The 71298-nt window shown below is 48.5% G+C and overlaps 4 protein-coding genes and 1 pseudogene across 4 annotated transcripts; all 5 read left to right on the top strand.

Annotated features, from left to right (window-relative positions):
• The first annotated feature begins 5741 nt into the window (after positions 1-5741).
• LOC119940304 (olfactory receptor 6C74-like) lies at positions 5742-6701 on the top strand. The gene has a single exon (XM_038760499.1). The coding sequence runs from the start codon at positions 5763-5765 to the stop codon at positions 6699-6701; it is 939 nt and encodes a 312-aa protein (XP_038616427.1). The 5' UTR covers positions 5742-5762.
• Positions 6702-26063: 19362 nt separating this feature from the next.
• On the top strand, positions 26064-27003 carry LOC119940236 (annotated as a pseudogene).
• Positions 27004-31843: 4840 nt separating this feature from the next.
• LOC119940071 (olfactory receptor 6C74-like) lies at positions 31844-44525 on the top strand. The gene is made up of 6 exons (XM_038760117.1): positions 31844-32784; positions 34252-34341; positions 39670-39820; positions 42583-42658; positions 44240-44345; positions 44459-44525. Exons 1-6 carry the CDS (start codon positions 31865-31867, stop codon positions 44523-44525), a joined length of 1410 nt encoding a protein of 469 aa, XP_038616045.1. The 5' UTR covers positions 31844-31864.
• A 3574-nt stretch (positions 44526-48099) lies between these two features.
• LOC119940223 (olfactory receptor 6C76-like) lies at positions 48100-49038 on the top strand. Its single transcript, XM_038760360.1, has one exon. It carries the CDS (start codon positions 48100-48102, stop codon positions 49036-49038), a length of 939 nt encoding a protein of 312 aa, XP_038616288.1.
• A 13693-nt stretch (positions 49039-62731) lies between these two features.
• Positions 62732-63691, top strand: LOC119940305 (olfactory receptor 6C74-like). The gene has a single exon (XM_038760500.1). The coding sequence runs from the start codon at positions 62753-62755 to the stop codon at positions 63689-63691; it is 939 nt and encodes a 312-aa protein (XP_038616428.1). The 5' UTR covers positions 62732-62752.
• The last annotated feature ends 7607 nt before the right edge of the window (positions 63692-71298 follow it).

The raw sequence follows: 71298 nt of genomic DNA, 5'->3' as shown, positions 1-71298 counted from the left end.
GGATTGGTCTCTCTCCTATTTAGATTGTGAACCTAGAGTGAGATCTGATTACCTTGTTTATTACTCACCTAGGGCAGACATCCCGGACTTGTCTCCTGAGGGCCTTCTCCCTTTTCTGGCAGCAGCTACAGGGAATAACTGGGCCATGAGCACCTTAACATTCACTGGGTCTTATGCTCATGATCCCAAATACTCTTCCTCCTTCAAGGTTCCTGTCACTCTCAGTTATCCAGGCGTTGACGGTCGATGGGTTGGGGGCAGGTAATCAGGTGAAACCTTGACATTCATGGGCTTGGGCAAAGATCAATCTCCCCCCCCATCTCATGTACAAAAGTCATTCACGGGCTTATGCTCCAGGAGGCAATCTGCACCCATTCTCAACAATCAGGTATACATGCTACTCAAATTCTCATTTTGACCATGCTATTGGTTACTATGCTATTGGTTCTATGGCCACTCCATAAGAATGGAAGCTCCTTGTGGGCAGGGAATCGTTGTGGTGTACTTCCCTGAGCTACTAGAGCCGTACCAGCCCAAATGGTTGCCCCTTTATGTTGCTGACTTGTACTTCCTAAGCCTTTAGTACAGTGCTCTGCACACAGTAAGCGCTCAATAAATACGATTGAATGAATTAAAACTAATCTCTACTCCAACCATCACGCTGGTTTTCGGGTCAAAGCTGGGACAACACGCTTCCGTTGTCGCATGGGGAAGTGTCTGTCGGCAACCCATGAAATCATCTCAAGGACTGGGTTGTGAGCCTGCAACGCTGCCGTCTCCCACCGCCAGAGCTGTTCCTTCCCAGCTCATGTAGTGGGAGAGGAGTCACAGCCCTGTGTCCCCCCTCCAGTGAGCTCGATTGACAGTCCTCTGGTGTTAGCAAAAGGAGTCACAGGTCGGCCATGAGGAATCACACGTAAGTGACTGAATTCATCCTCCTAGGGCTTACGGACGACCCGGACTTGTAAGTGGTGATTTTTCTCTACATGTCTGCCTCCTACATACTGAGTGTCACCGGCAACCTGACCATCGTCATCCTCACCCTGCTGGACTCCCTCCTCCAATCAATCAATCAATCAATCGTATTTATTGAGCGCTTACCGTGTGCAGAGCACTGTACAAGTTGGCAATTTATAGAGACAGTCCCTACTTAACAGTGGACTCACAGTCTAGAAGGGGGAGACAGAGAACAAAACAAAACATATTAACAAAATAAAATAAATGCAAAACAATATGCACAAGCAAAATAAATAAATAAATAGAGTAATAAATATGTACAAACATATATACATATATACAGGTAATGTGGGGAAGGGAAGGAGGTAAGACGGGGAGGATGGAGAGGGGGACGAGGGGGAGAGGAAGGAAGGGACTCAGTCTGGGAAGGCCTCCTGGAGGAAGTGAGCTCTCAGTAGGGCCTTGAAGGGAGGAAGAGAGCTAGCTTGGCGGATGGGCAAAGGGAGGGCATTCCAGGCCAGGGGGATGACGTGGGCCGGGGGTCGATGGCGGGACAGGCGAGAACGAGGCACAGTGAGGAGATTAGCACCAGAGGAGTGGAGGGTGCGGGGTGGGCTGTAGAAGGAGAGAAGGGAGGTGAGGTAGGAGGGGGCGAGGTGATGGAGAGCCTTGAACCCAAGGGTGAGGAGTTTCTGCCTGATGCGCAGATTGATTGGTAGCCACTGGAGATTTCTGAGGGGGACAGTAACATGCCCAGAGCGTTCCGGGCAGCAGCATGAAGTATGGATTGAAGTGGGGAGGGACACGAGGATGGAAGATCAGAGATAAGGCTGATGCAGTAGTCCAGACGGGATAGGATGAGCGCTTGAACGAGCAGGATAGCGGTTTGGATGGAGAGGAAAAGGCAGATCTTGGCAATGTTGCGGAGCTGAGACCGGCAGGTTTTGGTGACGGCTTTTGATGTGAGGGGTGAATGAGAGGGCGAAGTCGAGGAAGACACCAAGGTTGCGGGCTTGTGAGATGGGAAGGATGGTAGTGCCGTCAACGGTGATGGGAAAGTCAGGGAGAGGCCAGGGTTTGGGAGGGAAGACAAAGAGTTCAGTCTTGGACATGAGTTTTAGGTGGCAGGCAGACTTCCAGATGGAGATGTCCTGAAGGCAGGAGGAGATGCGAGACTGGAGGGAGGGGGAGAGAGCAGGGGCAGAGATGTAGATTTGGGTGTCATCAGCGTAGAGATGATAGTTGAAGCCGTGGGAGCGAATGAGGTCACCAAGGGAGTGAGTGTAGAGAACAGAAGGGGACCAAGAACTGAACTTGGTGAACCCCCACAGTAAGGGGATGGGAGGGGGAGGAGGAGCCTGCAAAAGAGACTGAGAATGAACGACCGGACAGATAAGAGGAGAACCAGGAGAGGACGGAGTCTGTGAAGCCGAGGTTGGATAGTGTGTTGAGGAGAAGGGCGTGATCCACAGTGTCGAAGGCAGCTGAGCTGTCGAGGAGGATTAGGATAGAGTATGAACCGTTGGAGTTGGCAAGCAGGAGGTCATTGGTGACCTTTGAGAGGGCAGTTTCCGTGGAATGTAGGGGACGGAAGCCAGACTGGAGGGGGTCGAGGAGATAGTTGGTGTTGAGGAATTCGAGGCAGCGTGTGTAGACGACTCGTTCAAGGAGTTTGGAAAGGAATGGTAGGAGGGAGATGGTTCGATAACTAGAAGATGAGGTGGGGTCAAGAGAGGGTTTTTTTTTTAGGATGGGAGAGACATGGGCATGTTTGAAGGCAGAGGTGAAGGAACCAGTGGAGAGTGAGCGGTTGAAGATGGAAGTTAAGGAGGGGAGAAGGGACGGAGCAAGAGATTTCATGAGATGAGAGGGAATGGGGACCTCCCTCCCAGCCCCACAGAACGTATGTACATATCTATAATTTTATTTATTGATATTGATGTCTGTCTCCCTCTCTAGACTTGTAAATTCGTTTTGGGCAGGGAATGTGTCTGTTATATTGTTATACTGGTCTCTCCCAGGCGCTCAATACAGTGCTGTTCACACAATAAACACTCAATAAAATGATTGACTGATTGACGGTCCTGTTCACCTGGACTGGGAATTAATGGTTTGGAATGATTGCAGGTTGGCGTCACTCCTTCCCCACCCGCACACCCTCTGAATGAGGCCTCAATCCGGGTATTAAATGTTCACAGCCAGAGCCACCAAAACATCTACCATTCATTAGTGTCTCCCGACTAACCCCTGAGGAGACTTTCATTGTTCTCAAAATTGGTCCCCCTGTGCCTGCCAGGAACCAAAGAGAATAAAACCTACAGTTTTGCTCCTGTAGTAGGTAGAGTAGCCCATCTCCAGCTCAAAGGTTCCAGACTGACTCCCCTGCAATGAGCAGAGAAAAATCCTGATGCCTTCCTTCCCACCCACTTTGGCCTCGTGTTGATTTGATGGGGTCGCGTGTCCAATGGTGATTGAGGACAAAAGCGAGCAACGTTTGGAGAGGTGCGTGAAACCCTGGAACAGGGAAATAGGTGGGAAATTCCACACAGACATGACATTATCTCAGGGTTTCTTCCCTGCCGACTGCAAGATGGGCATGGGAATCAGGGCAGAGTTCTAGAGAAGCGAGGACCTCTCAGGATCACTTTGGTCCATCTCTTTCCATTGTGGATTTCAGAGCCTCAATCCATGGACGACTGCATCCACCTTCCCTACAGTCCCGAGCTCCCAGAGCCTGTGATCCAGTCATGGAGTGCCCCGTTCAGAAGTGGTAATTATCAGTCAAAAAATTAATCAGTCAATTGTGTTTACTGAGAGCTTATTGTGCGCAGAGCACTTCATGAAGAGTTTGGGAGAGTACAAACGAGTTGGTTGACCCGTTCCCTGTTCCCTGTTCACAGTAACCTTACATATTGAGGAACTGAGAGGCATAAGTATAAATCTGGAAACGACCTATGGATATATATGTAAGTGCTGAAGGGGGTGAATATCAAGTACTTTAAAGGTGAACATCCAAGTGTATAAGTGGTACACAAGGGAGAGGGAATAGAGAAGTAGCATAGCCTAGTGGCAAGGATATGTGCTTGGAAATCAGATGTCATCTGTAAAAATGAGGATTAAGACTGTGCTCCCCACATGGGACAACCTGAGTACCTTGTATCTACCCCAGCGTTTATTACAGTGCTCGGCACAATGTATGAGTTTAACGAATACCATAATTATTATTAACGGAAAAGAGGGCTTCACCCGGAAAGACCTCTGCGAGAGACAAATACAAACACACACACATGCGTGCTCTCTCTCTCTCTCTCTCTCTCTCTCTCTCTCACACACACACACACACACACACACACACACACACACACACACCAGAACTCAATCCTAATCTGCTCGTTGTCAACCTTATTGTTCCAAGCAGGGTCCCCTTGATCCAAGGACGCTCCCTGATTGCTGGTTACTATCTGAGTACCTCACCTGCAACATGTATCCAGATCCCTGCAACATGTATCTTGACTGTGAGCCCACTGTTGGGTAGGGACTGTCTCTATATGTTGCCAACTTGTACTTCCCAAGCTCTTAGTACAGTGCTCGGCACACAGTAAGTGCTCAATAAATACGATTGATTGATTGATTGATCCCCTAAACTTCAGAAGAAGTGTTGTTTAAAGGAAAAGGCACGTCCTGGATGTCAGAGGACCTTGGTTCACATCCATGCTATGCCACTTACCGGCTAGATGATCTTTGAAAGTCACTTACTTTCTCAATGCTTCAGTTCCCTCATCTACACAATGGGGATTCAATTATTGGTCTCTCTCCTATTTCGATTGTGAACCTAGAGTGAAGTCTGATTACCTTGCTTATTACTCACCTAGGGCAGACATCCCAGACTTGTCTCCTGAGGGCCTTCTCCCTTTTCTGGCAGCACCTCCAGGGAATGACTGGGCCATGAGCACCTTAACATTCACTGGGTCTTATGCTCATAATCCCAAATACTCTTCCTCCTTTAAGGTTCCTGACAATCTCAGTTATCCAGGCGTTGACAGTTGATGGGTTGTGGGCAGGTAATCAGGTGAAACCTTGACATTCATGGGCTTGGGCAAAGATCAATTTCCCCCCACATCTCATGTACAAAAGGCAGTCACGGCCCCATGCTCCAGGAGGCAATCTGCACCCATTCTCAACAATCAGGCATCTATGCTATTCAAACTCTCATTTTGACCATGCTATTGGTTACTATGCTATTGGTTCTATGGCCACCCCATAAGAATGGAAGCTCCTTGTGGGCAGGGAATCGTTGTGATGTGCTTTCCCGAGGTATTAGAGCCACACCCGCCCAAACGGGTGCCTATTACGTTGCCTACTTGTATTTCCCAAACCTTTAGTACAGTGTTGTGCATACAGTAAGCGCTCAGTAGATACGATGGAATGAATTAAAAGTAATCTTTTAGACCGTGAGCCCACTGTTGGGTAGGGACTGTCTCTATATGTTGCCAACTTGTACTTCCCAAGCGCTTAGTACAGTACTCTGCACACAGTAAGCGCTCAATAAATATGATTGATTATAATCTCTATTCCAACCATCACGCTGGTTTTCGGGTCACAGATGGGACAACACGCTTCCGTTGTCGCGTGGGGAGGTGTCTGCCAGCAACCCATGAAGTCATCTGAAGGACTGGGTTGTGAGCCTGCAACGCCAGCCATCTCCCACAGCCGGAGCTTTACTGCCCAGCTCATCTAGCTGCCCCCCTCCAGTGAGCTCGATTGACAGTTCTCTGGTGTTATCCAAAAGGAGTCACAGGTCGGCCATGAGGAATCACACGCCAGTGACTGAATTCATCCTCCTAGGGCTCACGGACGACCCGGACTTGCAAGTGGTGATTTTTCTCTACATGTCTGCCTCCTACATACTGAGTGTCACCGGCAACCTGACCATCGTCATCCTCACCCTGCTGGACTCCCACCTCCACACCCCCATGTACTTCTTCCTGTGCTGCTTCTCCTTCTTGGAGATCTGCGTCACCTCAGCCTGCATTCCCAGATTCCTGGCTACCATTCTCACCGGGGATAGGACGATTTCCTACAACTGCTGTGTTACTCAGCTATTTTTCGCCATGCTATTGGTTTTGACTGAGTTCTTCCTCTTGGCTGCCATGTCCTACGACCGCTATGTCGCCATCTGCCGGCCGCTTCACTACACGACCGTCATGAGCCAGAGAGTCTGCACCCTACTGCTCCTCTGCTCCTGGCTAACTGGGTTCCTGTTCATCTTTCCTCCTCTTATCCTTGGCCTCCAACTGGACTTCTGTGGCCCGAACGCCATTGACCATTTCTTCTGTGATATCTCCACTCTGCTCCTGCTCTCCTGCTCGGACACCGGGTTCCTGGAGCTTATGGCTTTCGTCTTGGCCATGGGGACACAACTGGTCACCTTGGTGTTAGTTGCCGTGTCCTACTCAGCCATCACCCGCGCCATCCTGAGACTGCCCTCCGCTCAGCAGAGGAAAAAGGCCTTTTCCCCTTGCTCCTCACACATGGTCGTGGTCTCCATCACATACTGGAGCTGCATCTTTATGTACATCAAACCGTCTGCCCAGGACAGGGTGGACTTAAGCAAGGGGGTGGCCGTGCTCTACACTTCCGTGGTCCCCGTGATGAACCCCTTCATCTACACCCTACGGAACCAACAGGTCAAGCAGGCCATCAGGGACCTGGTGCACCGAGTTAAATTTTCTGCCAAGGAGTGAAGATTCTTCAGCGACGAGATCCCACAGGAAAATCTGGAGGAGACACAGAGGGTCGACCACAGAGACTCGGTACCTGTACATTAGCCTAATGCTTCATCTGCTGTCTAACAAACAGGACCTGACGGTTCTCCATCCCTCTGTTCGCGCCTGCACCCGACCTCATGGAAATCCCTCCCCTTGCCAGGTCCACTACTATCTCAGCCCTTTGTCCTTATTCACTCAGGGGGACATCAAGCCTTTTCAGTCCACGTGAGTGATGTTCCGAGGTTTGTTCAGCCGGTCTGTGCCGAAGCCAATAAAAATCTCTCGGTTTAATGTGGGTTTTTTTTTTGCCAATCTTCATCTTATCCGAGCTAAGTGAGGCCTTTTATCGAGATGACTTTTAGCCCTAACTCGTTCCCTTTGCACTCCCCCCGCCCTCCCACCCCCACAGCAATTATGTTCGTATCTGTAATTTTATGTATTTATATGGATGTCTGTTTACTTGGACTGATGTATGTCTCCAACCCTCTAGACTGTGAGCTCGTTGTGGGTGGGGATTATCTGTCTGTATTATACTGATTGCTGTATTATACTTCCCCCAAGCACTTAGTAAACGCTCAATAAATAACATTGAATGAATGAATGAATGAATGAATGAATGAATGAATGAATGAGGAGTGACCTTCTTGGTCATTACAGGGAGGGAAAGCCAAATTCTCACCACCTTTTACTCCCATCCTCTCACTCCCCTCTCTAACTGCCACCCTCTCTTTCTTCTCTCCCACTCCCACCCTCCCACTTCCCAGACCACTATCATCCTCTCAGAGCCCTTCTCACATGTATCCTCGGCATATATGCATTGTCTCTGTTATACAGTATTTCACTGATTTCATCTGATTTGGGCAGATATTCCAATCAGTCCTATTTGTTCCCTCTACCTAGCTAATCCTTGGTTTTACTCTGGCTCCCACTCTTTAGAAATAATCTCCATCTTTCTCCTCCACTTGTTTGGAAACTACTGGAAAGTAGTATTATAGTGCCTAAGACTCACTAGGCAGTCAATAGATTCCATTTGATTGATGGGTGGATTGCTTAATATCGAGGCTGCCCTCAATACATACTCTCAGCACTCTGTAAGTGATCAACAAATGCCATTTCATTGATTGATGGATTGCTTTACATTCAATAGACTCTAAAAAGATACCATGAGCTCAACTGATGAATTGATTTGCACTTAGTAGGTGCTCAGTAAATATCAGAGATGGATTAAAGGATTTATGGATTGACTGACTAATTGATCGATTAATTTATAGGCCTGGAATCCCAGTTCATATTATGCGGGGTGAGGGTTAGGGGAAGGGCATACTGATCTAAATCCAGAAGACCTAGAAGGGGGCAGAGATTTTGGGGAAAGCCGCAGGGAGCACTGGGATCAGGGAAAACAGCACGGAATGACAGGTAGGGGGAAGCTGGTTAGTACCTAGTCTGTCATCCTTGTTGTTCCCGGAAATGTTACCAAGTGGAGAGACTGATCCCTATTAACCTGAGGCCTGGGCAAGGGAGTACAGTCAGCAGTTCCGGGAGGTCCTACAGGATGGCGCTTGATAGACTGATGTATTGATTGATTGATCGATTAATTAACTGCCGGGTCAGCTCATGACAATGGAGTCCTGCAGGAAAGGCAAGCTCCGAGTGGCCCCAGGGATTCAGCCAAACCCAGGTCCCAGTGTCGCCGTGGGGAACACATATTGTCACATGATCGGCAGCGGTGTGCAAGATATTAGTAACCTCCGAGTCGACTTTCCGACTGGGCTCTGGTCATTCTGAGCTTCTGGGAGGCTGAATAAATGGGCCTGTCATAATCTCCAGTCCACAACCACTGATCCGGCGTTCTGGGAGAGAGTGGGCACGGAGGCGTCCCCCCTGGGAAGGTCCTGATAACAAGAGAGAGGAGTTTCAGGGTCTCTTGTTCAGCCCCTTTCTCAGCCCTGACCTATAGCACGGAGACCTGCGACACCCCAGACAGAAGGATTTGGGGAGTAGAGTGTCAGAGAGGCCGAAGGACAGGGATTCTGTCTGGAAACTCTCCCACCTTTTGTTGGGTGGCGGCTTCCCCGGACAGTGGGACGATCAGAGCTACAGCGGTCCTGGGATAAAGTCTTCCCCATTTCGAGCCAGGACACCCCAGCTATCATTATAGTTACAGGTGACTCCAGTGCCCCGTCCTGCGCAGGGCAGAGAGAAAAGGTACCTCACTTCTTTTCCTCGTGGTGGACAGAAATAGTCTGGCTTCTTTCTGTTTCCTTTTCAAGCAAGAGGGAAGGACAGAGAGGTTAGGGAAGGGAGAGCTGAGGAAGGAGAACAGCCCGAGAGCTGGGGAAGGGAGAGTTTTGCTCCTGCAGATGAGGTAGACAAGGGAGGACACACCGGGGAATAAAGGGAGGGAGGGAAGGAGAGAGGAATTGACGGATGCAACATAGGGAACATGGAGCCAACTGTTAGCTCCTACTCAGATACCTTTAATCCATCACCTTCCCAGGAGGTCTCAGCCCATGCCCACTTGTGCAGGTACTGAGCGCCAGTTGTTGACACGCGTAGGGTTTTTACACATCACTAAATCCTGTCGGTCCCACCTTCACGACATCGCTAAAATCCACCCTTTCCTCTTCTTCCAGATTGCTACCACGTTAATCCAATCACTCATCCTATCCCGCCTGGATAACTGCATCAGCCTTCATCCTGACCTCCCAGGCTCTGTCTCTCCCCATTCTAGCTCATACTTCACTCTGCTGTTTGGATCATCTTTCTACAAAAACATTCAGGACATGTCTCCACACTCTTCAAGAAACTCCAGCGCTTGCACATCCACCTCCGCATCCAAGAAAAAGTCCTCACTGTTGACTTTAAAGCATTCAATAGCCTTGCCCCCTCCTACCCCTTGCTAGTCTTCAACTACAACTCAGGCCGCACACTTAGCTTCTCTAATGCCAAACTTATCCCTGTGCCTCCATCTCGTCTATCACACCCACTTTGATCCCAAAGGTCCTGCCTTTCCTTGTGTCTCAGTGGAACTCTTCGCCAACACTGTCCTCCCTTAGAAGGTGGGAGAAAGTTATTCACTTTTCCAGGAGCTCCTATCAGCGCCCTCACCCGTCATCCTATCCCTTCCTCCTATTGCCAGTCTCTTCATTTCACCAGGTCCTCCTCACCCACGGAGTCACCCGAGTCTGTCTATTTAATAATGAGGAGAGAGAGGCAGGGAAATAGAGAATGATAAAGATGTCAGATGGTATCTCCTAGTTCTGTTGGGCTCTCCGAAACACTCAGTGCACTGTACTCTTCACGGTGGCTTTCAATATATACCCTTGAATGACTCATAGTAGGCGGTGTCTCCTTCTTCCCCTCATTTTGTCGCCTTCCTCAGGTTCTGGCTCCGTGTCACAGAGCTGAGCCCCGGGATGCTTCCACAAGGAAGTCCCGCGTGCGGCGCCTCTGTTCCCGGGGGACGTCTCCGGGCTGCCGTGGTCTTTTTTTCCCCACTCCAAATCGTGACATGGGCGGAGGTCCACCGTGTGGGGAGGGAAATCCGAGCCTCGTCGTCAACCCTGTGGCCTGGGCTGTGGGACCTGCAGCGCAGAGAGGGGGTTCCAAGCTACCAACACCGTGGACCTCTCCCCTCCCCTCCCATCCTGCTGTCCCTTCTCCCCTGCCGCACACCCAGAGAGTCTGAGCTGCCCTTGCTTTGAAACCTCACCCCCGTCTGCAGGAGGCTCAGTGCCCGAACGCGGCTCCCCCGCAACCCCCAACCCCCGTCTCAGGTCCAGTCTCTACTGTCGGACCGGCCACAGCAGCCCAGAGCTGCAGCCCCCTTCACACGCACACGCACCCTGGCCCTAGGCGCCCTGGCGTGCCCCCAGTCCTGTCCGAAAGCGCAGCATGCAACGTCTCCTGGAGCCGCTTCAGTTACAGGATAACGTCAACCCCTCCCCATCGCACGTTTGGATTGAGCCTAGCGTCCTATGTTTCCCTAACGCCTTAGTATTTTGGACACTAAAATGGCGGATCAGGCCACGAGATGGAGATCAATCGCCACCGACCTCTTGTCCACGTCCTGCTTCTGGCTTGGAATGCCCTCCCTCTTCATATCCGACAGTCGATTACCCTCTGCCCCCCGGCTCTGGCCCCCCGACCACCTTCGAAGTCTTACTGAAGGCAAATATTCTCTTTAGGAATGGGTGAGGGCGCTGATCGGGGCTCCAGGAAAGGCGAATAACGTTCTCCCACCTCTCCGAGGGAAGACAGTGTCACCGATGAGTTCCAACAGGACAAGGAAGAGAGGCAGAACCCTGAGGCACAAAGTAAGAAATCTCCCTAAGTGCTGTAAGCTCTTTGAAGGCAGGTATCATGTTTATATTTTAAAGTACTTGCCTACTATGTGACAAGCACTGTACTAAGTGTTGGAGTAGATACAAGATAATTGGGATGGACTCTGTCCCTTCTCCAGATGGTGAACACAGTCTAAGTAGGAGGGTTCAGGATTCAAACCTCTGGCCTGGAATCCTGGAATCAATCCTCTCTCCTCACACCCATCAATCTAGCTCTCTTTCCCCCTTCAAAGCCCTACTGAGAGCTCACCTCATCCAGGATGACTTCCCAGACTGAGCCACCCTTTCCTCTGCTCCTCCTCCCCTTCCCATCGCCCCAAGTCCCTCCTTCTGCTCTATCCCCTTCCTCCCCCCACAGCACTTGTATATAGTTGTACATATTTATTATTCTATTTATTTTATTAATGATGTGTATATACCTATAATTCTGTAAATCTGTTTTGATGCTATTTATGCCTGTCTACTTGTTTTGTTTAGTTGTTTGTGCCCCCCTTCTAGGCTGTGAGCCTGTTTTTCGGTAGGGATGGTCTCTATCTGTTGCCGAATTGTACTTTCCAAGAGCTTAGTACAGTGCTCTGCACACAGTAAGCACTCAATAAATACGACTGACTGAATGAATGAATCCAAATTTTCTATGGTATTTGTTAAGCACCTTTCTATGTGTGAAACTATTCTAAAGTTAGGAGTAGATAAATATTACTCGGGTTGGACATAGTCCCTGATTCGCCTGGGTGTCGCAGTCTAAGTAGGGGGGAGTACAGGAGAACTGAGGCACAGAGAAGTTAACTGACCTGCCCATGGATACACAGTGGCAAGAGGCAGAGCTAAAATCAGTACAAAGGCTCTCTGACGCCCAGGTCCGTGTTCCTTTCCTTTAGACCATAATGCTTCCCAGTTCCTTTCCACTAGGCCACGATGTTTCCCAGATACTGATTCTGTTGTCTTCTCCCAAGCTCTCAGTTCATTGCTGGGCCCCCAGTGGGAACTCACGAAATACGATTGATGGTTTAATTGAAAGTAAGTTCCATCCGCAAAAGAGCCCAACACTTCAACAACCCCAAGGCTTAGACACCATTGGTAGAAGGAAGATCCCCATTACTCCATCCTGCTTGCTCTCCTTTTGGTCACCTAGGCTGGGGATTGACGGCTTGGAATGGCTGAGGTTGGGCCCCATCCTCCGACCCTTCGGACACTTCCCCAATCCGGGGATTAAACTTTCTCAGCCAGGGCCATCAAAGAATCATCCATCATGAATGTCTCCTGACTCGCCCCTGGAGAGATTTTTCATTGTTCTCATAATTGGTCCCTTGTGCCTATCTGGAACCAAAGAGTATACAACCCCTACTCTTGGTTCTGCCTTAGGTAGAGAAGCCCATCTCCTGCCCAAAGTGTCAAAGCTGACTTTCCTGTTATTAGCTGAGAAAAGTCTTGATGCCTTCTTTCACTTCCCCTTACCAGAAGGTACTGAAATTTTGGCCTTGTTGAGCGTATATGGAGTCATTTGTCCAGTGGTAATGGAAGGGAGAGTATGCGAGCAGGAGCTGGAGAAGTGCGTGTAAGCCTGCAGCAGGGGAACAGGAGGGAAATTCCACCCTGACATGACTTTATCTCCTTGCTGCTGCCCCGGGCCTGGGCCAACCCCCGGAATTAGGGCAGAGTTGCTAGGGAAGGGAGGATCTCTCAGGGTGACTTGGGTCTTTTCCTTTCCCGTTGTGAATTTCAGAACCTCAATCTGTCGATGACTGCATCCAACCTTCCCTCGACCCTTGGACTCCCGGAACCTGTGACCTTGTCCTGAAGTCCTCACTTCATGACAGGCAATTATCCGATAATAATCAATCAAGGGTATTTTCTGAAGTCTTAACATGCTCAAAGCACTTTACAAAGCACTTGGGAGAAGACAACAGAGTCGGTAGACATGTTACCTGACCATGAGAATTAAAAAGTATAAAGGGGGAGGCAGACATAAATATAAATCCATCAAGTAAATTGCGGGTATAGTCGTAAGTGCCGTAGGGATGAAGGGTGGAAAATAATGTTAATAATGTTGGTGTTTGTTAAGTGCTTACTATGTGTCAAGCACTGTTCTAAGCGCCGGGGGAGGTACAAGGCAATCAGGTTGTCCCAGGTGGGGCTCACAGTCTTCATCCCCATTTTACAGATGAGGTAAGTGAGGCACAGAGAAGTGAAGCGACTTGCCCAATGTCACACAGCTGACATGTGGCGGAGTCGGGATTCGAACCCACGACCACTGACTCCCAAGCCCGGGCTCTTTCCACTGAGCCACGCTGCTTCTCATGGATGAATAACAAGTGCTTAAAAGGTAAAGATCCAAGTGTATAAGTGACGCAGAAGGGAGAGGGAGTAGGGGAAAAGAGGGATTCATCCAGAAAGACCTTTGGTAGAGACAAATACACACACACACACACACACAAACAAAAAACCACACCAGAACTGTATCCCCATTTTACTCTATCATTCTTACTGTCCCGAGCAGGGTCCCAATATTAAAAATTAATGATAATAATAATAATGATAATAATAATAATAATTGTGGTATTTGTTAAGTGTGTACTATGTTCCAGGCAGTGTACTAAGCGCTGGGGAAGATATAAGGCAATCAATCCAGTTGGGCACAGTGCCAGTCCTACCTAGGGCTCATAGTCTTAATCCCCGTTTCACAGATGAGGTAACTGAAGGTCTGAGAAGTTAAGTGACTTGTCCAAGGTCACACAACAGAGAAGTAGCCGAGTCGGGATTAGAATCCAGGTCTTTCTGACCTGTCATGTCATGCTCTGTCCCCTTTGATCCAAGAAGTCTCCCTGATGGCTGTTATGTCTCTGAGCATCCCACCTCCATCCTTTATCCAATTCTTCGAATCTTCAGAGGTAGTTTCGCTTGGTGGGAAAAGCATGGCCTGAGAGTCAGAGGACACGAGTTCTACTCTCTTCTCTGACACCTACCTGCTGTGCGACCGCGAGCCAGTAGGTAACATTGTCTGTGCATCAGTTCCCTCATCTGCAAAATGGGGATTCAATTCTTGGTCTCCCTCCCACTTAGAATATGAGTTCCAAGTGGGACCTAGGTATCCTATATCCACCCCAACGCTTAACACAGTGCTTGGCACACAGTCAGGGCTTGTTATTATTTGTTATTCAAACTGGATTCTCAGTAAATATTATCTCTGCTCCACCATCAGACAGGTTCTCCATGCTGAACATAACACCTAAAGTTAGGGCCTTACTTAGGTTAGGACCTAAGGATCATGGCTGGGACCATCAGGCGTCCGTTTTCCCGCGGGGAGGTGTCCATCATAAATCCACGAAGTCATCTCTAGGACTTGGTCCTGACCCTGCCATGCCCGAGGTTTCGGGCACTTGGCTCCAAGCCGTCCCTGCCCACCTAATCTGGTCCGAGAGGTGACACAGGCGTCTGTCCCCCTCCAGTGAGCTGGATCGACAGTCCTCTGGTATTATCCAACAGGAGTCAAGGTCGCCCATGAGGAGTCGTAAGCAAGTGACAGAGTTCATCCTCCTGAGGCTCACGGACAAGCCGGACTTGCCGACGGTGATTCTCCTCTACACGTCTACAGAGACGTAGCGTGCTTAGTGGAAAGAGCACGGGCTTGGGAGTCAGAGGTCATGGGTTCTAATCCCAGCTCCACCGTTTGTCAGCTGTGTGACCTTGGGCAAGTCAGTTAACTTCTCTGTGCCTCAGTTACCTCATCTGTAAAATGAGGATGAAGACTGTGAGCCCCACGTGGGACAACGTGATTACTTTGCAGCGTTTAGAACAGTGCTTGGCACATAGTAAGCGCTTAACAAATACCAACATTATCATTATTATGTCTGCCACCTACATATCGAGCGTCACCAGCAACCTGACCAAGGTCACCCTCACATACCCATGTACTTCTTCCTGTGCTCCTTCCTGGAGATCTGCTTCATGTCTGCCTGCATTCCCAGATTCCTGGCCACAATCACCATGGTGGACAGGACCATTTCCTGCAACTGTTGTGTAACACAGGTATTCTTCTTCTTCCTGCTGTGGGCGCACGAATTCTTCCTCCTGGCCGCCATGTCCTACGACCTCTATGTCTCCATCTGCCGGCCACTGCACTACACTACCGTCATGAGCCAGAGTGTCTGCACCCTTATGGTACTCTGGTCCTGGCTAACCAGTTTACTGTTCATCTTTCCTCCTATTGTCCCTGGCCTCCAACTGGACTTCTGTGACCCTCTAGACATTGAACATTTCTTCTGTGACAGCTCCCCTCTGCTCGTTCTCTTCTGCTCGGACACCGGGGTCCTGGAGCTGACGGATTTCATCTTGGTCTTGGGGACAGTGCTGGCCACCTTGGCGTTACTGGGCCTGTCCTACACGGCCATCGCCCGAGCCATCCTGTGACTGTCCTCCACTCAGCAGAGCCTTTTCCACTTGCTCCTCCCACATGGTCGTGGTCTCCATCACATACGGGAGCTGCATCTTCATGTACATCAAACCATCCACTAACGACAGAGTGGACCTGACCAAGGGGGTGTCCGTGCTCAATACCTCCGTGGCCCCCGTGTTGAACCCCTTCATCTACATTCTGCGGAACCAGCAGGTCAAGCAGGCCTTCAAGGAACTGGTGCACAGGGTTGGATTTTCCTCCAAGAGGTGAAGGCACCTCAGTGCTGAAATCCCACAGGAAAAGCTGCAGGAGAGGCAGAGGCTCGACCACAGAGACTCAGTGCCTGTGTATTAGCCTAACGCCTCATCTGCCGCCCAAGAAGCAGCACCTGACGGTTATCCATCTCTCTTTGCACCCGCGCACCCGCCTACCTGAAAACTCCCCCCCTGGCCAGGTCTCCCTGCTTCTAAAGCCCTACTGCCTTAGGTAACACATTGGAGAACTTAGCGTTTTCCCCTCTCTGTAATAAATACTTTCCGAGATTTACTGAATAGATATGTGCCAAAGCCAATAGAAGCCCCCAGGTCTAATTGCTTTTTTTTCGCACATCTCATTCCGTATCTGAGCTAATTGAGGCCCACCAGCTGGAGGAGTGACGGCATTAGTCATTACGGGGAGGGAAAAGTCAAAGTCTCACCACCTTTTGCTCCCATTTTCTCACGCTCCTCTCTCACTTCTCAACTCATTCCCATCCTCTCGCTCTCCCCTCTCACATCTATCCAGCATTTATTCATATGAGACTTAGTGGAAAGAACTCGGGCTTGGGTTTCAGAGGACGTGGGTTCTAATCCCTGCTCTGCCACTTGTCTGCTGTGTGACTTTAGGCAAGTCACTTAACTTCTCTGGGCCTCAGTAACCTCATCTGTAAATTGGGGATTAAGACTGTGAGCCCCACGTAGGACAACCTGATCACCTTGTAAACTCCCCAGCGCTTAGAACAGTGCTTTGCACATAGTAAGCGCTTAATAAATGCCATTATTATTATTATTTTTATTAGTCTCTGGGCCTCAGTTACCTCATCTGGAAAGTGGGAATTAGCACTGCAAGCTCCACGTGGGACACCCTGCTAACCTTGTAACAGAATAGTGCTTGGCACATAGTAATCGCTTAACAAATACCATTATTATTATTATTATTGCTATATGTGTCTATTGTACTGTAATTATGCTGATTTAATCAAATTTGGGCAGACATACCAAACTGTCCTATTCATTTGTCTCCCTATCTGATCCCTTTTCTTTGTACGGCTCCTACGTATTGGAAATCATCTCTAACTGTCTCCCCCATTTGATTGGAAATGGAACTGAATGATAGGAACCACGTAGGTTTCATCAGTTGTGCTCTCCCAAGCACTTACTGTAGTGCCTAGGACTCAATAGGCTGTCAATAGATTCCATTTGATTTATTGATGGGTAGCTTAACACTCAGTATGCCCTCAATAAATGCCATCGAATTGATTAATGGATTGTTTTGCACTCAGCAAGTGTTCACAAATGCCATTTAATTGACTGATGGATGCCTTTGCACTCAATAGCCTTCCAAAAATTACCTTGAGATCAATTTCTGGATTACTTTGCACTCAGTAGGTACTCAATAAATATCATTAACTGCCTGAGGGAGTGGCTGATTGATTGATTGATTGATTGATGGATTGAGAGGCCTGGAATCCCATTTGGTTTTGGGGAAAATATGTTGTTATAAAACCAGAGGTTCTAGGAAGGGGCTGAGATTTCATGGAGCGCCACAAGGAGCGCTGAGAGTAGGAACAGCACCTGATGACCTGTTGGGAGGAGCAGCCTGGTGTAGGAGATAGAGCACAGCCCTGGGAGTCAGAGGTGGTGCGTTCTAATCCCGGCTCTGCCACTTATCTGATGTGTGACCTTGGGGAAGTAACTTCTCTTTCCTGTGCCTCAGTTACCCCATCTGTAAAATAGGGATTGAGGCTGTGAGCCCCATGTGGGACAGGGATTGGGTCCAACCTGATTTGCTTGTATCCACCCCAGCGCTTAGTACAGCATTTAGTACAGTGCCATTATTGGCAACTGGTCTACTATCCTTGTCGTTCTTGAAAATGCTACCAAGTGGAGAGGGATAGGTGGAAAACGGGTGCAAATACAAGTGCAAGGGTGACGCAGAAGGAAGAGGGAGAAGAGGAATTGAGGGTTTGTCAGGAAAGTCTTCTTGGAGGAGACGGGCCTTCAATAAAGCTTTGAAGGTGGGGAGCGTGAGATGGGCCTTCAGTAAAGCTTTGACGGTGGGGAGCGTTATCGTCTGTCAGATATGAAGACGAAGGACGATCTAGGCCAGAAGCAGGACGTTGGCGAGAGGTCAGTGAATTAATAAATCCATCTGTGCTAAAGTGCTGTGGGCCGGAGTACGACACGGAGTATAGACAAGCACAGAAAGACGACTGGGGTATTGGAAATTAATCAGGGAAGGTGTGCAGAGAACAAGAACAGTGTCTTAGGTGGCCAGTTATAGGGAAGCAGCATGGCGTAGTGGCTAGGGCACAGGCCTGAGAGTCAGAAGGTCATGGGTTCTAATGTGCCACTAGTCTGCTGTGTGCCCTTGGGCAAGTCACTTATCTTCACTGTGCCTCAGTTACCTCGCCTGTAAAATAGAGGTTGATACTGTAAGCCTCATGTGGAACAGGAACTGTTTCCAATCCGATCTGCTTGTATCCACCCCAGAGCTTGGCACAGTGCCTGGCACACAGTAAGGGCTTAGCAAATACAATCAATTTTATACTCGACAGTTGGTGTCAGGCCAGCTGGACTCCTGTCTGCAACCAAGAGGGCCTAGATGACAGGCGTGGAAGCTTCACACTCCGGTGCTCTGCTCTGCCTCCCTGCAGATCCCAGTCTAGGGATGCTCTGCTTGTTAGCATTCTCCCGGGCCTCTACTCCCTGCACCTACAGCCACCTAATCTGCATTGGCATCCGCGGGTGGTGGTGGTGGTGGGCTTCCAGCTCGTTAGCTGCAACCCCTGTCTGCAGCCCCCGCTGAGCCTGTCCTCAGGGTCAGTCACTGTAGGAGTAGCATCCTCCCTGGTCCATCTTTACTGTAGGATCGGTGAAGCTCATTCTCCCTCCCTCCAAGTCCTGACACCGTTTGCTAACTAGGACTGAGAGTTTCAGCAATTCCCCCTCCTTCCCTTACCCAATTTCCTTTCCCCTCCTTCCCGGTTGGGACTGTTAGTGGCAAGTTGCCTCGAGCCACTCTGGGGGTCGGGAGGGGAAAACCCCAGGAGACAGTTCCACCCTATTTCAATCAATAAATCAAACAATAACTCCCGCCAAACCCACGATCCCTCCCTCGGCAGGAATTCTCCCTGGGACGCTGACTCTCCCTGCTCTTTGTCTCAGGCTTCAAGAAAGGAGAAGGCCAGGAACTCACACTCCCGCATCTCATATAATTATTGTTATTTTCATTATTATCATTAGTAAGGACAATAATAAATTCATTAAGCAATTACTAAGCTCTGAATACGGGGGGAGATACAAGAGAATCTAATTAGACCCAAGGCCCTACTGAGAGCTCACCTCCTCCAGGAGGCCTTCCCAGACTGAGCCCCCTCCTTCCTCTCCCTCTCCTCCCCCTCTCCATCCCCCCGCCTTACCTCCTTCCCTTCCCCACAGCACCTGTATATATGTATGTATGTCCGTACGTATTTATTACTCTATTTATTTATTTATTTTACCTGTACATATCTTTTCTATTTATTTTATTTTGTTAATATGTTTGTCTTGTTCTCTGTCTCCCCCTTCTAGACTGTGAGCCCACTGTTGGTTAGGGACCATCTCTATATGTTGCCAACTTGTACTTCCCAAGCGCTTAGTACAGTGCTCTGCACACAGTAAGTGCTCAATAAATACTATTGATTGATTGATTGATTGATTAGACCCACTCCCTGACTTTCCCCGTGGGAAAATTCAGGCAGCATTCCTCATCACCCCTCAGAGTTGACCTTCCACCCCTGGGGCAACGAACATCTGCTTTCCATCTTCCTCTTGTATATATCATACAGTACAGGAATTATGATAATAATAATGGTACCTGTTAAGTGCTTACTATGTGCCAAGCATTGTTCTATGTGCTGGGGGTAGATACAAGTTAATCAGGGTAGACACAATCACTGTCCCACATAGGGCTCACAGTCTTATCCCCAATTTTTTACAGATGAGGTTACTGAGGCACAGAGAAGTTAAGTGACTTACCCAATGTCGCCCAGCAGAAAACTGGCAGATTAATACCTATGCAGACACACACCCACTAGTCCAATGGAGATAGGACAGGACTGGACTTCAGAAGACCCGAGTTCTAGTCCCAGTTCTCCTTGCCTTGGGTCCATCACTTGACCTCTCTGGACTTCACTTTCCTCATATCTAAAATGGATCAGATCTCTGTTCTCTCTACCTCTTTCACTGTGAGCCCTGTGTTACAGCAAGAACTGTGTTGGACATGATTATCTACCTCAGCACTTAGCCCAGTGCTTAGCATTCACTCTGCACTTAAGAAATTTATCATAATAATTACCTTTCAATCTTTCTATCACAATCTGCATTTTTGAGCTCTTACTGGATGCCTAGAGCTTGGTCCCGGGTGCTGGGGAGCCCAGGAGAAAAACAGAGCATGTTTTAGGTGAATCAACTCCAATTTCATTCTTCTCTTCTTCCTTCGCCCGCTCCCCAACCCCTTCCCCATGTCTCGCTCATCCTCATTTCCCATATCCCCCCACCCTTGTGCTCACAGTCTGAAATGCAGAGAGGGAGGGTAGGGCTGTACTCCCCAAAGCGCTCAGTACAGTGTTTTACAAGCAATAGAAGCTCCAAGAATACTGTTGATTAATTGACTGAGGTGGATTAAAGATAATGTAAGGTATTTTTCTGTTGTCTGCCTTCCCTTTTAGAGTGTAAGCCTCTTATGGGCATGTCCCTTTGCTGTTACTTTACTTCCCCAAGTGCTTAGTAGGGAGCATTACTGTATGTGCCGAATGAATTCTTCTTCTTCTTCTTCTTCTTCTTCTACTACTACTACTACTACTACTACTACTACTACTACTACTGCTACTATTGCTAGTAAGGCTGACCTGAATATGCTTTCACATTTGGAAAAAAATAGGTGGAGCGTTTGGAGCAGAAGGGTTGAGTGGGAAAGATGGAAAGGGGCAGGTAGGTTAGCTGGAGGGGTTATCTGGAGGCAGGTAGGGCCAGAGAGATGGGAGGTGTGGGAGAGATCTAACCAAGCTCATCTTCCCTGCCTCGAGGCCAAAGACTTGCCCCAAGACCAGTCGCTTTCCCGGATGGACTCTCTACCGTAGGGGTCGCGAGCAGCAGGTATTGACATCGCTCTATTTTGGAGCCAGGATTGGCTCTGGCCCCGATCGGCGTCTTTGGGCCTTCCAGCAATGCTGCATCAGCCTCTGCCTTCTCTCTGGAGATGGTTCCAAAGTTCCTACCACAGTCGACTGCGTTAGAGAGGCATTAGCGTCCGCCCGCAGAGACCAGCTCCCTGCATCCCTAGTTTGGTCCAGTGCTCCCTGGGTTTCTATGGAGAGCAAGAGAGAGAATCCTGCTCTGACCTAGGGGAGGATCTGACGAGAGGCCATCTCTCCCCTGCATCGCTTCTCCAGAGAGCCCAGAGCCGCCTCGGGGCCAGTTATTTCGCTTCCACAAATGTGCGCCTGGATATAGGCAGGCGTGTTTGCTCAGAGCCAGACCTAGTCTTAGGAAGGGGCCGGCTCTGGATTCGGTTGGGGAGAGCAAGCTGGGGACTGGTTTCCGGCTCCTTGGCTTCTAATAGCAACCAGAAGACTCAGGATGGTCAAAAGGGCTTCCCTTAGTCGGCCCTCCTGACCGCTGGTAATCCGACCAGAGTCCCACCCCACTACTCGTGTTCTGAATAGTTAGAAACGTGAGGACCTCCTCTTGGTCACCCCTGTCACCCCCCTCGATCCAGTCAGGATCTTGGGGTGAATCTCCCTGCAGGAGGAGGAGCTGAGGACAGAGGAGGGAAGGTTAGGAAACTTGTCTTTATCTGGATTACCAGGAGATGGTCAGCAGGGATTGAAATACCTCCTGGCCCTCAAGCAGACCCGTGGAGCCTTCTATAGAGAAAAGGTCCAGGGCTGACCCGGCAAACTGGATGTAATCTCCTGATCACAGAGCCCAAGAAATGGTGATGATGACCAGGTGCTGGTGAGATGAGGGAGAGTCGGGGAATAATGGGGATGAGGGTGGGGATAGCGAGGCTGGTGGTGAGTTTATGGAATGATGATGAAATGATGGTAAGGATAATGTGATAACAAGGATTGATAATGGGTGATGAACAATGGAGGTGACGGAGATGATGGTAGGGATGATGGTAAGGATGATGGTGATGGGAGGGAGATGATGGTGGGGATGATGGGGATGACGGTAGGGATGATCGAGTTGAGTTAGGCGATTAAAAGAAATTATGGTACTTGTTAAGCGCTTAATATGTGCAAGGCACTGTACTAAGCACTGGGTTGAATACAAGCAAATTGGGTTGGACAAAGTCCCTTTCCTAGATGGGGCTCACAGTCCTTAATCTCTATTTTACCGATGAGGTAACTGAGGCAGAGAGAAGAGAAGTGACTTGCCCAGGGACACATAGCAGACAGGTGAAGGAGCCGGGATTAGAACCCAACATCTCCTGACTCCCAGGACCGTGCGCCATCCACTAGGCCATGCCGCTTCTCATGACAAGGTGAGGTTGGTGAGGACGAGAGTTGGGATGATGGGAATAAGGACGGAGATGATAGTGGGGATGAGGGTGAGGATGACAGGGATGATGATGAAAATAACAGTTGTGACACACTGAGGTTGAAGAATGATGGGCGCATGAATGGTGGGTATCCCTCTTGGTTAAAAGAGGACAGTCAGAGTCCTGGCTAAAGCCGACCCAGGCCTTCGTTGCTCCTTTCTGCTCTTCGACTAGATCTTTGAGTAAGCACAGCCCAGGTCAGGGAAACTTCATTTTTCCTCTAAGGCTTATCGTGGCCTGGGAAGCAGCGTGATTCAGTGGAAAAAGCCCGGGCTTGGGAGTCAGAGGTCGTGGGTTCTAATCTCAGCTACGCCACGTGTCTGCTATGTGACCTTGGAAAAGCCACTTAACTTCTCTGTGCCTCAGATACCTCATCTATAAAATGGGGATTAATACTGTGAGCCCCATGTGGGACTGCCTGATTACCTTGTATCTACACCAGAGTTTAGAACAGTGCTTGGCACATAGTAAGCGTTTAACAAAGACCATAATTATTATTGACAATTATTTCGTTTCACCAATAAATTGTGCAAACAACAATATGGATTGAGCCCCTATTAGGTGTAAAGCACAGGACCAAATGTTTGGGAGAATGCAACAGAATTAGTAGACATAATCTCTGCATTCAAGTTGTTTACACTCTAGTGGAGTGTACACCTAATGGCACTTAGCGTGCACTTACTGTGTGCAGAGCACTGTACAAATGCTAGGGAGAGTACCACAGAGTTAGTAGACATGATTTTTGCACTTGAGGTGCTCATAGTCTGGCTGGGGAGGCCGAAAGTGAGATAATTTGCAGACAAGAGACAACGATGGAGTTTAGTGATCTTTATATACGTATTAAGGGTGGAATATGTCTTACCCAAGTACTTAGAGGTTGTGGGTGTACTGAAGAGGCAGTAGTGATAAACTGGGATGGAGAGATGAAAGATGAATCTGGGAAATCTTCTTAGAGGAGATGTGATTTCAGAAGGGCTTTGAAGATGAGGAGAGCTAGGTGAAGCAGCATGAAGCAGCATGGCCTAGTGGATAGAGCACTCTCCTGAGAGTCAGAAGGCCCTGGTTCTAATCCCGTCTCCACCACCTGTCTGCTGTGTGACCTGGAAAAATCACTTAACATCTCTGTACCTCAGTTACCTTATCTGTAAAATGGGGATGAAGAGTGTGAGCCCCCTGTTGAACAGGGCCTGTGTACAACCCAATTACCTTGTATCGTCCCCAGTGCTTAGTACCTGGCATACAGTAATTACTTGACAAATTGCTGTTATTATTATTATTATTATTATTATTATTAATGATCTTCTGGGTGTGAATCAATCAATCAATCAGTCGTATTTATTGAGCACTTACTGTGTGCAGAGCACTGTACTAAGATCTTGGGAAGTACAAGTTGGCAACATATAGAGACAGTCCCTACCCAACAGTGGGCTCACAGTCTAGAAGGAGGAGACAGAGAACAAAACCAAACATATTAACAAAATAAAATAAATACAATAGATATGTACAAGTAAAATAAATAAATAAATAAATAGAGTAATAAATATGTACAAACATATATACATATATACAGGTGCTGTGGGGAAGGGAAGGAGGTAAGACGGGGAGGATGGAGAGGGGGACAAGGGGGAGAGGAAGGAACGGACTCAGTCTGGGAAGGCCTCCTGGAGGAGGTGAGCTCTCAGTAGGGCCTTGAAGGGAGGAAGAGAGCTAGCTTGGCGTATGGGCAGAGGGAGGGCATTCCAGGCCAGCGTGATGACGTGGGCCGGGGGTCGACGGCGGGACAGACGAGAACGAGGCATGGTGAGGAGATTAGCATCAGAGGAGCGGAGGGTGCGGGCTGAGCTGTAGAAGGAGAGAAGGGAGGTGAGGTAGGAGGGGGCGAGGTGATGGAGAGCCTTGAAGCCCAGGGTGAGGAGTTTCTGCCTGATGCGCAGATTGATTGGTAGCCACTGGAGATTTTTGAGGATGGGAGTAACATGCCCAGAGCGTTTCTGGACAAAGACAAGCCGGGCAGCAGCATGAAGTATGGATTGAAGTGGGGAGAGACACGAGGATGGGAGATCAGAGAGAAGGGGGATGGAGTAGTCCAGACGGGATAGGATGAGAGCTTAAACGAGCAGGGTAGCGGTTTGGATGGAGAGGAAAGGGCGGATCTTGGCAATGTTGCGGAGCTGAGACCGGCAGGTTTTGGTGACGGCTTGGATGTGAGGGGTGAATGAGAGAGCGGAGTCGAGGATGACACCAAGGTTGCGGGCTTGTGAGACGGGAAGGATGGTAGTGCCGTCAACAGAGATGGGAAAGTCAGGGAGAGGGCAGGGTTTGGGAGGGAAGACAAGGAGTTCAGTCTTGGACATGTTGAGTTTTAGGTGGCGGGCAGACATCCAGATGGAGATGTCCTGAAGTCAGGAGGAGATGCGAGCCTGGAGGGAGGGGGAGTGAGCAGGGGCAGAGATGTAGATCTGGGTGTCATCAGCGTAGAAGAGGAAGGGAGTTCCAGGAAAGAGGTCAGCAGCGCAAGAGATGAAAGCATGCCCAGTGAGAAGGCAGGCTTGATTGCAGTGAAGCACGTGAGCTGGCGTGTAGAGGGAAAACAGAGGGGATAGTTACAGCAGTTAGCACCGTGCCCGGCATATAGTAAGTGCCTAAAAACTATCACGTGAGCCCCACGTGGGACAACCTGATTACCTTGTAATCAAGCAAGGTAATCCCCTCCTCTCTCCCAGGATAACAAAAACCATAATTATTATTACCACAATTATTATTGTTAATTATTATGGGTAGGAGGGGAGAGAACTGATGGACTGCCTTAAGGCCAGTGGAAGACTCACTCTTGATGCTGGTCACCTCCTACTGAGAAGACATTTATTTACTCACATTGGGTGACCTCAGGGTGGGTGCACCACGGGACCAAATACTGATCTTCAGCAATGATCCCTTCTTTCTGGAATCCCTGCCCCGGGCTTGAAAGAGCCCCGAATCCCTGAGAGCTCCTGGAACCGAGAAGGTGGTTGTGGCTGCAGCCTCAAGGTTATAGGGGACCTGAGCCAGAGGGGAATGTGCCAAGAGCCTGAGCTGTGAACGCTGAAGAGAAACAGCATGACCTAGGGAAAGAACCTGGGCTTGAGAGTAAGGAGACCTGAGTTCAAATCCCAGTTCTGACATTTCTCTGCTGTGTAATCTTGGTCAGAATACTTTGCTTCTCTGTGCCTAAGTTTCCTCATCTGCAAAATAGGGATTGGATGCCTCTTCTCCCTCCCATTTGTAGTCTGGGAGCCCCAGGGAGGGCAGGGGCTGGGTCCGACCGGATTATCCTCTATCCACGGCAATGCTTAGTACAGTGCTTGGCACATAGTAAGCACTTTACATATCTCACAATCATATTATCACCTCCCCTGGAAGTAGGACCTCTGTCACCTTGGGTATTCGGGTCCATCTCTTAGGATTCTTAAGTTTTAGAGCTGAAGCTGTACTTGGTACAACGGTAAACACCTCTCACTCTAGGTCGGTAAAGAGAGGCACTTCAGGACACCTCTCTCTCTCTCTCTCTCTCTGTACACATGACCTAATAATTAATAATAATAACAACAATAATAATAATTGTGGTATTTGTTAAGATCTTCCCTCCCCTCCTCTCTCCCAGGATCCCCAACCCATTCCTCCTCTCCTTCTCCTTCCTAATCCCTACGCTGCTCCCAGCTTTTCACTCTTCATACTGATTTCTCTCCTTTCTCCTTCTCAGATCAGGCAGACGACCTGATGGGAAACCAGACCAGAGTGACTGAGTTTATCCTCCTGGGGCTGACGGGGGCCCCTAAGTGGCAGGCGGTGATTTTCTTCTTTCTGTTTGTCACCTATGCGCTGAGCATCACCGGGGAACATGACCATCTTCACCCTCACCCTGCTGGACTCCCGCCTCCACACCCCCATGTACTACTTCCTGCGCAGCTTCTCCTTCCTGGAGATCTGCTTCACCTCCTCCTGCATTCCCAGATTCCTGGCCGCCATCGCTTCCGGAGACAGAACCATTTCCTTTTCTAACTGCTTCACTCAACTGTTCTTCTTCATCTTCCTGGGGGTGACGGAGTTCTTTCTCCTGGCCGCTATGTCCTACGACCGCTATGTCGCCATCTGCCGGCCGCTGCACTACCCAACCGTCATGAGCCAGAGTGTCTGCACCGTGCTGGTCCTCTGCTCCTGGCTAACCGGGTTCCTGTTCGTCTTTCCCCCTGTTATCCTTGGCCTCAAATTAGACTTCTGTGGCTCGGTAGACATTGACCATTTCTTCTGTGACATCTCTCCTCTACTCATGCTCTCCTGCTCGGACACCGGGTTCCTGGAGTTGATGTCTTTCGTCTTGGCAGTGGGGACACTCCTGTTCACCTTGGCATTAATGGCCATGTCCTACACTACCATAGCCCGCGCCATCCTGAGACTGCCCTCCGCTCAGCAGAGGAAAAAGGCCTTTTCCATCTGCTCCTCCCACATGGTCGTGGTCTCCATTGAATACGGCAGCTGTATCTTTATGTACATCAAACCGTCCACCAAGGACAGGGTGGACCTGACCAAAGGGGTGGCCGTGCTGAACACTTCCGTGGCCCCCATGTTAAACCCTTTCATTTACACCCTGCGGAACAAGCAGGTCAAGCAGGCCATCAGGGACTTGGTGCACCGTACTCTATTTTCCTCCAGGAGGTGAGGGCTCCTTGGCGATGAAATCCACCAGGAAAACGTGCAGGAGATGCAAAGGCTCGACCGCAGAGACTCGGCGCCTGGACATTAACCTAATACTTCATCTGCACTGGTTACTCATCCCCTGCACCCGCCCTTCTGGAAATCCCACCCCTGGCAAGGTCCCCCTGCTACCTGAGCCGTTTATCCTCATCCATTCAAGGGGGAGTCAAGCCTTTTCATTCTGCATGAGAGAGACATTCCGAGGTTTGTTAAGCGGGTCCGTGCCGAAGCCAAAAGAAATCCCTAAGTTCACGGTGTTTTTTGCAAATCTCGTTCCGAATCTACCTTAGTGAGGCCCTGCAGCTGGAGGATTGAAGTCACTGGTCCTGATGGTCATAGGTTCACCACTCTTTACTCCCATCCTCTCACACCCCTCTCTCAGTCCCACCCTCTCACTACCCTCTCTTAGTCCCAACCTCCCAATCCCCAACTCAGCCTTAACCTCTCACTCCCATGCTCACGTCAATCTTCAGAGTATTTGCAGATGTGTCTGTTATACAGTAATTCCACTGATTCAACCTGATTTGGGAAGACAGTCCCATCTGTTCTATTTCTTCTGCTCCCTAGCTGATCCCTTTTTGACTCTGGCTCCACCTCTGGAAATCATCTCTACCTCCTCCATTCAAATGGAAACTACTGTAAGGCAGGAACCATGTGACCTTCATCAGCTGTGGTTTTCAAGCTTTTAGTATAGTGCCTAGGACTCAGTAGGTAGTCATTACATCCATTTGATTGATTGATGGGTTGCCTAAAACTCAGTGAGCCCTCAATGAATACTTCCGTATTGAGAGATGGATTTCTTTGCACTCGGCACCCCCCACCTACAACTCAGACTGCAGGGGCGACAACGCGGCTCGGATCTCCCTCCCCATAGGGCGGAGCTCGACCCAGGCCACGGTTTGGAGAGGGAAAAAAGGGCCACGGCAGCTTGGAGGCGCCTCACGGCAACATAGGCTCCGCACGTGGGACTCCATTGTGGAAGCACGCTGGGGCTGACCTTTCTACCACTAAGCTAGAGCCTGAGGAAGGCGACAAGTCGAAGGAAGAAGGAGCCACCGCCTACCAGTCTGTCAATCAATGGTATTTACTGAATGCCTACCGTGTGTAGAACAACGTACCGAGTGCTTCAGAGAGCCCAATAGACCTAGGAGAAACGATTTATCAATCACGGTTGTCATTATCTAGCTCCCTCCTCTCTCTCCTCATAGTTACGTAGACACACTCGGGTGAGCTCTTGAGTGAGGATGACCTTGTGGAATGAAAAGCCTAGCAGTGGGATGAAGGGACAGGACAATGGGTCAATGCGGTGATAGGGGCTCCTGGAAAGAAAAATGACTTTCTCCTACCTTTTAAGGGAGGACAGTCCTAGTGCTAGTGATGAGTTCCATTGAGGCAGGAGGCGAGGCAGGACCCTGGGGATTAAAGCAGAATATTCCCCCGAAAGATGCTAAAGCTCTTTGAAGGCAGGAATCATGTCTATTTCTTACGGTACTTGCCTATTATTCACCAAAGACTGTACTATCCGTTGGAGCAGATACATGGTAATCAGGATGGGCGTAGTCCCTGTCCCACCTGGAGAACATAATCTAAGTAGGAGAATGTGGGATTCAATCCACGTTTTTTGGTATTTGTTTAGCGCTTACTATGTGTTAAACACTGTTCTTAGTGCTGTAGCAGATACAATTAGTTACTATGGAACCAATTCCTGTCTCGCGTGGCACTCAGTCAAAGCAACAGGGAATACGGGAGAACTGTGCCACAGAGAAGTTAAGTGACTTGCCCATGGTCACGCGGTAGGCACTTGGCAGAGCCAAGGTTCCTAACCAGGTTGTCTGACTCCCAGGCCCGGGAACCTTTCCACTAGGCCATGCTACTTCCCAGCTCATGTTTTCATTTTCATCTACCAAGCTCTCAGTACAGTACTGGGCCCCCGAGTGGAAGCTCATGAAATATGATTGATGGAGTAATTGAGAGTAGGTTTCATTCCCAAATAGCCTTACATATCAACTACCTCTGGGCCCAGCAACCATTTGTAGAAGGAAGATCCTCCCGGCTCTATCTTGCTTATTCTTCTCTTGGTCTTCACTCCTTTACTCATCTCCCTCTTCGTTCTGTGTTGCCTTGATTTATTCTCTATATTCAGCCGCCCTCACAGCCCCACAGAATGTAAGTACACATCTAGAATTTAACCTATTGATATTGATGCCTGTCTCCCTCTCTAGACTTGTAAATTCGTTGTGGGTAGGGAAGGTGTCTGTTAAATTGTTATACCGGTCTCTCCCAAGAGCTCAATACAGTGCTGTGCACACAGTAAGCACTCAATAAAATGATTGACTGATTGATGGACTTGTTCACCTGGACTGGGAATTAATGGTTTGGAATGATTGCAGGTTGGCGTCACCCCTTCCTCCACCCCAAACACACCCTCTGTATCGGTCTTAAATCCGAGTATTAAATGTTCACAGCCAGAGCCACCAAAGCATCTACCATTCATTAGTGTCTCCCGACTAACCCCTGGGGAGACATTCATTGTTCTCACGATTGGTCCCACAGTGTCTGCCAGGAACCAAAGAGAATAAACCCGACACTCTCGCTCCTGCATTAGGTAAAGGAGCCCATGTCCACCTCAAAGGTTCCAGACTGACTCTCCTGCAATGAGCAGGGAAAACTCCTGATGCCTTCCTTCCCACCCACTTTGGCCTCATGGTGATCTGATGGGGTCGCGTGTCCAGTGGTGATGGGAAGGCAAAAGCGAGCATCGTTTGGAGAGGTGCGTGAAACCCCGGAACAGGGAAATAGGTGGGAAATTCCACACAGGCATGACATTATCTCAGGGTTTCTTCCCTGCCAACTGCAAGATGGGCATGGGAATCAGGACAGAGTGCTAGAGAAGCGAGGACCTTTCAGGATCACTTTGGTCCATTCTATTTCCATTGTGGATTTTACAGCCTCAATCCATGGACGACTGCATCCACCTTCCCTCCAGTCCCGAGTTCCCAGAGCCTGTGATCCTGTCATGGAGCGCCCAGTTCAGAACTGGTAAATATCAGTCAATAAATTAATCAGTCAATAATGTTTACTGAGAGCTTATTGTGTGCAGAGCACTTCATGAAGAGCTTGGGAGAGGACAAACGAGTTGGTTGACCCATTCCCTGTTCACAATAACCTTCCACTATAGAGGAAGTGAGAGACATAAGTATAAATCCGGAAATGAATTATGAATATATATGTAAGTGCTGTAGTATTGAAGGGGGGTGAATAGCAAGTACTTAAAAGATAAACATTCAAGTGTATAAGTGGTACACAAGGGAGAGGTAATAGAGAAGCAGCATAGCCTAGTGGCAAGAATATGTGCTTGAAAATCAGATGTCATCTGTGAAAATGGGGATTAACACTGTGATCCCCACCTGGGACAACCTGATTACCTTGTATCTACCCCAGCGCACCACTTATTACAGTGCTCGGCACAAAGTAAGTGCTTAATGAATACCATAATTTTTACTAAAGGAAAAGAGGGTTTCACCCGGAAAGACCTCTGCGAGAGACAAATACAAACACACACCCACACCCAGACACAGACACACCCACACACAGACACACACACACAGACACACACACACACACACACACACACACCAGATCTCAATCCTAATCTGCTCCTTGTCAACTTTATTGTTCCAAGCAGGTTTCCCTTGATCCAGGGACGCTCTCTGATGGCTGGTTAGTATCTGAGTACCTCAACTGCAACATATATCCAGATCCTCTAATTCCCAGAAGCAGTGTTGTCTAATGGAAAAGGCACGTCCTGGATGTCAGAGGACCTTTGTTCTCATCCATGCCCCACCACTTACCTGCTAGGTGACCTTTGACCAGTCACTTACTTTCTCAATGCTTCAGTTCCTTCATCTACAAAATGGGGATTCAATTATTGGTCTCTCTCCTATTTAGATTGTGAACCTAGAGTGAGATCTGATTACCGTGTTTATTACTAACCTAGGACAGACATCCCGTACTTGACACCTGAGTGCGTTCTCCCTTTTCTAGCAGCATCTCAAGGGAATGACTGGGCCATGAGCACCTTAACATTCACTGGGTCTTATGCTCATGATCCCAAATACTCTTCCTCCTTCAAGGTTCCTGACAATCTCAGTTATCCAGGCGTTGACAGTTGATGGGTTGGGGGCAGGTAATCAGGTGAAACTTTGACATTCATGGGCTTGGGTAAAGATCAATTTCCCTCCACCATCTCATGTACAAAAGGCATTCATGGGCTTATGCTCCAGGAGGCAATCTGCACCCATTCTCAACAATCAGGTATACATGCTATTCAAATTCTCATTTTGACCATGCTATTGGTTACTATGCTATTGGTTCTATGGCCACCCCATAAAAATGGAAGCTCCTTGTGGACAGGGAATCGTTGTGGTGTACTTCCCGAGCTACTAGAGCCGTACCCGCCCAAATGGGTGCCTTGTATGTTGCCAACTTGTACTAAGAGCCCTTAGCACAGTGCTCTGCACACAGTAAGCGCTCAATAAATACGATTGAATGAATTAAAAGTAATCTCTACTCCAACCATCACGCAGGTTTTCGGGTCACAGTTGGGACAACACGCTTCCGTTGTCACGTGGGGAGGTGTCTGTCAGCAACCCATGAAGTCATCTCAAGGACTGGGTTGTGAGACTGCAAAGCCCGCCGTCTACCACAGCTGGAGCTGTTCCTTCCCAGCTCATCTAGAGGGAGAGGAGTCACAGCCCTGTGTCCCCCCTCCAGTGAGCTCGATTGACAGTCATCTGGTGTTATCCAAAAGGAGTCACAGGTCGGCCATGAGGAATCACACGCAAGTGACTGAATTCATCCTCCTAGGGCTCACGGACGACCCGGACTTGCAAGTGGTGATTTTTCTCTACATGTCTGCCTCCTACATACTGAGTGTCACCGGCAACCTGACCATCGTCATCCTCACCCTGCTGGACTCCTGCCTCCACACCCCCATGTACTTCTTCCTGCGCTGCTTCTCCTTCCTGGAGATCTGCGTCACCTCCGCCTGCATTCCCAGATTCCTGGCTGCATTTGTCACCGGGGATAGGACGATTTCCTACAACTGCTGTGTAACTCAGCTATTTTTCGTCATTCTATTGGTTGTGACCGAGTTCTTCGTCTTGGCTGCCATGTCCTACGACCGCTATGTCGCCATCTGCCGGCCGCTGCACTACACGACCGTCATGAGCCAGAGAGTCTGCACCCTACTTGTCCTCTGCTCCTGGCTAACTGGGTTCCTGTTCATCTTTCCTCCTCTTATCCTTGGCCTCCAACTGGACTTCTGTGGCCCGAAAGCCATTGACCATTTCTTCTGTGACATCTCCCCTCTGCTCCTGCTCTCCTGCTCGGACACCGGGTTCCTGGAGCTGATGGCTTTCATCTTGTCCATGGGGACACAACTGGTCACCTTGGTGTTAGTGGCCATCACCCGCGCCATCCTGAGACTTCCTTCCGCTCAGCAGAGGAAAAAGGCCTTTTCCACCTGCTCCTCCCACATGGTCGTGGTCTCCATCACATACGGGAGCTGCATCTTTATGTACATCAAACCGTCTGCCAAGGACAGGGTGGACTTAAACAAGGGGGTGGCCGTGCTCTACACTTCCGTGGTCCCTGTGATGAACCCCTTCATCTACACCCTACGGAACCAACAGGTCAAGCAGGCCATCAGGGACCTGGTGCACCGAGTTAAATCTTCCTCCAAGGGGTGAAGATTCTTCAGCAACGAGATCCCACAGGAAAATCTGGAGGAGACGCAGAGGGTCGACCACAGAGACTCGGTACCTGTACATTAGCCTAATGCTTCATCTGCTGTCTAACAAACAGGATCTGACTGTTCTCCATCCCTCTGTGTGCCCCTGCAACCACCCTCATGGAAATCCCTCCCCTTACCAGGTCCACTGCTATCTCTGCCCTTTGTCCTCATTCACTCAGGGGGACATCAAGCCTTTTTAATCCACGTGAGAGAAGTTCCGAGGTTTGTTCAGCGGGTCTGTGCCGAAGCCAATAGAAATCCCCAGGGTCAATGTGGTTTTTTTTGCCAATCTCCATCTTATCCGAGCTAAGTGAGGCCTCTTAGGAAGACGCCGTTTAGCCCTGAATCGCTCCCTTTGTTCTTCCCCTCGCCCGGCCCCACAGCTATTATGTATTTATCTGTAATTTTATGTATTTATATTGATGTCTGTTTACTTGTATTGATGTATGTCTCCAACCCTCTATACTGTGAGCTCGTTGTGGGTGGGGATTGTCTTTCTTTATTGCTGTATTATACTTCCCCCAAGCACTTGGTAAACGGTCAATAAATAAGATTGAATTAATGAATGAATGAATGAGGAGCGACCTCATTGGTCATTACAGGGAGGGGAAGCCAAATGCTCACCACCTTTTATTCCCATTCTCCCAGTCCCGTCTCTAACTGCCACCCTCTCTTTCTTTTCTCCCACTCCCACACTCCCACTTCGAAGACCACTCCCTCCCTCTCACACCCCCTCTCACATGTATCCTCGGCATATATGCATTGTCTCGGTTATACAGTATTTCACTGATTTCATCTGATTTGGGCAGATATTCCAATCTGTCCTATTTGTTCCGCTCCCTGGCTAATCCTTGTTTTTACTCTGGCTCCCACTCTTTAGAAATAATCTCCTTCTTTCTCCTCCATTTGATTGGAAACTACTGGAAAGTAGTATTATAGTGCCAAAGATGCACTAGGGGGGCAGTCAATAGATTTCATTTCATTGATGGATGGATTGCTTAATATTGAGGCTGCCCCCAGTATATGCTGTCAGCACTCTGTAAGTGATCAACAAATGCCATTTCATTGATTGATGGATTGGTTTGCACTCAATAGACTCAGACTCTAAAAGATACCGTGAGATCAACTGATGAATTGGTTTGCACTCAGTAGGTGCTCAGTAAATACCAGAGATGGATTAAAGGAGTGATGGATTGACTAGTTGATTGATTAATTTATAGGCCTGGAATCCCAGTTCATATTAGGCGGGGTGAGGGTTAGGGGAAGGGCATACTGATATAAGACCAGAAGACCTAGAAGGGGGGCTGAGATTTTGGGGAAAGCCGCAGGGAGCACTGGGATCAGGGAAACAGCACCGAATGACAGGTAGGGGGAAGTCGGTTAGTACCTGGCGTCTGTTCCATCCTGTTGTTGTTCCAGGAAATGTTACCAAGTGGAGAGACTGATCCCAGCTAACCTGAGGCGCCTGGGTAAGGGAATGCGGTCAGCAAGTTTCGGGATGTCCTACAGGTAAGGCGCTTGATGGAACTGACTGTATTGATTCATTGATGTATTGATCGATCGATTAATTAAACTGCCGGGTCAGCCCATGCTTAAGTGGACTCCTGCAGGAAAGGAAGCTCCCGGTGTGCCGCAGGGATATCAACTAGACCCTGGACCGAGAGTCAATCTGTGTCCCCGTGGGGAACTCATTTTGTCGCCTTCCTCAGGCTCTGGCTCCGTGTCAGAGAGGTTAGCCCCGGAGTGCTTCCACAAGAAAAGAGCACTATAGTAAGCGCTCGGGAAGTACAAATTGGCATCACATAGAGACAGTCCCTACCCAACGTGGGCTCACAGTCTAAAAGGGGGAGACAGAGAACAGAACCAAACATACCAACAAAATAAAATAAGTAGGATAGAAATGTACAAGTAAAATAAATAAATAAATAAATAAATAGAGTAATAAATATGTACAAACCATATATACATATATACAGGTGCTGTGGGGAAGGGAAGGAGGTAAGACGCGGGGGATGGAGAGGGGGACGAGGGGGAGAGGAAAGAAGAGGCTCAGTCTGGGAAGGCCTCCTCGAGGAGGTGAGCTCTCAGCAGGGCCTTGAAGGGAGGAAGAGAGCTAGCTTGGCGGAGGGGCAGAGGGGAGGGTATTCCAGGCCCGGGGGATGACGTGGGCCGGGGGTCGATGGCGGGACAGGCGAGAGCGAGGTACAGTGAGGAGATTAGTGGTGGAGGAGCGGAGGGGTGCGGGCTGGGCAGTAGAAGGAGAGAAGGGAGGTGAGGTAGGAGGGGGGCGAGGTGATGGAGAGCCTTGAAGCCCAGGGTGAGGAGTTTCTGCCTGATGCGCAGATTGATCGGTAGCCATTGGAGGTTTTTGAGGAGGGGAGTAATATGTCCAGAGCGTTTCTGGACAAAGATAATCCGGGCAGCAGCATGAAGTATGGGTTGAAGTGGAGAGAGACACGAGGATGGGAGATCAGAGAGAAGGCTAGTGCAGTAGTCCAGACGGGATAGGATGAGAGCCTGAATTAGCAGGGTAGTGGTTTGGATGGAGAGGAAAGGGCGGATCTTGGCAATGTTGCGGAGCTGAGACCGGGCAGGGTTTTGGTGACGGCTTGGATGTGAGGGTGAATGAGAGAGCGGAGTCGAGGATGACACCAAGGTTGCGGGTTGTGAGACGGGAAGGATGGTAGTGCCGTCAACAGAGATGGGAAAGTCAGGGAGAGGACAAGGTTTGGGAGGGAAGACAAGGAGCTCAGTCTTCGACATGAAGGTCCCTCGGCTAAGCCTCTGTGGCGGAAAGGATCGTCTGAGGGCTGCCGTGGTCTTTTTTAACGCTCCAATCACTCACAAGGGGAGAGGCGTCCCACTGTGTGGGGAGGGGTATCCGAGCCTCGTCGTCGCCCGCTTGTGGCATGGGGTGTGGGGACCTGCAGCGCTGGGGAAAGGAGGTTCACAGTGCTGCCACCACCGTGGACCTCTCACCACCCCTCCCATCCTGCTCTCCCTTCTCCCGTGCTGCACACCCAGAGAGTCTGAGCTACTGCTGCTTTGGAGCCTCACCCCCGTCTGTAGGGGGCTCAGTGCCCGAACGCGGCTCCCCCACAACCTCCAACCCCCGTCTCAGGTCCAGGCTCTACCGTCGGACCGGCTCCAGCAGTCCAGAATCGCAGCCCCCTTCACAAACACACACACCCTGGCCCTAGGCGCCCTGGCTTGCCCCCAGTCCTGTCCTGGAGCGCAGCCCGCAGGATAACTCCAATCCCCACCACATCGCACTTATGGATTGACCCTAGCGTCCTGTGTTTCCCTAACGCCTTTGTATTTGGGGTTCTAACATGGCGGATCTGGCAACGAGGTGGAGGTCAATCGCCACCGAAATCTTGCTCACGTCCAACCGCTGGCTTGGAATGCCCTCCCACTTCATATCGGACAGTCGATTACCCCCGACCCCACTCCGGCCCCCCAACCACCTTCGAAGCCTTATTGAAGGCACTTCTCCTCGTTGGGCGCTGATAGGGACTCCAGGAAAGGCGAATATCGTTCTCCCACCTCTCCGAGGGAAGATAGTGTCAGTGATGAGTTCCACCAGGACAGGAAGAGAGGCAGAACCCCGAGGTCCAAAGCAGGAAATCCTCCTAAGGGCGGTAAGCTCTTTGAAGGCAGGTATCATGTCTCTATTTATGGTACTTGCCTACTATGTGACAAGCACTGTACTAAGCATTGAGGTAGATGCAAGATAATCGGGATGGACACCGTCCCTGCCCCAGATGGTGAACTCAATCTAAGTAGGAGGGTCAAGGATTCAAACCTCTGTACTGGATTGCCCTCTCTCCTCTCATCCGCCAAGCTAGCTCTCTTCCCCCCCTTCAAATCCCTACTGACAGTTCACCTCCTCCAGGAGGACTTCCCAGACTAAGCCCCCCTTTCCTCTGCTCTTCTTCCCCTCCCCATCTCCCCTAGTCCCTCCTTCTGCTCTAGCCCCTTCCCCACCCCACAGCACTTACTTATTTCTGTACATATTTGTTATTCTATTCATTTTATTAATGATGTGTATATATCTATAGTTCTATTTATGTATTTTAATGCTATTGATGCCTGTCTACTTGTTTTAGTTTGTTGTTTGTCTCCCCCTTCTAGGCTGTGAGCCCGTTGTTGGGTAGAGATTGTCTCTATCTGTTGCCGAATTGTACTTTCCCAGCGCTTAGTACAGTGCTCTGCACACAATAAGATGTCAATAAATACGATTAACTGAATGAATGAATCCACATTTTTATGATATTTGTCAAGCGCTTTGCTATGTGTGAAACTATTCCAAGATTGTGAGTAGATTAAATGTTACTTAGGTTGGACAGACTCCCTGACTCACCCGGGGGTCACAGTCTAAGTAGGAGGGAGTACAGGAGAACTGAGGCACAGAGAAGTTAACAGACTTGCCCAAGGTCATGCAGTAGGCAAGTGGCCGAGTTAAGATTAGTACACAGGCTCTCTGACGCCCGGGTCCGTGTTCCTTTCCATTAGACCACGATGCTTCCCAGTTCCTTTCCACTAGGCCACGATGCTTCCCAGCTACTGATTCTGTTGTCTTCCCCCAAGCTCTCAGTTCATTGCTGGGTCCCCAGTGGAAACTCAGGAAATCCGATTGGTGGTTTAATTGAAAGTAAGTTCCATCCTCAAAAAAGCCCAAGACTTCAACCACCCCTAGGCTTAAACACCATTGGTAGAAGGCAGATCCCCATTACTCCATCTCTCTTGCTCTCCTCTTGGTCACCTGGGCTGGGGATTGACAGCTTGCAATGGCTGAGGTTGGGCCCCATCCTCCGACCCTCTGGCCACGTCCCCAATCCGGGGATTAAACTTTCTTAGACAGAGCTATCGAAGAATCATCCATTCATTAGTGTCTCCAGATTCACTCCTGGAGAGATTTTTCATTGTTCTCACAATTGGTCCCCTTGTGCTCATCCGGATCCAGAGTATAAAACCCCAACTCTAAGTCTTCCCTTAGGTCTACAAGCCCACCTACTGCCCAAAGTGTCAACGCTGGCTCCCCAGTTATGAGCTGAGAAAAGTCCTGATGCCTTCCTTCTCTCCCCTTTACCAGAGAACGCCGAAATATTGGCTTCGTTGGGCACAAATGGAGTTACTTGTCCAATGGTGATGGGAGGGATAGGAAGCGAGCAGGATCATGGATAGGTGCTTGTAAGCCTGGAGCAAAAGGGAACAGGTGTAGAAACTCACTCAGGCATGGTGATATCGCCTTGCCGCGCCTCGCTCGGGCCTGGCCAACCCCCTGAATTAGGGCAGAGTGCTAGGAAGAGAGGACCTCTCAAGGGTTACCTTGGTCTGTTCCTATCCCGTTGTGAATTTCAAAACCTCAGTCTGTGGACGACTGCATCCACTTTCCCTCGACCACTGGACTCTAGGAACCTGTGACCTTGTCCTAGAGCTCTCACTTCATAACTGGTAATATCCGACAATAATTAATCAAGGGTGTTTTTTGAGGGCTTAATGTGCTGAAAGCCCTTTGCAAAACATTTCGGAGAGGACAAAAGAGTTGGTAGACACGTTACCTGACCACGAGAATCAAGCAGTATAAAGGTGGAGGTAGACATGAATAAAAATCCATACATAAATTGCGGGTATATTTGTAATTGCTGTAGGGATGAAGGTTGGGTGAATAACAAGTGCTTAAAAGGTAAAGAGCGAAGAGTGTACGTGACGCAGAAGGGAGAGGGAGTAGGGGGAAAGAGGGCTTCAACCAGAGAGACCTTTGGGAGAGACAAATACAAACACACACACACACACACACACACACACACACACACACACACACACACACACACCCCAGAACTGTATCCCCATTTCACTCTATCATCCTTACTGTCGTGAGCAGAGTCCCAATAATACAAATTATTATCATTAATGATAATAATAATAGCTATAATTGTATTTGTTAATCGTGTACTATGTTCCAAGCACTGTACTGAGCGCTGGGGGAGATACAAGGCAATCAATCCTGTTGGGCACAGTGCCAGTTCCACATAGGTCTTATAGTTTTAATCCCCAATTTACTGACATGGTAACTGACGCTCTGAGAAATTAAGTGACTTGCCCAAAGCCACACAGCAGACATGTGGCTGAGCTGGGATTAAAATCATGCTCGTGCTCTATTTCCTTTGATCCAAGGAGGCTCCTTGATGACTGCTCAGTCTCTGAGCACTCCACCTCCACCCTTTATCCAACTCTTCAAATCTTCAGAGGTAGTTTTGCTTGGTTCAGAAAACATGGCCTGAGAGTCAGAGGACACGAGTTCTCCCTGCCTCGATACCTACCTGCTGTGCGATCTTGGGCCAGTCGTTTACATTGTCTGTGCCTCAGTTCCCTCATCTTCAAAATGGAGATTCAATTTTTGGTCTCCCTCCCACTTAGATTGTGAGTCCCAAGTGGGACCTAAGTATCCTACATCCACACCATCGCATAGTACAGTGCTTGGCACTTTGTAAGGAATTGACAAAAACACATTAATTATACACCCAGGGTTCTCTGTAAATATTATCTCTACTCCACCGTCAGGCAGATTGTCCGTGCTGAACCCAGGGATCGCGGCTGGGACCATCAGGCGTCCGTTTTCCCGTGGGGAAGTGTTCGCCACAAATCCATGAAGTCATCTCTAGGACTGAGTCCTGAACCTGCCATGCCCGAGGTCTCGGGCACTTGGCCCAGTGTGGAGAACTCTCGGCAATCCGGAGCTGTCCCGCCCACCTAATCTGGTCCAAGAGACGACACAGGCCTCTGTCCCCGTCCAGTGAGCTGGATTGACTTTCCTCTGGTGTTATTCAACAGGAGTCACAGGTCGGCCAGGAGGAATCACACGCAAGTGACTGAGTTCACCCTTCTGGGGCTCATGGATGACCCGGACTTGCAGACGGTGATTCTCCTCTACATGCCCGTCACCTACGTACTGAGTGCACCGGATTGGATTTTCCTCCAGGAGGTGAAGGCTCCTCAGTGACGAAATTCGAAAGGAATAGCTACAGGAGAGGCAGAGGCTCGACCACAGAGACGCAGAGCCTGCATATTAGCCTAACGCCTCATCTGCCACCCGACATGCAGGACCTGACTGTTACCTGTCCCTCTTTGCAGCCGCGCACCCGCCTTCCTGAATGTTCCTCCCCTGGCCAGGTCTCCCTGCTTCTAAAGTCCTTCTGCCAAGCTAAACGAGGCCCGCCAGCTGGAGGAGTGACATCATTGGTCATAACAGGGAAGGGAAGTCAAAGGCTCACCACCTTTTACTCTCAGTTTCTCACTCTCCTCTCTCACTCCCTAACTCATTCCCATCATCTCGCTGTCCCCTCTCACATCTATCCTCAGCATTTATTCATATGTGGCTTAGTGGAAGGAGCCTGGGCTTGGGTTTCAGAGGACGTGAGTTCTAATCCCTGCTCTGCCACTTGTCTACTTTCTGAGTTTAGGCCAGTCACTTAATTTCTCTGGGCCTCAGTTACCTCATCTGGAAAATGGGGATTAGGACTGCGCGCCCCACGTGGGACAACCTGATAACCTTGTTTCTAACCCAGCGATTAGAACAGTGCTTGGCACATAGTAAGCGTTTAACAAATGCCATTATTATTATTATTATCATTATTATTATTATTATTATCATTAGCATTATTATTATATGTGTCTCATACTGTAATTGTAATGATTTAATCTAATTTGGGCAGACATACTGCCCAATCTGTCCTATACATTTGGCTCCCAGTCTGATACCTTTTCTTTCTCCGGCTCCTACTCATTGGAAATCATCTCTAACTGTCTCCCTCATTTGACCAGAAACCTCTCAATGATAGGAACCTCGTAGGGTTCTTCAGTTGTGCTCTCCCAAGCACTTACTTCATTGCCTAGGACACAGTAGGCAGTCAATAGAGTCCCTTTGATTGATTAATGGATTGTTTTGCACTCAGCAGGTGCTCAATAAATGCCATTTAATTGTCTGATGGATGACCGTGCACTCAATAGGCTTTCAAAAATTACTCTGATATCAATTTATTGATGACTTTGCACTCAGGTGCTCAATAAATACCATTAATTGAGTAAGAGAGTGACTGATTGGTTGATTGATTGATTAAGAGACCAGGAATCGCATCTGGCCTTTGGGGGGGGAAATATGTTTTTTATGAACCCAGAGGTTCTAGGAACGGGCTGAGCTTTCATGGAGAGCCTCAGGGAGCACTGGGATTAGGAAACAGCACTGGACAACCAGCTGGTAGAAGCAGCTTGGTGTAGGGCATAGAGCACGGCCCTGAGAGTCAGAGAGTCATGGGTTCTAATCCTGGCTCTGACATTAGTCTGCTCTGTGACCTTGGGCAAGTCATTTCACTTTTCTGTGCCTCTGTTAACTCATCTGTAAAATGGGGATTGAGGCTGTGAGCCCCAAGTGGGACAGGGACTGTTTCCAAACTGATTTGCTTGTATCCACCCCCATTGTCTGCTGTTTACCCTTGGACAAGTCACTTAACTTCCCTGTGCCTGTTACTCCATTTGTAAAATGGGGATTAACACAGTGAGCCCCACATGGGACAAGGGACTGTGTCGAACCCGATTTGCTTATATACACCCCTTTGTTTGGTACAGTACCTTGTGCATAGTAAGCGCTTTACAAATGCTACTATCATTATTATTTACATTCCAGGATGTCTAACTCAATTCATTTTCTTTTTCCTAGGTCACATCATCCATAGTCTCTTTTCAGCATTTTTGCACTCACCTCTTCTCATTACACTTTAGTACATACCATATTACCTACTCTACTATAAGAACAGTTTCTTCGTTCCTTCTTTGGTGCCTATCTCCCCTGCTAGACTGTAAACTCCTCTTGGGCAAGGATTATGTTTTTTTCTATTCTATTATTTTCCATTACTCCCAAGCATTCAGTAGAGTGCTCCAAACACAATGAACACTCAGCCAATACTTTGAAAGACTGTAATCCATTTGAGGGTGGGGATCATGTTTTCTATCTCTATTGCAGTTTCCCAGGTGCTCACAACAGGTCTGTACACAGTAAGTGTTCAGTACATTCCGCTGATTGACTAATTGCGAATTGCTGCTACCCTGTGTGGAGATTGGATGTAAAAGAGCTCTGAGTGACCCAGCACCAGATTCTTCACAACTCTCTAATAGTGAAATATTATTCATAAGAACAATAAGAATAATAATAACAATAGCTGTAGTTGTTATTTGGTATTTGATTATTAGGTATTTGGTTTCAAGAAGCAGCATGGCATAGTGGATAGAACACGGCCCTGGGAGTCAGAAGTACCTGGATTCTAATCCTCAATCCACCACTTGTTTGCTGTGTGGCCTTGGGCAAGTCACTTCACCTCTCTGGGCCCGAGTTACCTCATTTGTAAAATGGGGATTGAGACTGTGAGCCCCAAGTGGGACAGGGACTGTGTCCAACTCGATTTGCTTGTAGCCACTCCAGCACTAAGTACTGTGCCTGCCACATAGTAAGTGCTTAACGAATACCATTATCATTATTATGGTTAAGGCATTACTATGTGCCAAGTACTGTGCTAAGTGCAGGGGAAGATTCAAGGTAATCATGGTAAGGGGTTCACAGTCTAAATAGGGGGAAGAACAGGCAGATGAGGGACTAAGGCACAAAGAAGTTAAATGATTTGTTCAAGGTCACCCAGCAGATGAAAGATTAAAAGCCAGGTCCTCTGACGCTGAAGCTTGTGCTCTTTGATCTAGGCCTTGCTGCTTCTCGAAGGCAAACCCCCTGGAGTGATCAAAATCACTCAGGAAGAGTTCGTGATTCCACTGTTGTGTCAGAGATAGGCAAATAGAGCCCTCTCCTAAGACGTAAACTTTGAGAAGTGACTAATGAGGCACTAGGGGAATGATTAGTAAGCTTGGAACATAAGCCTTTGTGAGGGAGGGATGGGGACGAGGTTCCTCGGAGCCTGGAGACTAGAACTATCCTCGAGCCAGCCCCACAGCTACCCAGAGAACAAGAGCTTCCACCAATTCTAATTCGTAGTTTCTGTTGTAAACTCAGACTGTGGAGCTTCAGGTCCCGGGGGATTCCTTTGTCTGGATAAGACTCTCCTGAGAGAATACAGCACAGATGTACTGAGAAACCACAGTTCAGAACCCTGTGTTTAACCATCTGTATATCCCTGTTCCTTGTAGGAAAACGAGTGTGATATTTTCAGCTTTTATCCAGGTCATTCTACACCCTTCACCCTTGTCCTCATCTCTCCTGCCACCAACACCCTTCCTTCATCCTGGAACTCTCCCATTCCACATCTGGCATACCACTACTCTCCCCATCATAAAACCCTTCTGAAATCACATCACCTCCAGGAAGTCTTTCTTGATTGATCGTTGATATCTCCATTTTATATCCTCCCAAACGCCATTTCAACAATTCTGTCCCACCTGAGCAATTGCATACTCACCATCAGTAATAAATATAATTATAATAATGGTTATTATTATGATGGCATTTATTAAGCACTTACTATGTGCCAGGCACTGAATTAAGCGCTGGGGCAGATACAAACAAATTGGGTTGGACACAGTCCCTTTCTCACGTGGTGCTCACAGTCTCACTCCCCGTTTTATAGATGAGATAATTGAGGCACGGAGAAGTGAAGTGACTTGCCCAAGGTCACACAGAAGATAAGCGGCAGAGTCGGGATTAGAACCCATGACCTTCTGATTCCCAGGCCCATGTTCTATCAATTACGCTATGCTTCTTCTCTGTCCATATCTCATGCACTCTCAGTTAAGTGTTTGTAACTCTTGTACAAATCCTGTTTCTTTCTTCCTCTTGTCTAATTGATGACAGTGTTTGCTCTCCCACACTAAGCTCCTTAAGGGCAGGGATCATATCTGCTCATTCTACTAACTCTCTCTTTCCAAGCACAATGCTCTACACATTGTAAGTGCTCAATAAGTTGATTGATTGGTTGGTTGGTCCATCTTCCAGAGGAGCAGGGGGAAGTATTATATTTCAGTAGACATCTGTCCTGAAAAGAGGGCTTATGAAACATTTTCATTACCTTCATAGATATCACTGCCTCTCTCCCAAAGCAAAGTTCTTGGGTTGTTTTCTTGGTAGAAGCAGAATTTTTTGAATTTCGATTTGAGCTGTAGTAGAAGCTGGGAGGTAGTCATGAGAAGCCATCGTTCATTCTTTTGGAACAGATCATGACACTCAGTAATGTATTCTGATCGTCCCCCTTTCTCCTCTTTACCTATGTGCTGAACTTCACCAGAAACCTGACCATATTCACCCTCTCTCTTCTTGACTCCTGTTTCTGCCCTCCCATGTACTTCTTCCTGCACATTTTCACCTTACTGGAGATCTCCTTCATGTCCGTCTGCATTCCTCGATTCCTAGCTGCAAACATCACTGGGGACAGGACAATTTCTTTCAACACCTGTGTAACACAGCTGTTCTTCTTTATCCTGCTGGAGGAGACCGATTTCTTCCTCCTGGCCGCCAGGTCCAGATTTTCCAGTCAATAGTATTGATTGATTAAGCACCTACCAAGTACTAGTACCTACCAAATGACTGTAGCACGTTTGACCCCAGTACTTGCATTTCCACACTCTGAAGTGAGAGCAGTGATCTCAGCCCCGCTCTCACACCTGAGTGTGACAGTGAAGCAAGAAACCTCCCTTGATCCCCTAGAATCAGAGTAATAGATCCATAAATCAACCTATTGATTGAGTATGTCAACCAGTAGAATTGATTGAGTACTTACTGTATGCAGGGCTCTGAATTAGTTTTTGGAAGAGTACAGTAGAATTAGTAGATGTGATCTTTGCCCTTAAGGAGCTCACAGTCTAACAATTATTCTTATTTATTGACCACTTCTAAGCAGTCGGGAGACTGTTCAAGAACTAGTATTCAAACAATCAATAGTATTTGTTGAATATTTACTATGTTTAAAGTACAGTACTAAGTGCCTGGAAGAGAATGGTAGAGTTAGTAATAATAATAATGATAATTGTCGTATTTGTTAAGCGCTTACTATGTGCTAGGCACTCTACTCAACCCTGGGGTGGAAACAATCAAACGGGGTCGGTCACAGTCTCTGTCCTGCATGGGGTTCCCAGCCTTAATCCCCATTTTACAGGTGAGGTAACTGAAGCACAGAGAAGTGAATTGAGTTTTCCTAAGCCATACAGCAGACAAGTGATAGAATCGTGATTGGAACCCATGACCTTCTCACCCCCAGGCCAGTGTTTTATAAACTATACCATGCTGAAGAAGATGATCTATGTCCTCAAATAGCTTATAATCTAACGGGAGAGACAGACTGCAAAATAAATTTCAGGTAGTGGGAAGGCACTGAATATAAAGGTATTGACATACATGGCGGGGGCTGGGGGGATGAGTATGAAAATGATGAAGTGGCTGCCCTCAACGACCTCTCTTTCTTGAGAAGAAGCATGGCTTAGGGAATGGGGCACGGACTTGGGAGTCAGAAGGTCATGGGTTTTAATCCCAGCTCCACCACATGTTTGCTGTGTGACCTTGGGGAAGTCACTTCACTTCTCTGGGCCTCAGTTTGCTCATCTGGAAAATGGGGATTGAGACTGTGAGCCCCACGTGGGACAGGGACTGTGTCCAACCCAATTTGCTCTTATCCACCTCAGGGATTAGTACAGTGCCAGGCACATAGTGAGCGCTCAACAAGTACAATAACAATAATAATTATTATTATTGATAATAATAATCTAGCATAGGAGACAGTTCCTGATATAGATCACGGACCGTTAAGCAGCATCTGTGTGCAACGGTGGTGATTGCAATGCACTGAGCCTTCACAGTCTCTCACCCCTCACCCCACCTCGGACCTTCGTCCCTATTGCCCCGCAGCCCGCATTGTCAGAGGACTGGTAGGGAGAGCAGTTTGCCCCTTATAGTCACGGAGCAGAACGTCTCCAGTCAACCATATTTATTAAGCATTCACTGTGTGCAGAGCGTGTCCTAAGCGCTTGGGAGAGTACAATATAACGATACAACAGGCACATTCCCCGAGAACAACGACCTTACAGTCTAGAAGGAGTGACAGACATTAATATAAATAAATAAATTACAGATATGCTGTTCAATAAATTACAGATGTCCAAGATCTCGTCATCAGCAGACACACCTGAGCTTTCCTGATGTGGTCAGGTATCGCTGAGTACGTCACACGGTGGCCTTCCCTGACTAAGCCCTCACTTCCCCTTCTCCCACTCCCTGCTGCATCGCCCTGACATGCTTCCTTTATTCATTGCCACCCCATCAGCATTTGTGTACATATCTGCAATTTTATTTATTTATATTAATGTCCTTCTCCCCTTCTAGACCGTAAGCTCGCTGTGGGCAGGGAACATGTCTGTTTATTGCTATATTGTATACTCCCAAGCGCCTAGTAGAGTGTTCTATATTCAATAAATATGATCGAAAAAATATGATTGAATGAATGAAGTGGGACTAATGGCCGGAGGGATATTTTCCACTTTCTTGAGAACGGCAGGAGAAGAAAAACAAAAGAGAAACAGCAGCGGCTGCTACAGCAACGCCCCAGTACGGCTAGGGGTACAATGGCCACTTTTCCCCCACGGGTAGCCCAGAGACCAGGGACCACTGGGGGATGAGTGGATTGGCGAAGCCAGCCCCAGGTCCAGGAAAGAATCCTTCAAGATCCCCATTACTCCTCCTTCGGGGGTTTTCCTGGCACTGCCTCTTTCCCACCCAAATTAAAATTCTTTGCTCAGGGGGGATTGAGAGCCACGTTCATTACTGCTTTGCAATAAGCATCTCCAGGGAACGTCTCCTTTGTTATCTAAAGAGCCCTCCCCATCTGCATTGAGAAGAACTCATCAAAAGGGCTGAATTTTGTCCTCGTAATATATGGGCTGTGGGAAAGAGGAATAAGGTCACGTCTCCTGTCTAATAATAATAATAATAATAATAATAATAATAATAATGGCATTTGTTAAGCACTTATTATGTGCAAAGCACTGTTCTAAGCGCTGGGGAGGATACAAGCCCATGCTCTTTGCACTGAGCCATGCCGCTTTCTGTGACTTTTAGAAAGCAGCTTGCTTTCTCCTGTCTCAGCTATCCTTTCTTTCTTCCCCCCTGTCTAGAACAGAGTTTTCTCCATCCCCACTGGTTGGCTGGCAGGAAAGGTGTCTCCCAAGTCCCCGACTCCTCTCCCTCCCACAAACCGATGGAAGCAGCAGCAGCAGGAGCAGGAGGATAAGAGAGGTTCCATCCTGCCTGGCAGTATCCCACGAAAATGGGGAGAGATTTGTGCTCACTAAATGGTATGAAATTCTTTCTGAGAACATGGAGAGGGTCGATTCTGTTTCTCAAGTGAACAAACAGATTATTCAGGGTTAAAACTCTGACCAAACCTAACGAGAGTGTCAGAAAAGTAAGTATACGCTCCTCCTTAAATATCTCGGTCCTCCCGAAATCTGATCGCTGCTGTTTTTTCCTATCCCATATCTGGCCTTTCTGATTTGGGCAGGGAAGGAAGTAGCGACGATTAGAAAGGAATCGGTTGGATTAGTATTTCGGCTGGCTAGATCGATCTCTGAGGGGTTGGGATTGGCCTTTGTCTCTGGTGATCTGTTGCTCCTGGCAACTCTCTCTTTTTCATCAGGCAGGTCCTGGCCTGGAGCCCTGCTAGGGGGTCCATTTGTTGGTTCTCAGCTCTGGGATACCTGGGGTTCTAGCCCCAGCTCTGTCTGGAGATGGCTGACAAGACTGATGACCTCCCCATCTCTGGGTTCAAAAATCCGGGTGAATTAATCGATAGCTAATTTTTCTGCTAATCTCTCCCATTCGATTGTAAACTCCCCGCAGGCTGGGTCTGTAGTCTATTGTTGTACTCTGTATGCAGTAAGCACTCAATAAATACCACTGATTGATTAAGTTTGCTTCCCTAAGAGCCTATGAGAGTGTTGTGTACCGAAGAGGTGCCCAATAAATGCGGATGACAACCAGGATGATGATTATGATTCGGTCCAATAAGTGAAGGAGAAACATTCCAACCGTTTTCTTCGAGTTTCCCTATTCAGCCTCTCTCCTCATTAAATCGTATTTATTGAGCGTTTACTGTTTGCAAAGTGCTGTGTTAAGCACTTGGGAGAGTAAAATATAACAAGAAACAGAAAGATTCCCTGACCAACTTTAATTCTCCTTCCTCTCTCATCCTCAGTTGTGACCCCGGAGGAAATCCAGAGTCCGCAATGAGAAATCAGACCTCAGTGACCGAGTTCATCCTCCTAGGCCTGACAGACAATCCTGACTGGAAGATTGTCCTCTTCTTATTCCTGCTACTCAGTTACCTGTTGAGCATCACTGGAAACCTGACCATCCTCACTCTCAGCCTACTGGACTCCCACCTCCACACCCCAATGTACTTCTTCCTCCAGAATTTCTCCTTCCTAGAAATTTCGTTTACGTCGGTCACCATTCCCAAACTGCTGGTGGGTATTTCGACCGGAGACAGGACCATTTCCTATAACGCTTGTTTCATTCAGGTGTTCTTCTTCATCTTCCTGGGGGTGACGGAGTTCTTCCTCCTTGCTGCCATGTCCTACGACCGCTATGTCGCCATCTGCCGGCCGCTACACTACTTGACCATCATGAGCCGGAGAGTCTGCACCCTGCTGGTCTTCTGTTCTTGGCTGGTCGGCTTCCTGATCATCTTTCCGGGCCTCATCCTGGGTCTCCAGCTGGAATTCTGTGACTCGAACTTCATCAACCATTTCACCTGTGACACTGCGCCCTTGCTGGAAATCTCGTGCACCGACACGCAATTATTAGAGCAGATGAATTTTATATTAGCTTTGGGGACACTCTTGGTCACTCTGGCACTAGTCGCTGTGTCTTACACGGCCATCACTCGCACCATCCTGAGACTGCCCTCCACCCAGCAAAGAAAAAAAGCCTTTTCCACCTGCTCCTCCCACATGATTGTCATCTCCCTCTCCTACGGCAGCTGCATATTCATGTACATCAAGCCATCCCCCAAGGAAGGTTTAGACTTCAACAAGAGGGTGGCAGTGCTAAACACCTCCGTGGCCCCAATGCTGAGCCCCTTTATCTACACCCTACGAAACCAGCAGGTGAAGCAGGCCATCAAGGACGTAGCCAAGAGGGTGCCTTTCTTTAAGAAGAAGTAAGAGGCTTTGGACCCTTGTTTGTGATTCTGTAACAGAAAATGAAATTGTATGGCCAAAGATTTCCTTAGTGAGGACGGACTTACAACTTCCCCCTCAGGTTTTCCTTCCTCATCCTCTTTTTCTGTTTCCATTCCCAAGTCTGAGCCACCCACCACTTTGTCCATTAGACCTGCTCCATCCTTTTCAGCGACAACGTTAGAGCTAGTTGTGATCATATGAGTAGGAGATTAATGATTGTGTTATTTTTTCAGTGCTTACAATGTGTTATGTACTGTCCTAAACCCTGGGGTGGATACAAGCAAATCAGGTTGGACAGTCTCTGATCCGCATGGGGCTCAGAATAGTAGTAGTAATCTTCTCCCTCCTCTCAAGTGCCGCACCATCCGCCTGTGCTTCGGACCCCATTCCCTCTCATCTCATAAAAACTCTCACCCCTTCCCTCCTCCCCTCCTTAAAGTCCATCTTCAACTGCCACTCTCCAATGGCTTCTTCCCCTCTGCCCTCGAACATGCTCATGTCTCCCTCATCCTAAAAAAACCCTCTCTTGACCCAACTGCCCATCCACTTATCGCCCTATCTCCCATCTACCCTTCATTTCCAAAGTCCTAGAGCGAGTCGTCTACAGTCGCAGCCTCGAATTCCTCAACTCCAACTCTCTCCTGGACGTCATCCAATCTGGCTTCCGTTACCTCCACTCCACCGAAACAGCCCACTCAAAGGTCACCATGTCCTCCTTCTTGCCAAATCTAATGGCTCCTACTCTGTCCTAATCCTCCTCGACCTCTCAGCTGCCTTTGACACTATGGACCATTCCCTTCTCGGCAACACTTTATCCCAGCTTGGCTTCATGGACTCCGTCCTCTCCAGGTTCTCCTCTTAACTCTCTGGCCGTACATTCTCAGTCTTCTTCGTGAGCTCCTCCTCCCTCTCCCATCCCCAGTACTGTAGGGGTTCCTCAAGGTTCGGTTCTTGGTCCCCTTCTATTCTCCATTAATACTCACTCCCTTGGTGAACTCATTCTCTCCCACGGCTTCAACTATCATCTCTATGCAGATGAAACCCAAATCTACAACTCCTCTCCCCTGTTCTCTCTCCCTTCCTCTACGCTGTTATCTCCTCCTGCCTTCAGAACATCTCCTTCTGGATGTCTGCCTGCCACCTAAATCTCAACATGTCCAAGACTGAGCTCCTTATCTTCCCTCCCAAACACTTTCCTCTTCCTGGCTTTCCTGTCATTGTGGACGGCACTACCATCCTTCCCATCTCACAAGCCCGCAACCTTGGTGTCATCCTTGGCTTCGCTGTCTCATTTACCCCACACATCCATTCCGTCACCCAAACCTGCCGGTCTCACTTCCACAACATCGCCTAGATCCGCCCTTTCCTCTTCATCCAAACCGTTACTTTGTTGGTACAATCTCTCACCTTATCCCGACAGGATTACTGCGTCAACCTCCTTTCTGATCTCCCTTTTTCCTGTCTCTCCCCACTTCAGTCTATACTTCACTCTGCTGCCCGGATTATCTTTCTACAGAAACTCTCTGGGCCTGTCACTTCTCTCCTCAAAAATTTCCAGTAGTTGTCTATCAACCTTCGCATGAAGCAAAAACATCTAACTATTGGCTTCAAAGCTCTCCATCACCTTGTCCCCTCCCACCTCATCTCCCTTCTCTCTTTCTACAGCCCATCCAGTGCACTCCGCTTCTCTGCCGCTAACCTCCTCACTGTGCCTCGTTCTCGCCTGTCCCGCTGCCGACCCCTGGCCCACGTCCTACCGCTTATCTGGAATGCCCTCCATCCACCTATCTGCCAAACTAGCTCTCTTCCTCCCTTCAAAGCCCTACTAAGAGCTCAACTCCTCCAGGAGGCCTTCCCAGACTGAGCTCCCCCGTCTCCTCTGCTCCTCCTCCTCTCCCCCTCTGCCCTTCCCCTCCCCACAGCATTTGTGCATACTTGTACATATTTATTCCACTATTTATCTTATCAATAAAATGTATATATCTATACTTCTATTCATCTATTTTGAAGGAATTGATGTTTGTCTACTTGTTTTGTTTTGTTGTCTGTCTCCCCCTTCTAGACTGTGAGCCTGTTGTTGGGTAGGGACTGTCTCTATCTGTTGCCGAATTTCCCTTTCCAAGAGCTTATTACAGTGCTCTGCACACAGTAAGCGCTCAATAAATGCGATTGAACGAATGAATAGTACTTTCCCATCATTGTAGATAGCATCACCATCCTTCCTGTCTCACAATCCCTTTACCTTGGACTTATCCTTGACTCCTCGCTCTCATTCAATCCACAAATTCAATCTGTCACGAAATCCTGAGGTCCCACCTTCACAACATCGCTAAAATCCGCCCTTTCGTCTCCATCCATACTGCTACCACGTTAATACAATCACTCATCCTATCCCGCCTGGATTATGGCATCAGTCTCTCCATGCTGACCTCAGTCTCCTATCTCTCCCCACTCTAGTCCATACTTCACTCTGATGCCCGGGTCATTTTTCTACCAAAACATTCTGGACACGTCACTCCTCTCCTCAAAAAAGTCCATACTTCACTCTGCTGCCTGGGTCAGTTTTCTACCAAAACGGGTTCTGGACACTTCACTCCTCTCCTTAAAAAAAGTCCAGTGGTTTCCCATCCACCTCCGTATCAAACAAAATTTCTTCTCCATTGGCTTTAAAGCACTCCATCACCTTGCCCCCTCCTACCTCATCTCGCTTCATCCTTCTACAATCCAGCCCCCACACTTCTCTCCTCTAGTGCTAACCTTCTCACTGTGCCATGATCTCTCCTGTATCGCCACCGACCCGTAGCCCACATCCTGCCTCTGGCTTGGAACGCCCTCCCTTCTCAAATCCTCCAAAGATTTACTCTCCCCCCACCTCTTCAAAATCTTACCGAAGACACGTCTTCTCCAAGAGACCTTCCCAGACAAAGGTCCTCTTTTCCTCATCTTCCATGCCCTTCTATGTTGCCATGACTTGTTCCCTTTGCTCTTCCCCCATCCCAGCCCACAATACTTATGTATATATCGGTAATTTTTTTTTCTGTATTAATGTTTGTTTATTTGTATTGATGTCTGTTCCCCCCCCCCGCCCCCACCCCGCTGCAACGCAGACTGCGAGCTCATTTGGGCTCTTTATTGTTGTACTGTACTTTCCCAAGCGCTTAGTACAGTGCTCCGTGCACAGTAAGCACTCAATAAATAGGATTGAAGGAATGAACGAATGAATGAATTATTGAATACATAATAAATAAATAGCAGTAGTGGTAATAGTGATTCCCTGTCTCTCCCATCTTCAGTCTATACTTCACTATGCCCCCCGGATCATTTTTCTTGAAAACAAAGGCTCAGTCCATATCCCCCCTCTCCTCAGAAACCTCCAATTGCTGGCCATCTATCTGTGAATCAAATAGAAAAACCTAACTACAGGCTTTAAGATACTCAATCTGCTCTCCCCCTTCTACCTTACCTTCCTCATTTCATACTGCAACCCAACCCACACACTTAGCTTCTTTAATACCAGCCTACTCATTATACCTCAATCCCTTCTTTCTTACCACAGACCCCTTGTCCACATCCTCCCTCTGGCTTGGAATTCCCTCCCCATTCATATCTCACAGGCCACCACTACCTCCACTTCATTCATTCAATCTTATTTAATGAGATCTTCCTGTGTGCAGAGCCCTGTATTAAGCTCTTGAGAGAGTACAGTGTAAAAATGAACAGACACATTCCCTGCCCACCAAAAAGTTTACAGTCTAGAGCGGGAGGCAACTTCGATATAAAGAAATAAATTACTGATCTGTACATGAATGCTGTGGGGCTGGGATGGGGATGAATAAAAGGAGCAAGTCAGGGCGAAGCAGAAAGTACTGGGAGAAGAGGAAAGAAGGGTTTAGTCAGGGAAGGCCTCTTGGAGGCGTTGTGCCTTCAAAGCCCTACTAAATCATATCTCCTCCAAAAAACCTTCCCTGACTAAGCCCACTCTTCCGTGTTACCTACAGACTTGGAACTGAACACCATAAGCACTTTGATATTCATTCCTCTTTCAGTGCCACAGCACTCATATACATAACCATCTGTAATTTATCTTAGCTTCTGTCTCCTTCTTTAGACTGTAAGCTCCTTGTAGACAAGGATCCTGACTACCTACTCTACTGTACTGTACTGTCCCAAGAGTTTTTTTACAGTGCTTTGCACAAAGGAAGTGTTCAATAAATACCACTGGCTGATTGATTGATCGATTGATAATTGTAGCAGCAATAAAAGTAATAGTAGCAAAGCAACAGTAGTAGTAGTAGTAGAAGTAGTAACACGAATAGAAATAGTCGTAGTAGATATAATAGTAGCAGTAGCAACAGACCTAATAGCAGAAGTAGTAGAATGAATGAGTGAATTGATCATTATTAATTAATTATTATTATGGTATTTGTTAAGCGCTTACTAAGTGTCAGGCATAGGTCTAAACCCTGGGGTAGATACAAGATAGTCGGCTTGGGCACACTCCGTGCCCTACATAGGGCTCAGAGTCTTAATCCCCATTTTACAGATGAGGGAACTGAGGCACAGACAAGTGAAGTGACTTGCCCAAGTTCACACAGCAGTCAAGTGGTAGAGTGGGGAATCTCACTGAATACTTGGTAACCTGTTCTAATCACTCCATTAATGAATATACTTTATTTCTATCTTGTTCATTAGAGTGGAAGCTCCTCGTGGACTGAGAATGTGTCGCATGTATCTCACCCATCCATTTCTACTCACATCAAATGAGAACTCCTCTCTGTTGGCTTTAAGACTGTCATTCTCCTATCTCCCCGATCCCAATCTAATCTCTTCTCCCAAGCCTCCTTCCCAGATTGTGGCCTTTCCTCCTCCCAAGAAAAACCTTCCAAATGTACCTCGCTGGCGATTCTGCAATATTCCATATCCTATTCCCTTCCCGTTCCAGGAAACACACTGCCCTCTTCCCTCAGCCAGAACACATCAGAACCCTCCTTCAGAGCCAAATGATACATCCTCCAGGAAGCAATCCTTGATTGATATCTCCTTTTCCAGATTGGGATGTCCCATTAGCCACTTTTCACTACCTTGTGCATTTCTTCTTTTTAGTCGTATAGTTGTAAGTTTTGTGAGTGTGACTGTGATTCGTATTTGAATGACTGGCCCTAGGCGATCAAAGACCCATGACAGAGCTTGGAAAAAAATCTGGATAATCGACTGTCTTCTTCATCTATGTCAGCCAAGATAACTACTTCTCCTCCAAACCATGTTTCAATCCCACCTCCACCATGATGGATCCCAGGTAAAGATAAAATGGGTTAAGTAACCTCTAGGGCCCTCGGAATGTAATCTATCTCTTTTCTTGTGGCATTTGATAAGCACTTACTACGTGTGAAGTAGTCAGTCAGTTAATCATATTTATTGAGTACTTACTGTGCGCACAACACTGTACTAAGCGCTTGGGAGAGTACAATACAACAATAAACACACATATTCCCTTGCCCACTACGAGTTCACAGTCTGGAGGGGGAGAGAGTCATTAATGAATAAAAGAGCACTGTTCTAAGCACTGGGAAAGATACAGGTTTGTCAGGTCCCTGTCCCATGTGGGGCTTACTGTCTGAATTGGAGGGAAGAGGTTAATCCTGATCAGTGCCAAGCGATGATCTCAGATGATGTTAGCAGAATTCGTGATTCTGCCTTGGTGGAACAGTGCTTCTTTGTTTCTGTAACAGGAAAGAGTAACTGCTCTGCAAAGAGAATGATGCTATCACTGCTCTTCACAGGAAAAGTGAACTCAACTTTGAAAAAACAAAAGTAATTACTGAATCTGTTTTTAATATCTCCTTCCTGTCTTCAAACATGAGGGCTGCTTGGAGTGATCAGAGCTGGTTCTATGTAATGAACGATCCTGGGCAGCGATGACTCTCTCTTTCTCCAGTCATCCAGAGTCCATGGAAAAAGCAGTAGGGTGTGAGGAAGGGAAAGAAAAGAATGTATGTCTCTGTATGTATGTATCAATGTATGTCTCACCTCATTACTCTTTTACTACCACCCAGTCCACACACTTTTCTTCTTTAATGCCAACGTACTCACTTTATTTCAATCTCGCCTATCTTCACGCTAACCTCTCGTCCATGTCCTGCCTCTGGCCTGGAACGCCCTCTTTTTTCATAATCGACAGAAAATTACTCTCTCTACCTTCGAATCCTTTTTGAAGGCTCATCTCCTCCAAGGGGCCTTCCCTGACCCAACTCTCATTTCCATTTTCCTCCCTCCCTTCTGTGTTGCCCTGACTTGCTGTTTTTATTCACCACGCCCCGCCAAGCACCACAGCACAGCAAGTATGTATATATCTGGAATTTATTTATATTAATATTCATCTCTCCCTCTAGACTGTAAACGAATTGTGGGAAAGGAATATTTCTGTTATGTTGTTGTGTTGTACTCTCCCAAGCCCTTAGGACAGTGCTTTGCTCACAGTAAGTGCTCAAAAAAAACAAACGATAGTGCGATAGAGGTGGGCATCTGTGTCTTCTTACTCTCAAGCCGTATATCTCAGCACCTTGGACAATCCCCACATCCCCTGCTTCTAGATCCAGCACTGGATAGTATGGAATCAGAGGGACAGAAATACTCGAGTGATATTCTAGACAGCCATATGAAGATGTTCTCGTGATACACTAGATAGTATCACAGAAAGGAAGTGCTAGGTGTAGCCCAAAATTCTGACTCATATCAGACCGTCACTTTGGAGCATCCTACAACTGCTTAACACTGGAGAAAATGGAAGAAAAAGGAAAGGAGGGAAAACACGAACATTTTCCTGGAAACTTTTCTGGGGCTAATTTGGGCTCTCAGAAGCGCCCTCCTCCCCACTCCCTACGCCAGGATAAACCCAGTGTCTCTGTCCCTCCCAGGGGAAGAACCTAGCCAGGGGTCTCCAGGCAGAGTCCCAGCATCCCTCGCCTCGCCTCTATGCTCTGAGCTCCTGCTTCTGCTCTCCGTTCTGTTTCCCAAGCGCCCCAGTCTCTGTCGTCTGCCATCGTGTTTAACGGCATAAATTCATTATGCTCCTGAGCATGGCTTCCTGCAGCTCAGCTGTGGCTCCTGGCCCCCGTTTCCCCAGAGCTCATCGCGAACAGAGCAGATAAAGCCATCCTGATTCTCGGCCTTCAGAGTCCCTCGCCTCCTTGCTCAGTGAGTAGGATTCCTCCATCTGGTCAAACAATCGTCCACCCCGGTTATTCCAACAGCAGGGATATGGCCCCGAAGGCAACAGCTGGCAGAGCTTCCCAGGGTCCTGGATGAGTTCTGAGGAAAACCAGGAGGGGTTCTCCCCTGAAAGAGCCTGGGAGATATTCCTCCTGCCCCACCCCCACCACAACCACGGTAAGATTTTACTGGGTGAGGTAGAGGCTGCTTCCCTGTGTCCAAGAGGAGGAATTAGACTTTAACAGAAAATCATCTTCTGTCTCTGTATGCCGAGTCAAAGTCCCGAAAAAACCATCAGAGAGAATGAGAAAATCGTGTGGTCTTTATTTGACACGAGAATGATTTTCCCTTTACTCCACCTGCCGTTCTGCCGATCTGAATGTTCTGTCGGTGCACTCATCAGCTAAACAGAAAATTAATTAATCAATAGCATTAATTTAGAACCTACTCTTAAATAGTCAATCAATCAAGCCATAGAGTTAACTAACCACCTACTTGATTGGAGTGGAGCATGATTCAGTGGAAAGAGCACAGGCTTTGGAGTCAGGGGTCATGGGTTCGTATCCCAGCTCCGCCACATGTCTGCTGTGTGACCTTGGGCAAGTCACTTAACTTCTCTGAGCCTCAGTTACCTCATCTGTAAAATGGGGATTAAGACTGGGAGCCCCACGTGGGACAACCTGATCACCTTATATCCCCCCAGCGCTTAGAACAGTGCTTTGCACATAGTAAGCACTTAACAAATGCCATTATTATTATTATTATTATTATTATTATTATTATTATTATTATTATTCCGAGCTCTTAGGAGAGTTGAGCAGAATTAGCAGAGTCCGGACCTGGGTGTCAGCAGGATCTGGGCCCTACCCGGCCCGGCCACTTCTTTGTTGTGTGACCTTGGACAAGTCCAAGATATTTCCTTTTCCAACTGCTTCAGTTAGCTGTTCTTCCTCATCTTCCTGGGGTTGACGGAGTTCTTGCTCCTGGCCGCCATGTCCTACAACCCCTATGTTGCAATCTGCCGGCCCCTGCACTACATCACCGTCATGAGCAGGGTCGTATGCTCCCTGTTGGTCCTCTGCTCTTTTCTCGCCAGTTATCTGATCGTGTTCCCACCGGTTGTGATGATCTCCCGGTTAGACTTCCGTGACTCCAACATCCTCAACGATTTCATCGGCTATACTTCCCCAGTGATGGGGCTCTCGCTCACAGACACAGGCTTCCTGGAGCTGATGACATTCCTTCTGGCCGTGGGGACGGTCCTGGTCACCCATGACACTAGTGACCGCATCCTACACAGCAATCGTCCACACCATCCAGAGACCGCCCTCGGCTCAACAGAGGAGAAAGGCCTTTTCCACCTGTTTCTCCCACATGGTCGTGGTCTCCATCACATACAGCAGTTTCATCTTTATGTACATCAAACCGTCCACCAAGGACAGGGTGGAATTGACCAAGGAGGTGGCAGAGCTCAACACTTTCGATGCCCCCATCCTGAACCCCTTCCCCTACATCCTGAGGAACAAGCAGGCCAAGCAGGCCTTCAGAGCCCTGGTGCATGGGATTGGGATTTCCTCCAGGAAGTGAGGGCTCATCTGCAATAAAATACCACAGGATAATCTGCAGGAGTCACAACAGGTCGACCACAGAGACTCGGTGCCTGTAAATTAGCCTAATGCTTCATCTGCTGCCCGACAAACAGGACCCGGCCGTTCTCCAGCCCTGTGTGTGGTCCTGCACCAGCCGTCCTATAAATTCCTCCCCTGGCCAGGTTCCCTCTGCAACCCTAGCCCTTCTGACCTCGTCCATTCGGAGGGAAATCTTGCCGTTTCCCTCCACATGATAGAAATGTTCAGAGGTTTGCTCTGCAGGTCGGTCCCAAAGTTGATGGAGTACCACAGGTGCAATGTGTGCGTGTTTTGTTTTCCAAGTCTCCTTCCGTGTCCTAGTTAAGTGACTTCTTGCACCTAGTTATTTGACGTCAATTTTCGCCGGTGAAGGGGAACCCAAAGGCTCACCACCTCTCACTACTATCTTATTGCTCCTATTGCTCCCCCCTTTCACTCCCACTTTCCACTTCCCCCCTCATTTCTACCCTCTTACTCTCCCCATCTCACTCCCACTTCCTCTCATCTCAGCACTAATGCATGTGTAACCATTACATTGTAATTAAAGTGATATATTCTTATCTGGACAGCATTTGAGCAGTCATTAGAGACCCAGAGTAGCCTAGTCGATAGGGCAGGGGCTTGAGAGTCAGAAGAACCTGGGTTCTAATCCCGGCTCTGCCGCCTGTATGCTGTGTGACCTAAGGCAAGTCACTTCACATCTCCTTGTCTCAGGTACCTCATCCGTAAAGTGGAGATTAAGACTGTGAGCCCCATGTGTCTTCTAGACTGTGAGCCCGTTGATGGGTAGGAACCGTCTCTATATGTTGCCGACTTGTACTTCCCAAGCGCTTAGTACACTGCCCTGCACACAGTAAGTGGTCAATAAATACGATTGAATGAACGTGGGACAGGGACTGTGTCCAACGTAATTAATGTGTATGTGCCCCACAGTTTACCTCAGTGTCTGGCACATAGTAGGCACTTACCAAAAACTATAAAAAAAGCATTCCAATCTGTCCTATTTGTTCTGCTTCCTTCCTGAACCTTATTCTTCCTCTGGCTCCCACTCTTTGGAAATCACCTCTCTGTGTCTCCCCTATTAGAATGGAAATGCCTGGATAGCAGGAACTCTTTGTCTTTCTTTAGTTGTGCTCTCCTAAGCACTTAGTACAGTGCCTAGAGCTCAGTCAGTAGGCAGTCACTAGATTCCATTTGATTGATTGATGGAATGCTTTACACTCGGTAGGTGCTCAATAAATGCCATCTGATTGATGGATTGTTTTGCACTCTCTAGACTCCTAATAAAAACCATGAGATCTTAAAGCAATCCGTGCTCAATAAGTACCATTGAATGACTGATTGGCCAGTTGATTAAATAATTGCTAGACCTGACATCCTATTTGGGCTGGGCGGGAACATCTCGATGCAAAAGTGGAGGTTCTACAGGGGAACTGAGTTTCGGGGAGAGATGCATGGAGCCCTAACCCCAGCGAAATTCAGCCCAATATCTCACCACCTCTGGACCTGGGAGAAGGGAGAAGGGAGATTCCCATTGCTCCACCTTACTTACTCTCCTCTTGGTTACTTGGACCGGGGTTAATATTTTGGAATGGCTGTGGCTGTGCCCCATCCCTCTGGGCATGTCTCCATTACGGGAATTATACGTTCACAGCCAGAGCCACCAAAGCATCTATCATTCATTAGTGTCTCCCTACTAACCCCTGGGGAGACTTTCATTTTCCTCACAATTGGTCCCCTTGTGCCCATCAGGAACCTAAGAGTATAAAACCCTCACTCTTCCTCCCCTATTAGGTAGAGTTGCACATCTCATTCTTAAAGGTTCCTCATTGACCACCCTGCTATGAGCAGAGAAAAATCCTGATGCCTTCCTTCCCACCCTCTTTGGCCTCGTGTTGATTTGATGGGGTCGCGGGTCAAATGGTGATGGGAGGGCAAAAGCGAGCATCGTTTGGAGAGGTGCGTGAAAGCACGGAACAGGGGAACAGGTGGGAAATTCCACTCAGGCATGACATTATCTCAGTGTCCTTTCCTTGCCAACTGCAAAATGGGCATTTAGGATGGCCCCCGGAATCAGGGCAGAATGCTAGAGAAGCGAGGACCTCTCAGAATCAATTTTCTCCATTCCCTTTCCATTGTGGATTTCGGAGCCTCAATCCATGGATGACTGCAGCCATCTTCCCTCCAGTCCCGGGCTCCCAGAGCCTGTGATCCTATCGTGAAGCCCCCGTTCAGAACTGGTAATTATTAATCAATAAATCAATAAGTCAATACTGTTTATTGAGAGCTAATTGTGCGCACAGCACTTCGTGAAGCTCTTGGGAAAGTACAACAGATTTGGTAGACCCGTTCCCTGATCACAGTAGCCTTCCAGTATAGAGGGAGTGAGAGACATAAATATAAATCCGTAAGCGACCTACGGGTGCATATGTAAGAGCTGTAGTATTGTAGTATTGAAGGGGTAAATAACAAGTACTTCAAAGGTAAACATCTAAGTGCATAAGCAGTGGAGAAGGGAGAGGGAATAGGGAAGCAGCATAGCCTAGTGGCAAGAATATGGGCTTGGGTGTCAGAGTAAGTGGGTTCTAATCCCGACTCCGCCACTTGTCTGTTGTGTGACCCTGGCCAAGCCACTTAACTTCTCTGGGCCTCAATAACCTCATGGGGATTAAGACTGTGATCCCCACATGGGACAACCTGATCACCTTGTATCTATCTCAGAGCTTAATACAGTACTTGGCAAAAAGTAAGCGCTTAACAAATACCACAATTATTATTAAAGGGAAAGAGGGCTTCATCGGAAAACACCTTAGGAAGAGACAAATAAAAACACACACACACACACACACACACACACACACACCCCAGAACTCAATGCCCACTCTGCTCTTTATCATCTTTATTGTTCCAAGCAGGGTCCCTTTGATACAGAGAGTCTCCCTGATGGCTGGTTAGTATTCATTGATTCATTCATTCAATCGTATTTATTGAGCGCATATAATGTGCAGAGCACTGTAATAAGCGTTTGGGAAGTACAAGTCGGCAACACATAGAGACGGTCCCTACCCAGAAACGGGCTCACAGTCTAGAAGGGCAGAAAGACAATGAAACAAAACAAGTAGACAGATGTCAAAACCGTCAGCGTAAATAGAATTATAGCTATATTTACATCATTAATAAGATAGAGTAGTAAATATGTACAAGTAAAATATATAGAGTAATAAATATGTACAAATATATACTAGTACTGAGGGGAGAGGAAGGGAGCAGGGTAGATGTATCCAGATCCTCTAACCTTCAGAAGTAGTGTTGTCTATTGGAAAAGGCACATCCTGGATGTCACAGGACCTGGGTTCTCATCCATGTTCTGCCACTTACCTTTGAGCAGTCACTTAATTTCTCCACGTTTCAGTACCCTCATCTGCAAAATGGGGATTCGATTATTGGTCTCTCTCCTACTTAGATTGTGAACCTAGAGTGAGACCTGATTACCTTGTTTATTAGTTACCCAGGGCAGACGTCCCGGAATTGTCCCCTGAGGGCCTTCTCCCTTTTCTGGCAACATCTCCAGGGAATGACTGGGCCATGAACTCCTTATCACCCACTGGGTCTCATGCTTATGATCCCAAACACTCTTCCTCCCTCAAGGTTCCTGACAATCTCAGTTATCCAGGTGTTGACAGTAGATGGTTTGGAGGCATGTATTAAGGGGAAACCTTGACATTCGTGGGCTTGGGAAAAGATCAATTTTCCCTTCTTTCGCATGTACACAAGGAATTCACGGGACCACGTTAAAGGAGGCAATCTGCACCCATTCTCAACAATCAGGTATGTATGTTATTCGAATTCTCATTTTGACCACGTTTACGTTTGTCACCCCCTAAGAAAGGAAGCTTCTTGTGGGCAGGGAATAGTTGTGGTGTACTTGCCCGAGCTATTAGAGCAGGACCCGCCCAAATGGGTGTTCAGTAAAGGTAATCTCTACTCCAACCATCACGCAGGTTTTTGGGGATGAAGTCTAATGGTCACAGCTGGAACAACCACGCTTCCTTAGTCAATCAATCAATCAATCAATCAATCAATCAATCGTATTTATTGAGCGATTACTGTGTGCAGAACACTGTACTAAGCGCTTGGGAAGTACAAGTTGGCAACATATAGAGACAGTCCCTACCCAACAGTGGGCTCACAGTCTAAAATGGGGAGACAGAGAACAGAACCAAACATACTAACAAAATAAAATAAATAGAATAGATATGTACAAGTAAAAGAAATAAATAAATAAAAAGAGTAATAAATATGTACAAACATATATACATATATACAGGTGCTGTGGGGATGGGAAGGAGGAAAGATGGGGGGATGGAGAGGGGGGCGAGGGGGAGAGGAAGGAAGGGGGCTCAGTTTGGGAAGGCCTCCTGGAGGAGGTGAGCTCTCAGTAGGGCCTTGAAGGGAGGAAGAGAGCTAGCTTGATGGATGGACAGAGGGAGGGCAGTCCAGGCCCGGGGGATGACGTGGGCCGGGGGTCGACGGCGGGACAGGCGAGAAAGAGGCACGGTGAGGAGATTAGAGGCAGAGGAGCGGAGGGTGCGGGGTGGGCTGTAGAAGGAGAGAAGGGAGGTGAGGTAGGAGGGGGCAAGGTGATGGAGAGCCTTGAAGCCGCGGGTAGGTGTCTGCCATCAACCCATGAAATCATCTCAAGGATTGCGTTGGGACCCTACCGTGCCCGACGTCTCCCAGAGCCGAGGTTGTTCTTTCCCAGCTCGTCTAGTGCGAGAGGAATCACAACCCTCTGTCCTCCTCCAGTGAGGTGGATTGACGGTCCTCTGGTGTTGTCCAGCAAGAGCCACAGGTCAGCCATGAGGAATCACACGCAAGTGACTGAGTTCATCCTGCTAGGGCTCACGGATGATCCGGACTTGCAAGCGGTGATTCTCCTCTACATGTCTATCACCTACGTTCTAAGTATCACTGGAAACATGACCATCGTCATCCTCACCCTGCTGGACTCCCATCTCCACACCCCCATGTACTTCTTCCTGCGCTGCTTCTCCTTCCTGGAGATCTGCTTCACGTCAGCCTGCATTCCCAGATTCCTGGCTGCCATCGTCACAGGGGACAGGACCATTTCCTACAACTGTTGTGCAACTCAGCTCTTCTTCTTTTTTCTGCTGGGGGTGACCGAGTTTTACCTCCTGGCCGCCATGTCCTATGACCGTTACGTCGCCATCTGCCGGCCTCTGCACTACACGACTGTCATGAGCCAGAAAGTCTGCACGCTGCTGGTCCTCTGCTCCTGTCTGACCGGGTTCCTGATCAGCTTTCCTCCCATTATCATTGGCCTCCAACTGGACTTCTGTGGCCCGGTAGACATTGACCACTTCTTCTGTGACATCTCCCCTCTGCTCCTCCTTTCCTGCTCGGACACCGGGCTTCTGGAGCTGATGGCTTTCATCTTGGCAGTAGGGATTCTCCTGTTCACCTTGATGTTAGTGGCCTTGTCCTACACTGCCATCGCCCGCGCCATCCTGAGACTGCACTCCATTCAGCAGAGGAAAAAGGCCTTTTCCACCTGCTCTTCCCACATGGTCGTAGTCTCCATCACATACGGGAGCTGCATCTTTATGTACATCAAACCGTCTGCCAAGGACAGGGTGAATTTAAACAAGGGGGTGGCCGCGCTTTACACTTCCGTGGTCCCCATGCTGAACCCCTTCATCTACACCCTGCGGATCCAGCAGGTCAAGCAGGCCAACAGGGACCTGGTACACCGAGCTGAATTTTCCACCAAGCAGTGAGGATTCCTCAGCCACGAATCCCACAGGAAAATCTGCAGGAGACGCAGAGGGTCGACCAGAAAGACTCGGTACCTGTACAGTAGCAGCATGGCTTAGTCAAAAGCGCACGTACTTGGGAGTCAGAAGTCGTGCGTTCTAATCCCAGCTCTGCCTCTTGTCAGCTGTGTGACTTTGGGCAAGTCACTTCTCTTCTCTGGGCCTCAGATCACTCGTCTGTGAAATGGGGATTAAGACTGTGAGTCCTACGTGGGGCAGTATAATAATAATAACAATGACATTTGTTAAGCGCTTACGATGTGCAAAGCACTGTTCTAAGCGCTGGGGAGGTTACAAGGTGATCAGGTTGTCTCTCGTGAGTCTCAGTCTTAATCCCCATTTTACAGATGAGGTAACTGAGGCTCAGAGAAGTGAAGTGACTTGGCCAAAGTCACACTCACACAGCTGACAATTGGTGGAGCCAGAGTTTGAACCCATGACCTCTGACTCCAAATCCCGGGCTCTTTCCACTGAGCCACGCTGCTTCTCTAGTATCTACAAGTATGATAACCTTGTATGTAACCCAGCGCTTTGAACGGTGCTCGGCACATAGTAAGCGCTTAACGAATACCATCTTTATTATTACATTAGTCTAATGCTTCATCTGCTTTATAACAAACAGGACCTTACAGTTCCCCATCCCTCTGTGTGCTACCTCACTCGCCCTCCTGGAAATCTCTCCCGTGGGCAGGTCTCCCTGCTACCTCAGCCCTTTTTCCTCACCCACTCTGGGGGGAGTCAGGCCTTTTCACTCCATGTGAGAGACGTTCCGAGGTGTTTTAAGTGGGTCTGTGTCGAAGCCAATAGAAACCTCCAGGTTCAATGCATCTTTTGCAAATCTTCGTCTGTATCCAAGCTAAGGGAGACTTTCTAGCAAGAGGGCTTTTTGCACTGACTCGCTACCTTTGCTCTTACACCCGCTCCACCCCTGCAGTACCTATGTTATATGTAGGTGATTGTATTTCTTTATATTGATGTCTGTTTACTTGTATTGATGCATGTCTCACTAGACTGTGAGGTTGCTGTGGGCAGGGATTCTATCTCTTTATTGCTGTATTACACTTCCCCCAAGAGCTTAGTACAGTGTTCTCCACTCAGTGAACGCTCAATGAATAAGATTGAATGAATGAATGAATGAATGAATGAGGAGCGACTTCATTGGTCATTACTGGGAAGGGAAGCCAAAGGCTCACCACCTTCTAATCCCATCCTCTCACTCCCCTCTTTTACTGCCACCCTCTCTCTCTACTCTCCCACTCCCACCCTCCCACTTCCCAGCTCAGTCCCACCCTCTCACTCTCCCTCTCACATGTATCCTTGGCATATATGCATTGTCTCGGTTATACTGTATTGCACTGATTTCACCTGATTTGGGCAGACATTCCAATCTGTCCTATTTGTTCCACTCCCTAGTGAATCCTTGTTTTTACTTTGCCTCCCACTCTTTGGAAATCATCTCCATCTATCACCTCCATTTAATTGGAAACTACTGGAAAGTAGTATTAAAGTGTCTAAGACTCTCTAGGCAGTCAGTAGATTCCATTTGTCGGACGGATTGATTGGTTAACACTCAGTACGCCCTCAAAATATGCTATCAGCACTCTGTAAGTCATCAACAAATGCCATTTCATTGATTGATGGATTGCTTTGCACTCAATAGGCTCTAAAAAGATACCGTGAGAACAACTGATGAATTGATTTGCACTCTGTAGGTGCTCGGTAAATACCAGAGATGGACTAAAGGAGTGATGGATTTACTTACTAATTGATTGATTAATTTATAGACCGGTTCATATGAGGCAGCGTGAGGGCTAGGGGAAGGGCATGCTGATCTAAGACCAGAAGTCCTAGAAGGGGGCTGAAAGTTTGGGGGAAAGCCGCAGGAAGCATTGGGATCAGGGAAACAGCACAGGATGACAGGTTGGGGGAAGCTGGTTATCACCTGGTCTGTCGTTCTTGTTGTTGTTCCCAGAAATGTGACCAAGTGGAGTGAATGATCCCAGCCCTTTCTCTCCCTGCTCACCCGAGGCCTGGGCAACGGAGTATGGTCAGCAGTTCCGGGAGGTCCTACAGGGAGGTACTAGATTGACTGATGTATTGATTGATTGATTAACTGCCTCCCGCAGGAAAAGACAGCTCAGAGTGGCCGGGGGGATTCAGCTAGACCCAGGGCGGAGTGTCATTCTGTGTCCCCGCGGGACATGAACTGCAGCGGTGGGCAGGACATTAGTAACCCCTGAGGCGACTTTCCGACGGGGCTCTGATCATTCTGAGCTTCCGGGAGCCTGAATAAATGGGTCTGTCATAATCTCCAATCCACAACCACTGATGAGGCATTCTAGGTGGGAGTGGACACGGAGACGTCCCTCCGGGAGAGTCCCTATGACAGGAAATGGGTATGTCTGGAATCTCGGTCGGCAGACCCTGTCTCAGCCCTGACCTGATAGGACGGGGTCCTGAAACACCGCGGAGAGAAGGATGTGGGGAGCAGAGTGTCAGAGGGGCCGAAGGACAGGGATTCTGTCTGGAAACTCACCCACGTTGTGTAGGACGGCGGCTTCCCCGGCAAGTGGGATGATCAGCGCTAGAACTGCCCTGGGATAAAGTCTTCCCCATTACGGGCCAGGACACCGCAGCTATCATTAGAGTCACAGGTGTCTGCAGTGTTCCTTCCTGCACAGGACAGAGGGGAAAGCTACCTCACTTCTTTTCACCATGGTGGACAGAAATACTCTGACATTTTTGTTTCCTTCTCAAACATAGGGAAGGACAGAAAGGTTGGGAAAGGGAGAACTGAGGAAGGAGAACAGCCCGAGAGCTGGGGAAGGGAGAATTTTGTTCCTGTACATGAGGTAGACAAGGGAGGACACACAGGGGAAGAAAGAGAGGGAGAGAAGGAGAGAGGAACTGACGGACGCTACTTCTCCCAGAGAGGTGCAACATAGAGAACCCAGAGTCAACCGTCAGCTCCTACTCAGGGAACTTTAATCCCAAACCTTCCCAGGAGGTCTCAGCCCATGACCGCCTGTGCAGGTACTGAGCGCGAGCTGTTGACACGGGTAAGGTTTTAACACATCACTAAATCCTGTCGGTCCCACCTTCACAACATCGCTAAAATCCACCCTTTTCTCTTCTTCCAAACTGCTACCAGGTAATCCAATCACTCATCCTATCCTGCCTGGATTCTGCATCAGTGTTCTTGCTTACCTCCCAGCCCCTGGCTCTCCCCACTCTAGTCCACACTTCACTCTGCTACCTGGATCACTTTTCTACAGAAACGTTCGGGACATGTCTCCCAAGTCTTCAGAAAAGTCCAGTGGCTGCACATCCACCTCCGCATCCAACAAAACACTCTCATTATTGGCTTTAAAGCTCTCAATCGCCTTGCCTCCCTCCTACTTCACCTTGCTAGTCTCCAACTACAACCCAGACCGCACACTTCGCTTCTCTAATGCCAAACCTTCTCACCCACGCCTATCTCACCCACGTTGATCCCCAGGGTCCTGCTTCTCCTCCTGTCTATATGGAACTCATCGCTAACACTATCCTCCCTTAGAAGGTGGGAGAAAGTCATTCCCCTTTCCAGGAGCACCGATCAGCGCCCCCCCCCCCGCGACATCCTATCCCTTCCTCCCTCTGCCAGTCTCTTCATTTCGCCAGGTCCTCCTCACCCACGAAGTCACCAGAGTATATCCACTTAACCATAAAGAGAGAGAGGCAGGGAGATAGAGAATGATAAAGATGACAGATTGTGCCTCCTAGTTCTATTGGGCTCTCCGAAGCACTCAATGCACCGTACTGTTCACGGGGGCTTTCAGTAAATACCCTTGAGTGACCCATTGGTAGGCTGTGTCTCCTTCTTCTCCTCGTTTTGTTGTATTCCTCAGGCCCTGGCTCCGTGTCAGAGATGTGAGCCCCGGGGAGCTTCCACAAGGAAATCCTGCATATGGAGCCTTTGCAACCGGGGGATCTCTCCGGGCTGTCGTGTTTTTTTTTCCCTGCTCCAAATCTTGGCATGGGTTGAGGTCCACCGTGTGGGGAGGGAAATCCAAGCCTCGTCGTCACCCCTGTGTCCTGGGGTGTGGGACCTGCAACGCGGAGAGGGGGTTCCAAGCTGCCACCTCAGTAGACCTCTCACCGCCCCTCCCAACCCTCTCTCCCTTCTCCCCTGCTGTCCATCCAGAGAGTCTGAGCTGCCGCTGCTCTGGAGCCTCACCCCCATCTGCAGGAAGCTCAGTGCCCGCACGCTGTTCCCCGTAACCCCCAACCCTGGACTCAGGTCCAGGCTCCACTGTCGGACCGGCTCCAGCAGCCCACTACCGCAACCATTTTCACAAGCACACACGCCCTGACCTTAAGCGCTCTGGCTTGCCCCTACTCCTGCCCTGGAGCACAGCCTGAAACTCCCACCCCATCACAGTTTGGGATTGGCCCTGGCGCCCTGTGTTTCCCTAAACCCTTGGTATTTGGGGCTCTAACATGGCGGATCGGGCCACGAAATGGAGATCAACCGCCACTGACCTCTTGCCCACGTCCTGTCTTCGGCTTGGAATGCCGTCCCTCTTCATATCCGACAGTAGATTAACCCTGCACCAGCTCCAGCCTCCGAGCCACCTTCGAAGCCTTATTGAATGCACATTTCCTCTTTAGGAACGGTTGAGGTTACTGATAGGGCCTCCAGGAAAAGTGAATAACGTTCTCCCACCTCTTCGAGGGAAGACAGTACTAGGGATGAGTTTCACTGGGATAGGAAGAGAAGCAGGACCCTGAGGCCCAACATAGGACATCCTCTTAAGGGCGGTAAACTCGTTGAAGGCAGGTATCATGTTTTTTTTTTATGGTACTTGCCTACTATGTGACAAGCACTGTACTCACCGTTGGGGTAGATACAAGATAATCAGGATGGACACCGTCCAAGCCCCAGATGGTGGACACAATCTAAATAGGAGGGTCTAGGATTCAAAATGCTGGCCTGGAATGCCTCTCATCTGCCAAACAAGCTCTCGTCCCCACATCTAAGCCCTACTGAGAGCTCATCGTCTCCAGGAGACCTTCCCAGACTGAACCCCTTTCCCTCTGCTCCTGCTTCCATCCCCATCGCCCGTACTCCCTCCCTCTGCTCGATCCCCTTCCCTGCCCCACAGCACTTGGAGGGCATATTGTACACTTTCATGATTGTATTCATTTTATTAATGAGGTGTATATAATTCTATTTATCTATTTTGATGCTATCGATGCCTGTCTACTTGTTTTGTTTTGTTCTCCCTCTCCCGGTTTTAGGCTGTGAGCCCGTTGTTGGGTAGGGATTGTCTCTGTTGCCGAATTGTACTTTCCAAGTGCTTAGTACAGTGCTCTGCATACAGTCAGCGCTCAATAAATATGACTATTCAATATATGAATGAATCCACATTTTTATGGTATTTGTTAAGCGCTTTACTATGTGTCAAACCTTTCTACGATTGGGGGTAGATAAATTTTATTTATGTTGGACAGAGTCCCTGACTCGTCTGGGGGTCGCTGTCCAAGTAGGAGGGAGTGCAGGAGAACTGTGGCACAGAGAAGTTAACTGACTTGCCCATGGTCACGCAGCAGGCAAGTGGCAGAGCTAAGAGTACACAGGCCCTCTGGCTTCCAGATCCGTGTTCTTTTCCTTTCCACTAGGCCACGATGCTTCCCAGCTTCTGATTCCATTGTCCTCTCCCAAGCTCTCAGCACAGTGCTGGACCCCCAGTGGGAACTCAGGAAATACGACTGATGGATTAATTGAAAGTACGTTCCATCTCCAAAAGAGCCCAATACTTCAACCACCCCTAGGCTTAAACACCATTGGTAGAAGAAAGATCCCCATTACTCCATCTCTCTTGCTCTCCTCTCGGACACCTGGGCTGGGGATTAACAGCTTGCAATGGCTGAAGTTGGTCCCCATCCTCCGACCCTCTGGACACATCCCCAATCCGGGGATTAAACTTTCGCAGCCAGAGTCATCAAAGAATCATCCATTCATTAATTTCTCCTGACTCGCCCCTCGGGAGACTTTCACTGCTCTCACAATTGGTCCCCTTGTGCCCATCCGGAACAAAAGAGTATAAACCCCCCTCGCTCTTGGTCCTGCCTTAGGTCGAGAAGCCCATCTCCTGCCCAAAGTGTCAAAACTGACTCCCCTCCTATGAGCTGAGAAAAGTCCTGATGCCTTCCTTCTCTTCCCCTTTCCAGAGGGTGCCGAAACCTTGGTCCCGTAGTGTGTAGATGGAGTCACGTGCCCAATGGTGATTGCGGGGTGAGGGGAGGAAGCGAGTAGGATCTGGAGAGGTGTGTGTAAGCCTGGAGTAGGGGCCTAGATGGGAAATTGCAAACAGGCATAGCATTATCTCCTTGCCACTGCCTCGGGCCTGGGTCAACCCCTGGAGTTAGGACAGAGTGCTAGGGAATGGAGGACCGCTCAGGGTCACCTTGGTCTGTTACTTTCCCACTGTGACAGGAGAGCCGCAGGGAGCACTGGTAGAAGCAGCATGGTGTATCCCATGATCGAGCACCACCCTGCTAATCAGAGGTCGTGCGTTCTAATTCCGGCTCTGCCACTTATCTGCTATGTGACCTTGGGCAAGTCACTTCACTTCTCTGTGCCTCAGTTATCTCATCTGTAAAATGGGGATTGAGGCTGTGAGCCCCATGTGGGTCAGGGATTGGGTTCAACCTGATTTGTTTGTATCCACTCCAACGTTTAGTACAGTTCCTGGCACATAGTAAGTGCTCAACAAATACCATTATTAAATACTATTATTAGCACCTGGTCTGCCATCCTTGTCATTCCCGGAAATGTTACCGAGTGGAGAGGGATAGGTGGAAAACGGGTGTAGATACAAGCTCAAGGGTGACACAGAAGGCAGAGGGAGAAGAAGAATTGAGGGCTTAGTCAGGGAAGGCTTCTTGGAGGAGACGTGCCATCAATAAAGCTTTGAAGGTGAGGAGAGTGATCATCTATCGGATATGAAGACGAGGGGCGTTCCAGACCAGAAGCAGGATGTTGGCGAGAGGTCGGTGAATTAACAAATCCATCTGTGCTTAAGTGCTGGGGGCGGGGTACGACACAGAGTACGTACATGCACAGGAAGACGACTGGGGTGTTGGAAATTAATAAGGGAAGGTTTGCAGAGAACAAAAACAGTGTCTTAGGTCTCCAGTTATCGGGAAGCAGCATGGAGTAGTCCCTAGGGCACAGGCCTGAGAGTCAGAAGGTCATGGGTTCTGATGTGCCACTTGTCTGCTGTGTGCCCTTGGGCAAGTAACTTAATTTCTCTATGCCTAAGTTACCTCGTCTGCAAAATGGGGATTGATACTCAGCCTCATGCGGGACAGGAATTGTGTCCAACCCGATCGGCTTGTGTCCACCCCAGCGCTTAGTACAGTGCCTGGCACACAGTAAGCACTTATCAGTACCATCATTATTATACTGGACAGTTGATTTCAGGGCAGCCGGGCTCCTATCTGCAATCAAGAGGGCTAGGCTGGCAGGCCTGGAAGCTTTACCCTCCGATGCTCTGCTCTGCCCCCTGCAGATCCCAGTCTGGGGA

This window comes from Tachyglossus aculeatus, chromosome 18, assembly GCF_015852505.1.
Source record: "Tachyglossus aculeatus isolate mTacAcu1 chromosome 18, mTacAcu1.pri, whole genome shotgun sequence".
In the NCBI taxonomy this organism is placed as follows: Eukaryota; Metazoa; Chordata; class Mammalia; order Monotremata; family Tachyglossidae; genus Tachyglossus; species Tachyglossus aculeatus.
Note: the sequence above shows the minus strand (reverse complement) of the source record. Positions and strands in the feature narration are given on the sequence as shown.

Bases quoted from the DNA above. Each gene is read 5' to 3' on its own strand.
- LOC119940304 (XM_038760499.1), top strand. From the start codon at position 5,763: ATGAGGAATCACACGCCAGTGACTGAATTCATCCTCCTAGGGCTCACG.
- LOC119940071 (XM_038760117.1), top strand. From the start codon at position 31,865: ATGAGGAATCACACGCAAGTGACTGAATTCATCCTCCTAGGGCTCACG. The intron at 32,785-34,251 runs GTGAAGATTCTT...TTGTTGTTCCAG, and splicing joins GTTAAATCTTCCTCCAAGGG to GAAATGTTACCAAGTGGAGA. The intron at 34,342-39,669 runs GTAAGGCGCTTG...GTTATTCAACAG, and splicing joins AGTTTCGGGATGTCCTACAG to GAGTCACAGGTCGGCCAGGA.
- LOC119940223 (XM_038760360.1), top strand. From the start codon at position 48,100: ATGAGAAATCAGACCTCAGTGACCGAGTTCATCCTCCTAGGCCTGACA.
- LOC119940305 (XM_038760500.1), top strand. From the start codon at position 62,753: ATGAGGAATCACACGCAAGTGACTGAGTTCATCCTGCTAGGGCTCACG.